Here is a 72,089-nt window from a genome sequence, read left to right on the forward strand (position 1 = left end):
CGGTGACCAATAGTAGCTAATTTACAGTATCTTATAACGCGACCAACTTTTAGTCATTTTTATCTTAGTCATTTATTGGTTGTCTAAATTTTATTATCTAGTAGTATATTTAGTCATAAATTTGGTCATTAATTTAGTCATTAATTGCCACAATTAATGACCAAATATACAACAAAATATATTACTAAATGATCACCCGAGAAAACCAACTAATGACTAAAGAAATATAACCAAAATGTTGGTTTTGTTATAGGATATTGTAAATTAGCTACTAATAATCATATATATGCAAATTTTAGTCATCATTTGAAACTAATTAATGGCCAAAGAAATATGACTAAATTTTGGTCGCGTTATAAGACACTGTAAATTAGCTACTAATAGTCATATATATGCAAAATTTAGTCGTCATTTGTAATCACAAATTTATCATTTGCAGTAGTCATTTATCTTTTTTTGTAGTTTCATATTCATTATATATATGAATAATTTAGTTGTTTATAGTCGTTTCATTTACTTTCATTAACAACCATTACAAGAAACTAATTTAGTCATATATTCATTTTATTTGTGATCATCATTAACATGGAAAATTTTAAGAACCCCCCTAAATTTATATGTATAATAAATTGGTGAATCCCCATGATACATAGGAAAAATGGAAGGAAATTTTATCAATAATATAATATGTATATATAATTTTTTTGGCGAATCTCTCACCAAAGTATATTATCTTGTAAAATCATGGCGAATCTTTCACTGAATTATAAAATCTTGTAAGATCTTAGCAAATCTTTCACTGAATTATAAAATCTTGTAAGATCTTGGCAAATTTTTCACTAAATAATAAAACATTGTGAAGTCTTGGCGAATTTTTTGTTAAAGTATGAAACCATATATGATAATAGGGAAACATATTCATTAAACTATAATATACTAACTTACATGTTTGGAAAAAATAAACATAATTTTCTCTTCCTACAAACAATGTTGCAAGCTTCAGTGGGTGTGTTTGTCAAGGTTCTTACTATACACTCTTGCATATCCCTCTATTAGTTTTGATAATATTCCACCACAAAGTTCTTGTATGTGTTGATCTTGACCACCACTTTTGTCAAGGTAGGAGAGATCAATCTTTTCTCTACCACTTCTTTCAAGCTATGAGAGTTTAATGTTTGCTCAAATCATGGCATAAAAACACCTATTGAGTTTAAATATTTTGTTTACTAACAAGACATAAAGACTTTCTATTACTGAGAACTTTAGATCACAAAACTCCAACATTGCATATAGCATGTGCATATGTAAAGACAATATTTTGACAAAATATGAATGCTTTTCTAGAAAAGGGTAGGATATCTCAAAATTCAAACAACTACAAAGAAAGGCATAGAGTCACAAAGATCCATTCTCAATGATATAGTGTAACTGTGCAATTTTGCATGTTGAAATGCATCTAGTACACAACTTGTGGCTCAAAATTAGTGTAATCCAAAGAAATCAAATCCATGGGTGGCATCAAATAAGCTATTGTTAATTTTGACACAAAAACAACTATAAGAGTAATTCTTTGGAGATTCTTCACAAAGGTAGGAGCTTGGCTTTCTCCAATTGCTATTATCTTCTGGTTGATGTCTACCATCATGTCAAGTTTCTTTTTGAATTCTAGATTCTCAACATCCAAGACAGCTGGAAAAATCCTTGTTGTAGTTCAGTTTGTCTGCATCAGTCAGAAAAATACATTGCTAAAATCCATCACACACAAAAAATCACTACAACTCAATTTTAGACACAAAATGGCTTCTAAGTATTGCAATCTATATGAAACTTCTAACCCACCTTAGTTATAACATGCATATCGAACTCTTTTATGTTCAGTCCAATGCCTTCATAAAATATTGTCCTCTGGCAATCATTCAGGTACATCGTCACATATACCTACAAAAGGAAAGCAAGTGTACCTAAAAGAAATCATTCACACGGAATAAGAAACAATAAAGCATCCAATAAATATTGAATGAAAATAGCAGACATCATATTGCCTAGATCTAGGGATGTTATATTTGATGAGGATGTTGCATTTTGGAAGTCCAAGGGTTCACACTTAGACCCTGATGATGAAATTCAAACTGCTCCAAAGAATGTGGAACCAAGGCCCCAGAAACTTGTATCTATGAATGAAGCTCCACATGAAAAAGGCATTGATCATGAAATTGTTGAATCTACAGAAGCTCCTGTTTGTCGAGACAAGAAAGAGACCTGCTTGGTTAAAGAAAACATTGAAGGAAGCTAAAGGTCATGTTGATGCTCGTGAAACTTTCAGGGAAAGCAAGAAGCCTTAAAAGCACTCTAGTTATACAACCTTGATGCGCAAGATCATTGAGTCTGATCCATCCCCCTATGAGGAAGCTATTGAAGAGAAAGTATGGAAAGAGTTGATGACTGAAGAATATCAATCTATATTGAAGAATGATGTTTGGAAGATCGTGCCTATGTTGGCATTATGATACAGGTGTTGTCCTTCATGGCAACTCACATATATGATGAATGATAGAAACTCACAGTGCAACAGGTTAACAGGGATTACAAATCAGACTCTATAGATTGAAGAAAGAGAATGGTTTAAGAAGTATATGCTGGTTCACTTTGTCCAAGCAGTGTACACATGCAGGTTAACAGAATAAAAGGAGAGTATACATATGCACACACTTTCATAGAAGGAAAAGCTTGTATGGGATGGAAAATCAAGGTTTTGGTCCAAGGCATTAGTCCGAGGTTTTTGGTCTGAGTTATTGGTTCAAGGTTTTGGTTTGAGGTATTGGTTCAAGGTTTTGATCCGAGGTTTTTGGTTTGAGGTATTGGTCTGAGGTATTGAAAAAGGATCTAAGTATATAAGGAGGAGAAGATCAAAGGGCTAAGTGTAAGAAATGGATATCTTATGAAGAGTTAGAACAAAAGAAAATATGCATGTTATGGGTTTCTGGTGCTTTCCTTGATCTAAACTAAGCATGAACCTAGTGGTTAATGATGGATGAGATCTAATGATGGATCAGGATCATAAGACCTGAAATTGAGTTATCACTATGTGGTATGATCCTGGATAATCTAGATCTGATTGCTAACGCATGTTTTATTCTGTAAATGTTATGATCTGGGTATGACTGAAGTCTGGAATAGCTGTGAAGTTTTAAGTTAGTATTTGCAGATCTATATGCTAGTTCGCCTTGGTGAAGGCGTGTATACATGCTGGTTCGGTACTTCGAAGTAGCGTATACATTATGAAATATGATGTTTGAAGTTGCAGTTGGTTCTAGTTGTTGATGCAGAGTTTTGGGTTTTGCTTTGTGTTCTGGTGATAGTGTTCTGAATGTTCAGATTGATTAATTGTGATTTTCTTCAATGTTGCTTATGGGTTTTCAGTGATTGGTTGTATTGCAGTGGAGATTGATTTTTAGCTTCAATGTTGCTGATGGGTCCAGTATGAAAATTTGATGAAATGTGGCCCTTAGATTTTGTTGTTGTTTACCAAGAGTATCCAGTCTAAAAATTAATGAAACGTTGTCCCTAGAGGAAGAGAGAAGGTCGTAGCCTTCTGTAGGCCGGTGCCTACGTATTGGTAAACATATCAGCCATTATAAGAGCCAGGGGGTTGGATCTCCCTTCCAATAGTAGTTGGAGAACGAGTGAAGGTCGAAACCTTCTGTAGGCCGGCGCCTATGTACTAGTAAACATATCAGCTAGTACAAGAGCTAGGGGGTGTAGCTCCCTTCTAGTAGAAGCTATAGAACGAGAGAAGGTTGTAGCCTTCTGCAGGTGGGTGCATGCGTACTAGTATGAGTTTGCACCAGTACAAGATTTTAAACAGTTTTTTCTTATATTAAAAGAAGACAGACACGACAACAGCAGGTGGTTTTTTGTCCCGCATTGGGTTTCCACCTTAAATCTTGGTGTTCATGTGTGTTGCTTATGTGTGATGGTTTATTCTATTATTACTGCACATGGTTACTATTTAAATGGTTAACAAAGTATTGATGCACTGATTAAAGATCAACATATGATGAATTAAATGAAACATAAGTTCACTGGATATACGATGGTTGCCTTAAAGATAGTTGCGTGCATACGCGAGTTCCCTTCATTGAAGTAGCATATATAAATCTGAGTATGAAATGAAAAATTTATTGATTTCATAAATATTGATTCATTCCCACCCCCCCCCCCCCCCCCCCCCCTCTCAGTATTATTCCCAATAGCCTAGACCTGAAGGAAGTATGTTGTATCTTAAAAATGGATCTACAATATAAAACATGTTGCTGACGGAAGTGTCAAAAAATACAAGACTAGATTCGTGGCTCGTGGATTCTTTCATAAAGAGGGAGAAGATTATGAAGACACCTTTGCTCTCGTTACGAGGTATGCATCTAGTAGATCTGTTATTTCTCTTGCATCTATTTCATATTGGAAGTTGCATCAAATGGATGTCAAAACAACTTTTATGAATGGGTTCATTGATGAAGAAGTCTATATTAGACAACCTCAAAGGTTTGAGGTCCATAATAGAGAGACACATCTTTGTAAGTTGAAAAAGGCCTTGTATGGCCTGAAGCAAGCTCCTTGTGCATGGTAGACCCACATTGATGGTTGTCTATTGAGTCTTGGCTTCAAGAATAGCATTGTTGATCCAAATTTATATTTCGAGGTTGTTGAAGGTGAACCCTTGATATCACTATTGTATGTAGACAATTTGTTCTTGACAGGAGCCAAAGTATTGATTATTCAGTGCAAGAGGGAGTTGGTTTCTAGATTTGAGATGAAGGATCTTAGCCTCATGCATTACTATTTGGGATTGGAAATTTGGAAAAAAACATATAGGATCTTTGTGGATCAAGGAAAATACATTGTTTTGATTCTTCAGAGATTTTTCATGATGAACTGCAAGTCCATGGACACTCCTATGGTTACAAACTTGAAGAAGATCTAGGACAGTGACTCAGAGTTTTTTGATCCTACTGTGTATCGCAAATTGATTGGTTCGTTGAATTATCTTGTGAACATCAAACTTGATATTTGTTGTGCAGTGAATACATTGAGCCAATTCTTAGTGGACCCTCGTCATGTACACTAGGTTGCAACAAAACACATATTGAGGTACTTGTGTGGTACCATTGAGTATGGTCTGAAGTATGCTTCTAATGGTGAATGGAAACTATATGGTTTCACTGATGTTGATTGGGTTGGTAGCTCTAATGATAGAAAGAGCACCTTTGGATATTGTTTTAGCCTGGGCTCCGCTATGGTTTCATGGTCTAGCAGAAAATAGACCTCTATTGCTCTGAGTGTTATTGAAGATGAATACATTGTCACTAATGCTGCAATAAATTTCAACCCAAATGTGAGGAACAAAAGGAGTACCATACAAATTATGTAGACTTTTTTTGCCAATAAATAAAATAGAGAACTCAACATCCATCACACCATAACATTATTTGTTGATTCTTATAATGGGAAAGCACATAAATTCAAACAAAATGCATATCCCAACATGGTTCATTGCTATAAACTATAAATGGTACCAATTCTTGCAAGCCTATGTGAGATGATGAATGTAACAATAAAATCTTAGAATCCCAATTGATTGCAAATGTGTCATGTATACATGGAATATGTGCACGTGTAGAAGTATCTTAGTGAACACACTTTATGAAACTGTGTAATTGGCCCAATACTTGGGCCCTTGAGAAGTATGGAATATTGCTTTCCAGGCTATATAAAAGATCCATAGTCACACCATATAAAGAAGTACTGTAATAGCTTCCATACAAGTTATCAATATTTTTCAACCCAAAATTCTTGTGATGAACAAAAAGAGAGTCATATATAATTTCCAATAAATAAGAGATCATTACATAGTTTCCAATAAATAAGAGATCATTACATAATTTCCAATAAATAAAATGGCAAACTCAACATCCAACACATCATAACACAATTTGTTAATGCTAATGTTGAGAAAGCACATAAATTCAGACAAATTCAACTTCCAACATTATTCATCACTATAATCTACACATGGAACCAAATCTTACCAACTTGGTTATCGTCACTGAAGCCCAACCTAAAATTTAATAAAGGACACTTCTGAGGCTGTGAGCACATCATATCTCTAACTAATATTTTCAGTGCCAACACCAAGTAATGGAAGCTGGCTAGCAAACGACTCAACCTTCTTTTTGAGATCAAAAATGTTATTTCATAGCTGGAAATTGTCTGACTTAATAAATTCTATAAAATATTTTAAGTTTGTACTTTGCACAGATCCCTTAGCCTTAATGGCTATCTGCACCCCCTCGTGGATAAAATCTGCAACCTTAATAAAGTCATCCTCAGTAAGCCCACGGGTCGTTAATGTTGGAGTACCTATGCGAATACCACCAGAAACCATAGCACTTTTATCACCTGAAAATGTAAGGTCTGAAAGTAAGCTATATCATCCCATGGAGCAAGGAAAATCAATGACTCCCTTACATCTAAATATACAAAGCAAAAATTCATGTAACTTGGTAAAGAATTCTTGTTGAGTGTGATAGAAGCAGCATCCAAAACATTCTCTACTCTTGCACCATCAATGCCCTGTCCAAGACCATTAATATATACCATGTTGCATTCAACCAACTAAATCCAATAGAAATCAATATACAAGTAGGTTGTTTACTCCAACATATGAATAGAGGATCCTTACCAAGGGCCTCAAACCAACTAGAACTAGGTGATTGTCACTACCACCAGACACCAAATTGTAACCCAAATCCATTAGTCTCTTTGCAAGGGCTCGACAATTTGCTACAATATGCTCAAAATATTTTACCTCGACAATTTGCTAAAAGTATTTTACCTCTGATCATAAACAAAATCCATTCACAAAAGAATTCACATGCATGAATTTTATAGAAGCTTAGACATGTGAGAGTGCTACACCTGTACTTGATAAGCCTTGAACTCTGTAGTTACAACCTACTTTAAACAAACAACCAACCCTCCTACGGTATGGTTATGTGGTCCTTCCGAGAAAGCCACAAATTATTTCATGTATCTTTTAGAAATGCAATGATACAAAAAAACTATATATCTAATATTATGATATTAGTCAGTAGGAGAACAATATGGATGATGGAGGAAAGGAAGGAGAACTCAGATTGACCTGTAACATTGGATAAACTGCATTGTTGATGGATGTATCTAGGTCGACCCCTAATCCTTCTTCCTCCGTGAAGAATATCATGCTTCCCCAAGGACCTCATAAAGACTAAAAATCATAACCCTCCAATCCAAAAATATTTTAGAATGAAAAATATCAAAAAGATAAAAATGAAAAGAAAAAAGTAAAACAATTGACAAACAATTCAAGGAACATAATGAGTTTCACCAAAGCTTTGATCTAGTAGTGATAAGAAATATAAATAACATAAACGAATGAAACAAGAGATTGAATCAAAGAACATGGAAGAGAATCAAAAGGAAAATCTACACCTCTTAACTCTAGAATCATTACTCCTATGATGGGAATGGAATATTTATTTTAGTTCTTCACCGTTTCTTGAACATTAATGGGATTCTTTTTCTTCTACAAGGGGGGTTGGAATGGCACAAATAGATAGCATTAAGATAGATAAAAAACAAAATCCATATAACATAGTGAAATTGTTAATTGAAAGGGTGAAGTGCAGAGCAAATTAATAGCATCAACTCACCTTGTGCGTTGTAGTTGTTACTACATCATAAAAGTCAAATGGACTGGCCATTACAGAAGCAACGATGAGACCACTTATGCATTCCATGTCCATCATTAAGTATGCCCCAACTGTATCAGAAATATTTGAAAACCACAAAATTTTTAGTACTAAAATGCATAAAAAATCCAGCATTACATACTAAAAGAACATATTAATAAATTCTGCTAGAGTAAACATTATTGGAAAGAGAATTTTTTGAAAGGACTGCAATTATAATATATCTATAAATACCCATCTTCAATACACGCCTCATGTGAGGGTAATCAATGTGTCAGGGATATGCACTAGCAACAACAATGATAAGCTTGGGCCTAAAAAGGGTGGCAGTATTCTCAAGCATCTCATAGTCAATGAATCCTATAACCCAAGAAAACAAATACAACCATTAACAGTTTGAACACTTCCCAAAAAGACTAGTTCAATATTTTTCAATCATGGAATTGTATCCCTCCTAATTATTATTAGACTAGAAATGTGAGCTCACCTGTGGACTCATCTAGACGGTATGGCATTGATTTAAAGTAAATTGATGGAACAGATACTCACTTTTTTGTTGTCATGAATCCATGAGACAGATGCCTTCCATGTGGTGATTCAAAACCCTAAATGTTGCAAAGAATTTTTTCACATGTTACATGCCTAAATAGGAATGATAATCTTATCAAAGGACGTTCGTAGTTCAGAACTATACACACCATAATGTGATCATGTGGTTGGCGAAGAATTGTATAAACAAAAAAATTAGTTGGGGATCTAGATAATGGTTGAACATTAAGAACCCATGTACTGTTGGCAAGATGGAATGCTTCTAGGGCCCTTTGCTAGCAAAGCCTCTCACTTTGGTCAATGAATTCATTTCCAGCATAGTATCTGCATGGCATAAATCCCAACCCAACACAGTAGTCAATAAATATAGAAAAGTGTCCAAAAATTGTATCCTTCATTGTGATAACAGATACTCATGCAACAACTACATGTCTCAACACTATAACGTTAAACCTAGAAACCATTACACACATGTCAAACATTCAAACTAAAAAGTACAGGTCCAAAAGCTAAGAGAAACTGAGTTTAACAAGAAAAAAAAGACCAAGTGGCAAGAAGAAACTGCCAAGCAGCTCAAACACAATCACAATCATGACGGTGCCATTCTTCACATTCCAAGTTATAACTTCAGGTGCTTACCTCTTACCAGGGATTCCTTCTGAATACTTGTTCATTAGACATGATCCACCAACTTCCATCACCGCCCAGGATGTAAAATTCTCAAAAGCAATAAGTTCCAAGCCTCGAAATTTCCGCTGCTTTTCTTGCTCAATTATCACATTCATTTTAGGATCGATCTCACTCAGAGGAGGATCTACAAAGATCTATTTTCCCTCTGCATGGAGTAATTTACAAACTAGATAAATAAATCACAATAAATTTAGTACCCTCAGTAACTGAGGCACGGTTTGACAGGACCATTAATTGTATTATTGAGGTCTACAATTTCTATTTGCTGGCATCCCAGGGGAATCCGGATCAAGAAGACATAAATAAGGAGAATAAGCTCCCCAACTCCAGTCACTTAGCGCTCCAGTTTCGCTTTTCAGATTCTGATGGACAAAACGCAGTCATGGCCACCTCTGCTGGTATATATTGACTCCAATAATCACAATTTAAAATTAGAATTGACTTGATGGCTTTTATTTTCTATTCAGGATTCATCCGTATTAAATAGATAAATCAAAATGTATAAATTATTATGGGATTTTATTTTCATAGCTGTTATATATCCATGTCCTTTGAATTTACATAAAAACATTTTATTATTTAAAAAAGAAGAAGTTGTTTGTCCCAAATTTTATACAACCGGTACAAAATTGTAAAATATGTGAGAGGAGTAGAATTCTTCTCAGGTGCAGGGTTCGAATCCCTTAGATTAACATTTCTCGAGTTCAAATCTATTAGATTAAGGTTTCCACACAATATTTTGCTATGGACATTTTCTACGCAACATTTTCTAGGAAACAGAAAGTGCAAAGCATAGGATGCAAGAAATCTGAATGAGTAAAATAGCTCTAATAGCAAAAGAAACTGCTTTTCTACAGCTGTGGATCTATTGAAAAAGCATGAAGTGGTAGCGATAATAGGACCACAAACATCGCAAGAAGCCGGGTTCGTGATAGATCTGTGTACTGCTTCAAAGGTGCCAATGATTTCATTATCTGTAACAGATCCCCTGCTCTCTGCCCACCGGTCCCCATATTTCACCCGCTTGCCTCATAGCGACGCTATTCAGGCCGACGCTATTGCAGCGCTGGTCGAGTACTACGGCTGGAGAAAAGTCGTGGCCGTCTACGCCGACAACGATTACGGCACTGGCATGCTGCCCTTCTTGACCGATTCTCTCAGGAACGTGGGATGCGAAATCGCTTACCGATCGGGCATTCCAGCGAATGCAAATAGAAGTGCTACGAGAGCGAAGCTTTCCGAGCTGAAGGACATGCAGACGGGAGTTTTCGTTGTTCACATGACTTCGAACCTGGGCGCTGTTTTCTTCTTAGAAGCTCAGAACATGGGAATGATGAGCAGTGCATATGCATGGATTATTACAGAGGGGTTGAGCGCTGTTCTCGACGTCATGAACAAATCAAGCATAGCATCCATGGAAGGCGTTCTGGGAACCAAAAGTTATATTCTAAACTCTACACAGTTGCATAATTTTGATGGTAGGTGGAAGCAACGGTTCATAGCCGAGAATCCCACTAAAGGAAAGCTGGCAAAGCTCAACATATACAGTTACTATGCCTACGATGCCGTTTGGATGATCGCTCAGGCTATCAAACGTTTTGGTAATGCCGAATTTACTTTCTGTTGAAGTATTAATTCCAACTGCAGCGACTGTATTTACTCCACGAAAACCGTCAGTCTTCCATCGCACCGCTTTTCACAAGTTGGTGGTATTTTCTCAAACAGCTCCGATCACATTCACTGCTTGATGCGTGTCCACAGCAACTTTTCCAAAACCGCTTTTCAGCGGAGCGTAAACTTCAGCAGAAATGGGCCGCGCGATATGGTTGACAACCGTCGGATTAAATCAACAGTTGATACAACCCTGCAAGTTCAACCATACCATCAGATTAAATCAACGGTTGATACAACCCTGCAACAATGAACTTGCGTGAAGTTTTATTTTGACCGCTAGTTTCTCCGTAAAAGTAATTAATGTAAATTTAATGTGATAGGTAAAAGTCGGTAAAGTTTTTGAAGTTTGTTTTTTTTATTACTCACGGGAGTATGGCATAGGATATAGTATTTTTGTTATGTTGTTTTTTGTTGTTAATGAAATGCAAGGGAAGCACATATAGCTGCGCGTAGGTGAAACACACAGAGCAGTGTGAATGTAAGGGTTGTTCGTCACACAGTAGTGTGAATGTAAGGGTTGTTCGTTGAGAAAATGAAAGGTAATGCGCAACAGCGCTAATGTGTTTTTTTTTGGGTTGAATATGCAATGTAATGAAATGAGAGCAGCAGCAGTTCGCGAATGAAAGTTTTTTTTTATGCAGCAGTGTGAAAATTTGTAACCAGAGACAGAGTAATTTTCAGGGAGACAGTGAAGTTTTTTTTTTTTTACTGCATCTAAAGCAGTGTTTGTGAAATCCCTATGTGAGAGGAAGAATATTGTATCAGTAGTTTTATTAATGAATAGAAATCCTTTATGTGTGTGGTAAAACTCTGTTCTCCAGCAAACAAATTTTTTTGCTTCCCTATGCAAAAACAGAGCATTTTATCTGTTCAGATTTTTGTTTGAAATTACCAGAAATTTCCAACATGGTATCAGAGCTTGTCCAGGCTCTTTGAAGGTGTCAAAGAAGCTGAAGGAAGGATTTTTTTTGCTGCAGCATCTTCTCCAGCGAAGTGAAGACTTAGTAAAAAATCCAAGGTATTTCACAAGCTAGTTTTTTTTGTGTTGCGGTTGAAGACAGTCAGTGATTTTTAAATACACAGTCAAGTATTTTGAAGCATAGTTTAGAGTGCAAGAATGGCTGGCTCCAGCACCAGCATCAGCACCAGCACTAGCTTCAGCACCAGCACTAGCATGGGTATCTGTAATACCCAACTCCCACAATTTAATGGGAAAAACTATGACTATTGGGCAATAACCATGAGAGCCCTGTTTGCTTCTCAAGATTTATGGGAATTTGTTGAGGATGGTTTTGAAGAACCAGCAGATGAAAATGAGTTTAATAATTTAACTCAGGCAGAGAAAGAACGGTTGAAGAGCTATAAGAAGAAGGATTCTAAAGCCCTCCTCTTCTTATATCAAGCAGTGCATGAGAGTGTGTTTCCAAGGATAGCAGTAGCCAAGACATCCAAAGAAGCATGGAAAACTCTAAAGATAGCCTATCAAGGCATGGAGAAAGTGAAGACAACAAAAATATAGTTGCTGACGAGAGATTTTGAGAATCTATGCATGAAGGAGTCAGATAATATTGACTCATTCTTCACACAGGTGATTGGTCTGGTCACACAGATAAGGTCTCATGGAGAGATTCTTGAAGAAAGGAGGATTGTGGAGAAACTATTGAGGATCCTACCCTCAAGGTTCGATGTGATTGTCACCACCATAGAAGAGACAAAGGATCTCACAAACTTTTCAGTTGATGAACTACATGTATCACTGATAACACATGAGCAGAGATTGAGTAGAAATGAAAACTCATCTCTAGAACATGCCTTCAAGACCCAGATGTCCTTTGGAAGAGGAAGAGGTCAAGGTAGAGGAAACAAGAAAGGAAGAGGCAGAAGCCAAAACAGAGGTGGAAGAAACAGTCCAGCAAATGCTCAAGGAAGAGGCAGCAATCCAAATCAGAACCAAGGCCAAGGCAATAGCCAATAAAGTGGACAACATCATGCTCAAGGACAAAGGTACGAAAAATCCAATGTCCAATGTTACTATTGTAAAAAATATGGGCATTATACAAATGAATGTAGGAAGAAGCAGCATGATATGAATAATAGATCTAGTGCAAATTTCACTAGAGAAAATATCAGCCAAGATAATTTATTGTTAGCTTGTAATATGGTTGAAACAAAGAGTGATGATATATGGTTTCTAGACTCTGGTTGCAGTAACCATATGACAGGGAACATAGCCCTGTTTTCTAAGTTAGATCAGAGTGTGAAGTCAAAAGTCACACTTGGGACTAATAGTAAAGTTTCTGTTATGGGAAAAGGAGAAGTAAATATCTTAACAAAGAAAGGTGAAAAGAAAACCATAGCAGATGTTTATTATGTTCCTGGAATGAAATGTAACCTCTTAAGTATTGGACAGCTTGTTCAAAAGGGTTACAATGTTTTCTTTGTGAATGATATATGCACCATCATGGATAGAGCACCCAGCAAACATTGTATTGCTGAAGTGAAGATGACAAGGAACAGGATGTTCCCTCTCAGGATAAAAGCAGTTTTAAAAGATGGAGTAGAAATAGCAGCAGTTACACAAGAGGCTTTCCAAAGCGAACCAAAGGATGAAAATTGGTTGTGGCACTTGAGATTTGGACATCTCAACTTTGGAGGTCTTAACTTGTTGAATAGAAAAGGAATGGTAAGAGGATTACCATTGATAGAGAAACCAGACAACCTTTGTGAAGGTTGTATCTTGGGGAAACAACATAGAGAAAGTTTTCCATCAGGGAAAAGCATAAGGGCAAAAGAACCCTTAGAGATTGTCCACTTAGATTTATGTGGACCGATGCAAACTCCATCACTTGCAGGCAGCCACTATATACTAACATTCATTGATGATTTTACTAGAAAAACTTGGGTTTATTTCCTTAAGAACAAAAGTGAAGTGTTTGAAAGATTCTGCAATTTCAAGGCACTTGTAGAAAACCAAAGTGGGCTGCATATCAAAGTTTTAAGAACTAATAGAGGAGGTGGGTATATCTCTAAAGAATTTCTACGTTTTTGTAGAGAAAATGGAGTTCATAAGCAGTTTACCACTAGGTAAACTCCGCAGCAAAATGGAGTTGCCGAAAGGAAGAATAGGCCAATCATGGATATGGCGAGGAGCATGTTAAAGGAAAAACATTTGCCAAATGATTATTGGGCTGAAGCTGTACACTGTGCAGCGTACATTTTGAATAGATGCCCTATAAAAGCAGTCATGAACAGAGTGCCGGAAGAATCATGGAGTGGGAGAAAGCAAGGAGTCACCCACATGAAAGTTTTTGGATGTGTGGCTTATGCACACGTTCCAAATCAGCTAAGGAAGAAGTTGGACAACAAAGGGGAGAAATGTATATTCATTGGATACAGTGAGGAATCCAAAGCTTACAGGTTGTATAACCCATCCACCAAGAAACTTATTGTGAGTAGATATGTTCAGTTCATTGAGGAGGAAGCTTGGGATGGAAGCATAGAGAAAATAGTGAATGTTAAAATCTCTTTGTCACATGATGAAGACAATGAGGAGATGGCTGAAATACATCCCCAAACAACAGCGCCAACACAAGCGCAACAAGGGACACCCTTGAGGAGAAATGAACGTGCTTCTCCAAGCACATCACAAGGAGGAAATTCAAGTGCTTCTTCAAGTACTTGCACACCAAATGAAAGAGGTATGAAGTTCAAAAATTTAAGTGATATTTATGAACAAGAGGCAGAAAATGAAGGTATGAATTCTTTGTTTGCTTTATATTGTCATGTTGATGACCCTATTCATTTCGAAGAAGCAATTAAAGATAGGAAATGGATAGAAGCTATGGATGAGGAGATCAATGCCATAGAAAAAAACAAGACATGGGATTTAGTTGAACTATCAAAAAGAAAGGAAGTCATTGGAGTTAAGTGGGTCTACAAGACCAAGAGTAATGATGAAGGCAAAATAGAAAGACAGAAGGCAAGACTTGTTGTCAAAGGATACAAGCAGCAGTATGGGAGTGACTATGAGGAAACTTTTGCACCGGTTGCTAGAATGGAAACTGTGAAAGCAGTGTTGTCCATAACAGCACAAAACAAGTGGAAAGTTTACCAAATGGATGTGAAGTCAGCATTCCTAAATGGAGTGTTAATGGAAGAGGTTTACATTGAACAACCTCTATGCTATAAAAAGAAAGGCCAAGAGCACAAAGTGTGGAGATTGAAGAAAGCTCTTTATGGGCTGAAGCAAGCACCAAGAGCGTGGTACAGTAGGATAGATTCCTATCTACTGGAAAATGGATTTGAAAAGTGTGAGGGAGAACCCACCTCTACATCAAAGAAAAGGATGGTAAAATTCTAATTGTTGTGTTATATGTTGATGATATTATCTTCACAGGTAATGATGAATATCTCATTGAAAATTTCAAAGCAGTCATGAAAGAGGAATTTGAAATGACTGACATGGGTTGGCTGAGATACTTCTTAGGAATAAAAGTAGAACAAAGTGAAAATGAGATTTTTATCTCACAAGCAAAATATGTTAATGAAGTGTTGGAAAGATTTAACATGCAGGACAACAAGGCAGTGATCACTCTCACAGTGATGGGATTAAAACTCAGCAAGGAGGACAGCAGCAAGGATTTTGATCCTAGGTTGTACAAGAGCATAGTTGGCAGCCTCATGTATTTGACTGCAACTAGGCCAGATATAATGCATGCTGTTAGTTTAATCTTCAGATTCATGGAGAGGCCAAAAGAAGCACATTGGTAAGCAGAAAAAAGGATTTTGAGGTATGTTAAAGGTACAAAAAGATTTGACATTTTATATCCTACTTCAGAATGTTCATATTTAATTGGATACACTGATAGTGATTGGGCTGGAAGTGTAGATGATCGGAAAAGCACATCCGGTTATGTTTTTCACATGGGTTCAGGAGATATTTCATGGGCTTCTAAAAAACACCCTATTGTAGCGTTGTCTACAGCAGAGGCAGAATGTGTGGCAGCTACAGCAGCAGCATGTCAAGCAGTTTGGATGAGAAGAATGTTAAGGAGCTTATGCCAAGAACAAACAAAAGGAACTGTGATTTTTGTGACAATAGCTCAGCTATTGCATTATCCAAGAATTCGGTGTTTCATAAGAAAACGAAACACATTGACACAAAGTTTCATTACATCAGAGAATTGGTAAACAATGGAGAAATTGTTCTACAACACTGCAGAACTCAGGAACAGGTTGCAGACATTCTGACCAAGCCATTGGGATAGCAAAGTTTTGAGTTTTTGAGGAAATGTCTGGGTATGACTGATAACCCGGCAGTTGAAATTAAAGGGGAGTGTTGAAGTATTAATTCCAACTGCAGTGACTATATTTACTCCAGGAAAACCGTCAGTCTTCCATCGCACCAGTTTTCACAAGTTGGTGGTATTTTCTCAAACGGCTTCGATCACATTCACTCCCTGACGCGTGTCCACAGAAACGTTTCCAAAACCGCTTTTCATCGGAGCGTAAACTTCAGCAGAAATGGGTCGCACGATATGGTTGACAACCGTCGAATTAAATCAACAGTTGATACAAGCCTGCAACAATGAACTTGCGTGAAGTGAAAGTTTTGTTTTGACTGCCAGTTTCTCAGTAAAAGTAATTAATGTAAATTTAATGTGATAGGTAAAAGTTGGTAAAGTTTTTTAAGTTTATTTTTTTTATTACTCACGGGAGTATGGCATAGGATATAGTATTTTTGTTATGTTGTTTTTTGTTGTTAATGAAATGCAAGGGAAGCACATATAGCTGCGCGCAGGTGAAACACACACAGCAGTGTGAATGTAAGGGTTGTTCGTTGAGAAAACGAAAGGCAATGCGAAGCAGCGCTAATGTAATTTTTTCTGTGTTGAATATGCAATGTAATGAAATGAGAGCAGTAGCAGCTCGCGAATGAAAGTTTTTTTTAACACAGCAATGTGAAAATTTGTAACTAGAGACAGAGTAATTTTCAGGGAGACAGTGAATTTTTTTTAGTGCATCTGAAGCAGTGTTTGTGAAATCCCTCTGTGAAAGGTAGAATATTGTATCAGCAGTTTTATTAATGAATAGAAATCCTGTATGTGTGTGGTAAAACTCTGTTCTCCATCAAACAATTTTTTTTTGCTTCCCTGTGCAAAAACAGAGCATTTTCTCTGCTCAGATTTTTGTTTGAAATTACCAGAAATTTCCAACAGTTTCTCGCAATCCCCAATTAACCCAAATGAGTCGTTCAATTCACAGCTGTCGAATCTTCCAATTTTCAAACAAGGGGAACGATTGCTACACCTACTCAAAAACACCAATTTCAGAGGTTTAAGTGGGCAATTGGAAATAAGTGAAGGGGAGGTTACAGGTGCCACATATGAAATACTCAACGTCTTGGGCAAAGGCAAGGGCTACCGCCGAGTTGGGTACTGGAGATCAAATGGAATTTCTAATTCCTCAGGGGCCAGTGAGCTTGAAAATGTTACTTGGCCAGGAGGATCCACAGACCCACCCCGCGGGTGGGCAACGCCTACCAAGCCGTTGAGAATTGCGGTCCCAATTAAAGATGGATTCCAGGAGTTTTTCCGTGTCGAGAAAAATGCAACCGACGGGCTAGTAGTCTCTCAGGATAAGCCCGGTTTTGTAATTGAAACATTTACAGTCATTCTCAAAAACCTTTCATATAATGTTACGCCCTATTTCATTCCTTACAATCAAAACGGGTTAGAATTGTTGGAAATTTCTGGTAATTTCAAACACAAATTAACTAAATACAGAGTCAATGCTCTGTTTTTCTCCTCAGGATCTTTTGCACAGGGAAGCTAACATGTTTTCTAAGAACAAAGATTTTTCACACCCATAAATCTTTTATACTCATTAATAAAATGCCTGATACATATTTCTTCCTCTTTCTTAGAGGGATTCACCAAGAAATTTCACCAAAAACAAATTACTCTGCCTCTTTTACAAATAATTTTACACTGCTGTGTAAAATCTTCATTCACTGCTATGTGAAAATTTTTTACATTCATTGCTGTAAAAATAAAAATTCCTTACATAGGTTTACTGCTGTAAAATAAAAAAAACTTTTCACATTCACTTTTGAGTGAAATTTTTCATTACATTCCTGGGTTTTCACATTACATATTAAAAAAAAATTACATTTGCATTCCCATTCGTTTCAACAAACTGCAAGCACCTGTAAAAGGGAATCCCAAAATTTTTATTTGCTGCCGCAAGTCTTTCTCCTTTTCCACACTGCTGTGCTCCCCTGGTTTTTCATTCTTCGCTGCTGCGAACACTTTCTCCTTTCATCCCGTGTTACAATGCAATACAATACAAAGTCAACACCTAAAACAAAACTATATCGCATATATTTTTATGTGTTAATACATGCCGTATGAAAACATAAAGTTTTTACCTAAAACTATGACACATTCATTTAATGCATTAAAGTTAAAACCATTCGGTAAAACCAAAAAGGTTCAGGCAGCTTGAAAGAGATCCTGGTCCGTTGACTTAATCGGACGAATTTCGCAAGCTTAAGCCACACAACTCAAACGATGTTTAATGGCCGGGGGATTGGTGGTTTTCGAATCGTACACAGGACGCGTGTCACTTGGTCGGGGTGTTCGGAGGCCCTCTAACAAAAACAACTTTTGCCAATAGGTGGTGCAATATAAACTTGCGGTTTTGCTGGAATTGATTGACGCACAGGTGAAATTAATGTTTCAACACTCCCCTTTAATTTCAGTCGCTGGGTTATCAGTCATACCCAAACATTTCCTCAAAAATTCAAAGCTTTTCTGGTCCAATAGCTTGGTCAGTATGTCTGCAACCTGTTCCTGAGTCCTCCAATGTTGTAAGACAATTTCTCCATTGTTCACCAATTCCTTGATGTAATGAAACCTTGTGTCAATGTGTTTCGTTCTCTTATGAAACACTGAATTCTTTGATAATGCAATAGCTGAGCTATTGTCACAAAAAATCACTGTTGCTTTTGCCTGCTCTTGGCCTAAGCTCCTCAACATTCTTCTCATCCAAATTGCTTGACATGCTACTGCTGTAGCTGCCACATATTCTGCCTCTGCTGTAGACAACGCCACGATAGGTTGTTTCTTAGAAGCCCATGAAATGGCTCCTAAACCCATGTGAAAAACATAACCGAAAGTACTTTTCCGATCATCTACATTTCCAACCCAATCACTATCAGTGTATCCAATTAAATCTGAACATTCTGAGACAGTGTATAAAATACCAAACCTTTTTGTACCTTTAACATACCTCAGAATTCTTTTTGCTGCCTGCCAGTGTGCTTCTCTTGGCCTCTCCATGAATATGGAAATTAAAATAACAACAAACATTATATCTGACCTAGTTGCAGTTAAATACATAAGGCTGCCAACTATGCTTTTATACAAGCTAGGATCAAAATCCTTGTTGTTGTCCTCTTTGCTGAGTTTTAATCCCATTACTGTGGAAGTGATTGCTGCCTTTCACTCTTGCATATTAAATCTGCCTAACACTTCATTTACATATTTTGCCTGTGAGATAAAAATTCCATTTTCACTTTGATCTACTTCTATTCCTAAGAAGTATCTCAGCAAACCCATGTCAGTCATTTCAAATTCTTCTTTCATGATTGCTTTAAAATTTTCAATGAGATAAACATCATTGCCTGTGAAAATAACATCATCAACATACAACACAACAATTAGCAATTTACCCTTCTTTTCTTTGATGTAGACGGTGGGTTCTCCCTCACATTTGTCGAATCCATTTTCCAGTAGATAGGAATCTATCCTACTGTACCACGCTCTTGGCGCTTGCTTCAGCCCATAAAGAGATTTCTTCAATCTGCACACTTTGTGCTCTTGGCCTTTCTTTTCATAGCCTGGAGGTTGCTCAATATAAACCTCTTCCATTAACACTCCATTCAGGAATGCTGACTTCACGTCCATTTGGTAAACTTTCCACTTGTTTTGAGCTGCTATGGACAACACTGCTCTCACAGTTTCCATTCTTGCAACCGGTGCAAAAGTCTCCTCATAGTCTCTCCCATACTGCTGCTTGTATCCTTTGACAAGCAATCTTGCCTTGTGCCTTTCTATCTTTCCTTCAGCATTACTCTTGGTCTTGTAGACCCATTTAACTCCAATGACTTCTTTACCTTTTGGTAGTTCAACCAAATCCCATGTCTTGTTTCTTTCTATGGCATTAATCTCCTCATCCATAGCTTCTATCCATTTCCTATCCTTAATTGCTTCTTCGAAATGAATAGGGTCATCAACATGACAATACAAAGCAAATAGAGAATTCATTCCTTCATCATAAATATCACTTAAATTTCTGAATTTCTTACCTCTTTCATTTGGTGTGCAAGTGCTTGAAGACTCACTTGAAGTTCCTCCTTGTGGTGTGCTTGGAGAAGCACTTTCATTTCTCATCAAGGGTGTCTCTTGCTATCCTTGTGTTGGCGCTGCTGTTTGTGGATGTATTTCAGCCATCTCCTCATCATCTTCATCGTGAGACAAACAGTTTTTAACATTCACTGTTTTCTCTATGCTTCCATCCCAAGCTTCCTCCTCAATGAACTGAACATCTCTACTCACAAAAAAATTCTTGGTAGATGGGATATACAATCTGTAAGCTTTGGATTCCTCACTGTATCCAATAAAAATACATTTCTCCCCTTTGTTGTCCAACTTCCTTCTTAGCTGATCTGGAATGTGTGCATAGGCCACACATCCAAAAAATTTCATGTGGGTGACTCCTTGATTTCTCCCACTCCATGCTTCTTCCGGCACTCTATTCATCACTGCTTTTGTAGGACACCTATTCAAAATGTATACTGCACAATGTACAGCTTCAACCCAATAATCATTTGGCAAATGCTTTGCTTTCAACATGCTCCTTGCCATATCCATGATGGTCCTGTTCTTCCTTTCAGCAACTCCATTTTGTTGCGGGGTGTACCTAGCTGTAAATTGCTTACGAATTCCATTTTCTCTACAAATCCGTAGGAATTCCTTGGAGATATACTCACCTCCTCTATCTGTTCTCAAAACTTTGATATGCAGCCCGCTTTGGTTTTCCACAAGTGCTTTGAAATTCTGAAATTTTTCAAACATTTCACTTTTGTTCTTCAAGAAATAAACCCATGTTTTTCTGGTGAAATCATCAATGAATGTTAGAAAATATTAGCTGCCTGCTAATGATGGAGTTTGCATTGGTCCACATAAGGCTGAGTGGCAATCTCTAACGGTGCTTTTGCCCTTATGCTTTTACCTGAAGGAAAGCTTTCTCTGTGTTGTTTCCCCAAGATACAACCTTCACAAAGGCTGTCCGATTTCTCTATCAATGGTAATCCTCTTACTATTCCTTTTCTATTCAACAAATTAAGACCTCCAAAGTTGAGATGTCCAAATCTCAAGTGCCACAACCAATTTTCATCCTTTGGTATGCTTTGGAAGGGCTCTTGGGTAATTGCTGCAATTAATTCTTTGTTTTTCAAATCTGTCTTTATTCTGAGAGGGAACATCCTGTTCTTTGTCATCTTCACTTCAGCAATACATCGTTTGCTGGGTGCTCTATCCATGATGGTGCATACATCATTCTCAAAGAAAACATTGTAACCCTTTTGAACAAGCTGTCCAATACTTAAGAGGTTACATCTCATTCCAGGAACATAATAGACATCTGCTATGGTTTTCTTTTCACCTTTCTTTGTAAATATTTTTACTTCTCCTTTTCCCATAACAGAAATTTTACTATCAGTCCCAAGTGTGACTTGTGATTTCACATTTTGATCTAAAGCAGAAAACAGGGCTATGTTTCCTGTCATATGGTTACTACAACCGGAATCTAGAAACCATATATCATCACTGTTTGTTTCAGCCATATTACAAGCTAAAAGCACATTATCTTGGCTGATATTTTCTCTAGTGATATTTGCATTAGATCTATTACTCATATCATGTTGTTTCTTCCTACATTCATTTGCATAATGCCCATATTTTTTACAATAATAACATTGGACATTGGATTTTTCATACCTTTGTCCTTGAGCATGATGTTGTCCTCTTTGTTGGCTGCTACCTTGGCCTTGGTTCTGATTTGAATTGCTGCCCCTTCCTTGAGCATTTGCTGGATTGTTCCTTCCACCTCTGTTTTGGCTTCTGCCTCTTCCTCTCTTGTTTCCTCTGCCTTGACCTCTTCCTCTTCCAAAGGACATCTGGGTCTTGAAGGCTTGCTCTAGAGATGAGTTTTCATTTCTACTCAACCTCTGCTCATGTGTTATCAGTGATGCATGAAGTTCATCAACTGAAAAGTTTGAGAGATCCTTTGTCTCTTCTATGGTGGTGACAATCACATGGAACCTTGAGGGTAGGACTCTCAATATTTTCTCCACAATCCTCCTTTCTTCAAGAGTCTCTCCATGAGTCCTTATCTGTGTGACCAGACCAATTACATGTGTGAAGAATGAGTCAATATTGTCTGACTCCTTCATGCACAGGTTCTCAAAATCTTTCCTCAGCAACTGTAGTTTTGTTGTCTTCACTTTCTCCATGCCTTGATAGGCTGTCTTGAGAGTTTTCCATGCTTCTTTGGATGTTTTGGCTGCTGCTATCATTGGAAACACACTCTCATGCACTGACTGATATAAAAATACAAGGGATTTTGAATCCTTCTTCCTATTACTCTTCAACAAATCTTTCCCTGCCTGAGTTAACCTATTAAACTCATTTTCATCTGCTAGTTCTTCAAAGCCATCTTCAACTAGTTCCCATAAATCTTGTGAGGAAAACAGGGCTCTCATGGTTATTGCCCAATAGTCATAGTTTTTCCCATTAAACTGTGGGAGCTGGGTATTAAAAATACCTATGCTAGTGCTGGAGCCAGCCATTCCTTGCACTCTCAGCTATGCTTCAAATATTTGACTGTGTATTTAAAATACTGATTGTTTCTTCAGCAGTAACAAAAAAAACTTTGAGGAATACCTGGATTCTTTTGCCTGAGACTTCACTTTGCTGGAGAGGATTTACTGATGCAACAAAAGGAACCTTCCTTCAACTTCTTGAACACCTTCAAAGAGCCTGGATCTGCTCTGATACCATGTTGGAAATTTCTGGTAATTTCAAACACAAATTAACTGAATACAGAGTCAATGCTCTGTTTTTCTCCTCAGGATCTTTTGCACAGGGAAGCTAACATGTTTTCTGAGAACAGATATTTTTCACACCCATAAATCTTTTATATTCATTAATAAAATGCCTGATACATATTTCTTCCTCTTTCTCAGAGGGATTCACCAAGAACTTTCACCAAAAACAAATTACTCTGCCTCTTTTACAAATAATTTTACACTGCTGTGTAAAATCTTCATTCACTGCTATGTGAAATTTTTTTACATTCACTGCTGTAAAAATAAAAATTCCTTACATAGGTTTACTGCTGTAAAATAAAAAAAACTTTTCACATTCACTTTTGAGTGAAATTTTTCATTACATTCCTGGGTTTTCACATTACATGTTAAAAAAAAATTACATTTGCATTCCCATTCGTTTCAACAAACTGCAAGCACCTGTAAAAGGGAATCCCAAAATTTTATTTGCTGTGGCAAGTCTTTCTCCTTTTCCACACTGTTGTGCTCCCTTGGTTTTTCATTCTTCGCTGCTGCGAACACTTTCTCCTTTCATCCCGTGTTACAATGCAATACAATACAAAGTCAACACCTAAAACAAAACTCGCAACACCTAAAACAAAACACTTTCTCCTTTCATCCCGTGTTACAATGCAATACAATACAAAGTCAACACCTAAAACAAAACTCGCAACACCTAAAACAAAACTCGCATATATTTCTATGTGTTAATACATGCTGTATGAAAACATAAAGTTTTTTATCTAAAACTATGACACATTCATTTAATGCATTAAAGTTAAAACCATTCGGTAAAACCAAAAAGGTTCAGGCAGGTTGAAAGAGATCCTGGTCTGTTGACTTAATCAGACGAATTTCGCAAGCTTAAGCCACACAACTCAAACGATGTTTAATGGCCGGGGATTGGTGGTTTTCAAATCGTACACAGGACGCGTGTCAGTTGGTCGGGGTGTTCGGAGGCCCTCTGACAAAAACAACTTTTGCCAATAGGTGGTGCGATATAAACTGGCGGTTTTGCTGGAATTGATTGACGCGCAGGTGAAATTAATGTTTCAACAAGAATTGCGGGGTTACTATGATGACCTAATCCAGCAAGTCTCCTTATCAAAGGTCAGCTGTTAAAAACTTTCTTCCTCTCTTTCTCCATTATCTAGTTCCAGGTATATAAGTGCCTCTTTTTTTCAACCAATTTAATTTGGAGTTTTTTCTTTAATGTCGTGATTAGGAGTTCGATGCAGCTGTGGGGGATTTTACCATCCTTGCAAACCGCAGCGTATATGTGGATTTCACTCAGCTCTATTTTGAGTCAGGGCTGGTGATGGTAGTGCCAATAAAGGCCGCTAATCCGAGCAATGCTTGGACATTTCTCCGTCCTTTTACAGGAGCCATGTGGGGTACAACCAGAGCATTCTTCGTGTTTACAGGATTAGTTGTTTCGTTGCTTGAACATAAGGTCAACGATACTTTCAGAGGAAAGCCCACAGAACAAGTTACAACCTTTCTATGGTAATCATCTCTTTCCAATTTATTTCCATGGTTAATGCATTTTCGTTTATGATTTTTCAAATTAAATGTTAAAAAACTATGTTGATATCTTTGGTGTTAACTAATGTTTGCAGGTTCTCATTTTCCACGCTCTTTTTCTCTGAGAGTAAGTGTGTTCTTTACCTTCAATTTTTATTATATCATTAATGCTTTGATGAATTTCTTGCCCCAAAGTAAGTAGATCCCACATTAAAAATGTACTGTATATTAGACATTGAACTACTACATTGACATTTCATAGGATTAAAATTGTAATCGTTTTATTAATGATTCAAAGAAGTGCAAATGGTTCGTATTATACAGGAGAGAAAGTTGTTAGCAGTTTGGCTCGAGGAGTCATAATAATCTGGCTTTTCGTAGTTGTGATACTGCAATCTAGCTACACAGCAAACCTCACAGCAATATTAACAGCCCAACAAATGCAACCCACCATTCAAGAGGCGGACACTCTGAAATCCAGTGGACTGCCCGTGGGTTACCAGGCGGGATCTTTTGTAGGTGAATACCTGGTAGAGCACCTGGGGATAGATCGCAACAAGCTCCAGGCGTATTCATCACCACAAGAATATGCAAACGCACTGTCAAACGAATCAGTGGCTGCCATTTTTGACGAAATCCCTTATATTTGCATTTTCCTGTCTCAACAAAGGGGCTTCACAATAGTTGGAGAGACATATAGAACCGGGGGCTTAGGGTTCGTATGTTTCCACGACATTCATTTTATTTATTGCTACTAGGGTTAAGACTTGTAAAATTGCACTCGTTTTTGCCATTTGGTGTTCGAAATATTCAGCGAGTTTGTTTGTTTTTTTTACAGGCATTTCCGAAGAGATCTCCGCTCGTATCGGACATGTCAACGTCGGTGTTGGAGGTTGCAGAGGGCCCAGAAAGTCAGGAAATTCGGAAGAAATATTTCAATAACATTACAGACTGCAGCAGCGGAGGGCCGCAAGAAAATTCGAATAGGCTAAGCATGAAGAGTTTCTGGGGCCTCTTCCTCATTACGGGCTCCGCTTCAGCGATGGGTCTGCTCATATATTTGGGCCGTCTCCTTTACAAATATGTTCACCATCGCCTTCCACAGGAGCAACAGCACTTCCCGTCCACCAGACATTTAATCTCAAGCCGCTTGAAAAGCTTCTTCAATTACATGGATGAGAAGAAGGAATCCGACAACTCTGTGGAAACCAGTAATAACGAAAATCTTCCGAAGTCCCCCAATTTTGGTACCGGTATTTCTACTCCGCCGGCATGGGAAAGTCCAGTAAGCGTAAACACCGGCGGTCACATTGAACAAGAAGGTGGCTATGAATACACCGGTGGTCACATAGAAGGAGGCGGAAGATAGCGGTGGTCACATTGAAGGAGGCGGCGCCGCAACCACCGATGAAGGTCCCATAGAAGAAGACGACGACTATGAAGACACCACCTCCTCCGCCTTGTCGTCGCGCTCTTCTTCATTCCTTTGGCTAACAGGGGCAACATCTTAATGGTCAGGATCTTAACGCTTAATAATCAAGGTTCTTATCATATTTGTGCTTAAAAACCTTTAGCTTAATCACGTCAGAAATTTGTAAAATTTCTGGATACCAGTCTGGTAGAATATTCGTTGGCTGTTCAATAATCACAGCTGTAACTTCTAAATTTGGTTTATATTATATTTTTTTATCAGTAATTCATAATTGTCAAACTAGGGTTGGGATCATTATGTAGCTGTTATGTCTTAATGCACTTTTTTATTTATGAGGAAAAATATCCTAATTATAATATCGGGTTGGCAGTCATTATAAAGCATATTTTCACACACTACAATGTTTTTTATATTTTGGATTATTAATTTATTTCTTTAGATTTAAAAATGATAAATTTATAACCAATCTAATTTATATATTAAACCATTTCAATTTATAATATTAATTGATATAAGAGTTCGTAGTATAATTTATGATATTAATTGTTATAAGAGTGGTAGAATATTTGTTGGGTATTCAGTAATCACAATTATAACTTGTAAAAGTGGTTTGTATATTACTTCTCTGTTAGATATTGGCCTCTCATCTTTGGAAACTTACTAAGACCAAATTTCATATGGGTTTTCGGATTTCTATGTAATGTTGTTTCATAAATTCTCTTTTAAAATATGTTATATTTATATAAAGTGAATATTGCTTTGGAATTGGAATTATAGTATATAATCGAAATAGTTATAATGAAAATTAAGAAAAAGAATTAATGAATTTTATTCATAAAAAATATAATTATATGTGATAAATTTTATATGGCTGAAATAATATATGAGTGAATTTAGAGATGTGAATATGCATTAAAGAACACTAACATCTAATTTGAGTTAATTGATCAATGAGTCATCACTTAATTGCCATGCATTTAAATTCATAAAACTCATACATATACTTGTGAGGTGTCCTCTTGGTAATAATACAATAATAAGGGTGTCATGCATGACTTCACTCCATTAGTTTAATTGAAGTGCAACTTAATGTATATAATATTTCCAATACTCCCCCAAAACACTACAAAATAGAACACAATGATTGGTTCTGAGCAAGAAGCCATGTGAGGTATTCATTTTTTTGTAAGCTTAGCACGACTACATTTTCAACATGTCCAATACATCACCCCGATCTAGACAAGAAATTGAACCAGTGACTTCATATCAAAGAGTGCTTTAATAAAACATTTAAATATTTGTCCTTTAAATACACTTTCTTAATCATGTCTGAAATTTTAGATACGAGACTTGTAGAATATTCGTTGGTTGTTCTATAATCACAGTTGTAACTTCTAAATTTGATTTATATTATGTTTTTTTATTAGTAAGTAGGAAAACTTTCATAATTGTCAAACTAGGGTGGGGATAATTATGTAGCTGTTATGTCTTAATGCATTTTTTTATTTACGAGGAAAATTATCCTAATTGGAATAATGGGTTGGCAGTCATCATAAAGCAGATTTTCACACTCTACCATGTTTTTTTATATTTTAGGTTATTAATCTACTATTTTATATTTAAAATGATAAATTTATAACCAATCTAATTTATATATTAAACCAATTTAATTTATAATATAAATTGATATAAGAGTTAGTATTATAATTTATGACATTAATTGTTATAAGAGTTGGGTATTCAGTAATCACAATTATAACTTGTAAAAGTGGTTGGTATATTATTTGTCTTTAGATATTGGCCTCTCATCTTTGGAAACCTAAGCGAGACCAGATTTCATATGGGTTTTCGGATTTCCATGTAATGTTGTTTCATAAAGTCTCTTTCAAAATATATTATATTTATATAAAGTGAATATTACTTTGGAATTATGGTATATAATCGAATTAACTATAATGAATTAAGAAAAAGAATTAATGAATTTTATTTATAGAAAATATAATTATATAAGAATTAATGAATTTTATTTGTAGAAAATATAATTATATATGATAAATTTTATATGGTTGAAATAATATATCAGTGAAATTAGAGAAATGTGAATATGTATTAAAGAACACTAACATCTAATTTGAGTTAATTGATCAAGGATTCATCACTTAATTGTCATGCATTTACATTCATAAAACTCATATACATACTTGTGAAGTGTCCTCTTGGTAACAATATAATAACAAGATTGTCATGCATGACTTCACTTCATTAGTTTAATTGACGTGCAACTTATTGTATATAATATCTCTAATAATCCCCCAAAACACTACGAAATAGAACACAATGATTGGTTCTGAGCAAGAAGCAATGTAAGGCATTCATTTTTTTGTAAGCTTGGCACAACTACATTTTCAACATGTCCAATACATCACCCTGATCGGGACGAGGAATTGAACGAGTGACTTCACATCAAGGAGTGCCTTAATAGAGCACCCAATCACCGTGTATCCAAGACCACATGGACATGTAAGGTATTCATTTTACAATGCATATAAGTAAAATATAATAGTGGAAACAAGAGGAAAGAGGGAAAACCATATGTAAAAGACCGCCCACATCCAACTTCAAACTAAAATGTTGGGAAAGAAATACATATGTCAAGCAATTGTGTCCTTCACCCAAATACAATTTTGCAAATGATGAAACTTCTACTTAGTGAAAGTCTTCATGAAGATGTCGACAATTTGTTCAAAAGTGGGATATTATTGTAAATTGATGACTCAATCATGTCATTATGGGAACTTGGAGGTCTAAAATTGAATTTTTAAAGGAAAAGAAATAAAACTTTTTTAATAGTATTGTTTAGTTCTCTCCTTATAAGATTATTCAAATTTTAGGATTTTGATCACTCATTTGATGCAGTATTAGATTCAACATCCAACAAGTACCCACCATGCATACTTTTGAGTAGATCCTCACCAGAAAAAAATGAAAATAGATGAAAACTGTGTTTTTTTTTCGACAAAACATGTTTTTTTTTTTTTAATGTATTTTCAATTTTTCTCAATGTGAATCTACTTAAAAGCATGTGTGGTGGGTACTAGTTGGTATAAAATCTAATTCTACATTCAATGAGTGCCTACACTTGAATTTTGAGTAAACTTATAAGGACATAAGTTGAAAATTCAATTAAAAAGTAGTTTTATTTTTTTCCCTCCAAAAGAAATTACTCTTGGGGATGACATCATCATATTCAATCCTATTGGTTCTTTTAAAGTTATTTATGATAGTACATTTTTCATTTTGATTCTTTTTTTACCTCAAAATTTCCCTAATGATCAATCCTCAGATATAGTGTAAGTGGATCTCGATGTATGTTGTTTGTTTATGTTGCACTAGTGTTGACGGTGCTGGAAATAAATCAACCAAAGGGGTCTCCCTCGCATGAAGTCCCAATTAGACCTCACACCATTTGGAGTGGGAGCTCCAACCGGAAATATGGTCGGTTGCCATCACTCGTAGGAATCTTCCTTGGATGCAATTATTAACATAAGAGATTGATCTGAAATTGGAGAAGAACTTCTCCTTCCTACAAAGTGATCATCCTCTAACGCTTTGCAAGTAAAAATGGGTCTTATGAAAACACAAGTTTTAAAGATCTCTTCAAGGTTAATGAGTTAGTTTACATGTGAACTCCTAAATAAGAACATATCATCATTTAACTCATAAAGGCATTCAAGAAGAGAAAAAATACAAAATTTGTTGACGGACTTCCACCCTCCTAGGCTACATCTCTGGGCCTGCTAACACAACTAGACCGCTCTATATATTCAGTAAAGAAGAGTACATAAAGTTTGCTAACAATATGAGTGGCTAGTTTCCCCTTCAAGGAAATGTTCTCTTGCAAAGAACTCTTACTTTAAAAAGCATGAAAACCTACAGTGAGTCATGAAACAATCAATAAGAAAAGTGGTCTCCTACAAAGATCTTGTACTCCATCTGAAAATTAGCATACAAGTACTACAATTCCACATTGAAGTACAAAAAGAGAGCTTTCATCAATAAGACATAGTGATAAAAGACAAACATGAGTTGTACCATACAAGTCATAGTTGTTGCAGTAAGCGTCTGAAGGCTAGAAAACCCCTACAAGGGCCTCTCCATGCTCAAAATCCTTCAATAATTGCTCCAAAACAATGATTGATCATAACACCCATGGACTCAAACCTACAAGAAGACTTTTCATATATGCTTCAATTAGTAAACAAATATCTCCATTAGATCCAGAATGTCCAAAAACCCCTATCTAGACAATTCTTGAGCTCCAAAAGGCCAAACACTTTTCAAGTTATGACTCTCCTAATATTTTGTTGTTATTTTTCCTCCAAATTGAATGAATAGGTTAACATAGCAACAAATCTGCCCTAATTTCAGCTCGGAAGGTGAAAATTTCAAACGCAAAAGGTGAAAATTGTGGAATCTATTACATTCCAAATAACCCTTAACACAATACCAGGGCCACATGGGTGCCATAGGTCCAAGGGCTGGGCCAATGACCCGCTCCCGCCAGCTTAATCCCCTTTACCATTGGGCTCATGGTCACGTCAGCTTTAATGTGGCGGAGCCCTCTCCTCCTTAGCACTTGGTCTTGTTGGCTCCCATGTGCCCAAGACTTGGGCTTAACTCCCATCGGTGCTCTATTTACCATCGCTTATCGTCATGTGCGTGACTACCTATGACCCGGGGCTTAATACCAAACCCCTCTCTATTGTGCATTGTGGTTCTGCTAGGTAGCAAGTGATCGAGGATCGGGGCTGGTCCTCGAGCCCTCTCCCTTTTGTATTGAGGTCTTATGGATTATATATGACAGGGGGTCGAGGATGACCACCCGACCGCTCCTCCAAATATGCGCCCAGTGAAAACTTAAATTGAATTGGTGCCCTTAAGGGGTAAGAAACACCGTACAGAGGAGATGGTAAGGCGTGGAATTTTCACGAACAAGGTCACAGGTTCAAGCCTGCTCAAGGCTATCCGAGCCCTTAAAAAACGCTTTGCCAACCACGATGTGCCACATGGCGACCTCTGGTTAGGCCACGCTACATCCTCTCATTGGACCACCACAACCAATTGCAACCAATCAGAATGCACCATCTTGTAGTACGAGGCTGCCACTTGGCAGGCCAAGATTGGTCTGTATGTTTCCAGTAGGCTTGCTGACATCATCGGCACGACTTCCCAGTTAGTAGCCCAGTCAACAACCTACAAAAGTTTTAGTTGTTAAGCCAAATGATCATAACATCATAACTTTGTCATACGACATCAGATTGAGGCAAAACAAGTGTTGTTGAAATCAGAATGATGAACACTATGAATTAACGCAATTTCGAAAGATTCTGGGCACTTTCATTTTTTAGCTAAATTTTAATCACCGGATCATACCTCCTCGCTAGGAACTTTTGGACTCCAAAAGTTAGCTTCTCCTAGTAAATAAAATGAGGTAAAAGCTCAAAACTTTCACAAAAACTCAATTCTTAATGTTTTGTTTTTAATTGGTGCATTCAAGCTCTAATCAAGGTACTCCACCTATCCTCTGTGTGAAGAACTTATCGTCCTATCAAGAATTCAACCACAATTCTTATCACCATGCAGGAACAAAACATTGATGAGTGGAATCTAAAAATTATCTAAAAACCCATCTTTCACGGCTCAAACAACTTCATCTTGAAGTTCTATTTTTGAAAACAAACATGACTTTGCATCTTGGAAATCAGAAGTAATTCAATTCCTCCCATGCATTGATTTAAAATTTTCTTTACTTGTCCTCAAACTGAGCTTGTACGCAAAAGTACTCTCGCTGAAAAAATTCAATGACACATTTGGCTTTGTCAACAAAAACATATTCATTTCTTTGTACAATCTTTAACGAAGATTCAATTTACAACAAGTTTCATCTTAAACACTTGTATCTTGAAAATAATTTTAATTATTTTCGTCCAAATCTTTGTAAAACTGTTGTTGGTTTTGCTCCCATGGTTTAGATTTTAAAAATAATTAAAATTATTTTCAATTTCAGAGTTATGTGCATAATTTATATAAAGTTTTTCCAAATCAAAATTTTTTAAATATTCCTTTCTGCCATCATATAGGAAGATAAATAAACATAAGTGAGCTTTCCTCCTAGCTCAACTCCTTCTGTCAATTTTTTGCGTGAATTTCATTTTTATCTCTGTATAATTATCCCATAAGGAAGAAATATCTCTTTCTAGCATTGGAAACTCCATCCTCCTCTTTACCTCATTATTGGGGGGTTATAAATCAATGAGATTGTTGGAGAGGTAAATCCCCTCTACGGATAGAGGCGATCCCTACTAGCCCAGCAAGGGTCTAGCAACAATCACACAATGCTGCTATGCATGTTCCTAATTACAATTAAACAAGAGGTAAAGAGCACCTACTTGGATTCCAGCGCTGTCGTTTGACGAAGAGATGCTGCCTTCGCTCCTTCGCTTTGGCTGGTCACAATCCTCCGCGATCCCCGCGAATAGATACCTGCACGCACGAAGAGGAAACAAACGCAAGTGTGAAATCTAATAAAAGCAACCATACATCAGTCAGAAAAGATGTAATTCACATTTAGCCATCGCATGTACAAATGAGAATGGAACAATAATAGCAGTCATCTATTATTAATCAAGACAGAGAAGAGTACAACCAAATGTTCTGACGTCGGTATCCTTCTCAGGAGGGGCCAGTCAGCAAGCGTCTCAAGCATTCACCTTTGGAAATGATTCTCCCAAGATAAGGAACTCTCTCTCACACAAGCAACACAAAACAACCTTCCCTAAGCTATCAATCACTTCCACACCTAGCACACCAAATACCTATAGTAGCAGCAATCTGAGCACTATAAGCTCTATACAATCCAAGCTATTCAAAAACTAGCTGCTCATGGTAATGGTGGAAGTTTATATAGGAGAAGGAGCCTCCTAAAAGGGTGGAAGGATGAGCTTATCCTTGAGGGAAGTGGTTGCAAAGAGTCGAACAGACATGCCATAGAAGGGAGTCGATACTCACAAAGCTAACAACCAAACCTGGAGTGATCTGGAAGGCTGGCTGTTGGAACAAATTCGCCCAAACAGGATCAGCGCGGATTATAAGGAGACTGACGCGCTGACATCGCGCCTCAATAACTGGGAAAGTCATGTCAGCGCGACCCAATACAAAGGAGAGGTGCGCTGGCTCATAAAATGCGACCAGCGCGGAGAAGTGATGTGCTTCCGCGCTGGCAGCGCACTGAAAACATTAAGAGCCGCCGGTCAGCGCGGATATTTTAGAAACAGACGCGCTGATGAGGAAAACTTTGGAAAAGTGGGTTTTGGGCCAGTTCAGAAGGCATGAACTTGACTATTGTGAATTCTTGACACAGTAGGGTGACTGACAGGGAGACAGTGACAAATTACTGTGTAACAGATGCCCCCTAAAGCATGAAGACCGAGAGAGTGGGAGGGGTGAAATGCTTTACAACACTTTGCCGAACTGGAACACCGCCAGGAAGGACCGAATATCTCTGATAATCAAGTACATGCAGTCTAGGCATGGGCGCAGCCATCCAAAAGACATGCGAAAAGGTCTGTGGAATGGACGCAGCCACCCAGCTAAAGAGACCAGAATAACGATAAGGTATGGTCGCAGCCATCCATGAAGACTCAGGTATGGGCGCAGCCATCCATCAATGAGTCATGTAATGATCATCCACAAAATCGCAACCTGGACCATAACAGACAGGGATCCAGGGTCTTGCGCTCCATCTCGTCCGAACAAAGTACAAGTCCAAGCATGTGAATACATGAGTTGAAGTCGAACATGCATGAACATCGTCTGATTACCAGTCAATGATGAAAACTGTTAACAGACGCGAGAGGTACCACCAATAATGACAATGGCCCTCAAGGTACTATAGGTACAATCCGTGGCGTGTGAATCAATGAGCTGGTGTCGAACACCCACGGAATCATTCGATCGGAGGCCAATGATGAAAACCTCGCGTCGAACACGAAGAACCTGCCATTGAGGCATGCAGGCTCCAAGGCACTCGAAGGGTGTCTCTAAGTCACCTTCCCAGATAATGAGCTGAAGTCGACAGGAAGTGACCTTGATCGAAGGTGGGCCATAATGTTTCCCACATCATCGACGCGAGACAGAGGAAGGATGATTTGTGTGAGATAGCAGATGAGGTTGTATTATTGCAGAGGTCAACTTCTCTTGAACATATCGGCGGCACTGTAGCGGGTTTGGCAGTATTTGACATCAAATGAGAAAAGGGTATAGTGATGATGGCAATGAGCAGATGAGAGGTCGAATAGGATAACCCAAACCCACGGAGGCCAGCGAAAAAAAAGATGAGATGGTCCCACCCAGACACGAAGTAGAAGAGTGCCATGTTCAAGAGCGACATACTGCCGACACGACTATGATTACAGTTCCATTTCCCCACCATTTCTGGCAGGTACCCCAGTTATTTTTGGATGACAAGCTTGACGGGGATAGCATATGCTTGAAAAGTGTCATTTCGACAACGCCCGATGTCATCAAGTGTTTAACGAGCCTGACAAAGGAAAAACTCGGCGTCTTTTCTTGTTTAGAGAGTCTGAAAAGACAGCGGAAAAGGAAACTCCAGGGGGGTACTTTTTCGTAAAGTTGTGTCTCTCGAGCCCGAAAAAGTATAAAACAATGCTCGAAAGAACCGCCCGATCATTACGACCGAGGAGTACTTTTCGTAAGTAGTGACTTCGACCCGAAAAAGTAGAAAAGGAGTCAGAAGTACGTCGTTTTGGAGCCAATAACGAGTTCAAAACGACAAAAACCCGGCAATCTTTTTGAGTTTAAACGGTCGAAAAAAGAGCTTTAAAGGCGACCGCCTCTCATTTTTTAACAAGTCGAGAGGGGGACTCAGCAATCTTTTCATCTTTAAACGGTCAGAAAAGAGCTGAAAGCAGACCTCCATTTTTATTCTCTTTAACGAGTCAAAAAGGGAAAAATACTCGGCAATCTTTTCACATTTTACGAGTCAGAAAAGAGCTTAAAGGAGACTCGTCCTAGAGGAACGAGTGGTATAAAGGGTAGCAACTGGTTCCGGTAATGGTGGAACTGTTCAAAACATGTAATGGTTAAGAGGTTGGCTAATAAAACCACTCATTGTTGCGGTTCCTCAGGAAAGGATAAACAACTAAGTGAGAGCATATGATCGGCCTAAGAGATGGTAGCAATGGAATGAAACTACCAAGGCTCATCTAGCAGAATTCAGCAGATAAAAATGGCAATCACGAGATGTAAATCGGGTATGGGTTCATTTTTACACAAGCTTGAACCGTGGAGAACTTTGCTTGGATTTGGTCGCATGCCCCCAGCATAATAATGCAAATCGAGGTACATGCCCCCCAAGCTTCATTGCATTCGACAAAGTGGATGGAATGAAGGTTCACTTTCGAGATCTTGGAAAGACTCAACTGGGATTTTACGAGATCTTAATCAAAGACTCGATCTGAAAAGGGAGTTGTTTCATTTTTTTTTTAATGAGGTTGACACAGTAAAAGAACTATCCTCATAACCCTTGTTTCATGTTTTAACGAGCTTGACAGAAGATCAGGAACTATGCTCGAACACCTAGTTGCATTTTTTAAGGAGCTTGACACAGGAAAGCAAACTATGCTCCGACCAGACCCAGTTTCATTTTTTAAGGAGCTTGAAACCGGAAAAGAACTATGCTCCAACCAGACCTAATTTCATTTTTTAGGGAGCTTGACATAGGAAAGTGAACTATGCTCCGCCCGAACTTCATCATAATGAACAGGAAGTCAGGGCTTCCAAGAGTGGCGCTCCCGGTGGGAGGTCAATATCTCGGAAGTCAGGACCCAATGCCCCCAGGACACTATGCACGACGGCGACATTACTGGATATAGGCACGGGGGAGGTGGCCACGTAGTTGATCTGGGGTGAGACAGATGCAACAGGTGGATGAAAACCAGGAGGGAAGGACAATTGTGCTGAAGGGGCTTGGGGACGAATGAACGATAATTGATCGATCGTCACTATTCTTCCATCGTGTGGAAATCAAACCACATGGAAAAGTGAAGAAACAAGGGCCCCCATTGCATACACATAATCACGACCAAGGAGAAGACTGAAGTCTAGAGAACCTTGGGTAACCGAGACGTCTATATAGACTGTCTTGCCTCCCAAAGTAATAGGAAACTTTGGGAGGAACCCTAATGGCTGACTCGTTCCTCCATCAAACGCGGTGAGATGCGGCACGACAGGTACGAGCGATGGGGAACCCAAAGCTCGCCAAGTAGTAGCGGGCATGAGACTAACCGATGCTCCTTCGTCTAACACAGTGCCGGGCAGTGCCTTATTGCAAGCATAGGCGGTGACCCAAAAAGGCACATGGGACGGAAGGGGAGGGGCAGTCAAACGACTCCAATCAAAGGAGATGACCAAACTACTTGGTGGGGGAACCATATGGTTGCCCCCCTGCTCGGAAAGAACCAAATCTAAATTCTCCGGATAGGTTTCAGGAGAACCTTTATCAAGCTCAGGAGAATCTGAGGAGACGAGAAGAACATGAGAATTTTTCTCTTCCGAAACAGAGTGCTTGAGAGGAGGTGAACTCAAATCAACACCCTTTCCGACCAATGACGGGTCTGGAATAGACTGGGAACAGCCAGGTTCGGGAAGAGGGGCCTGGACAAAAGGGGAATCTAAAGCGATCTCTTTGTCAACAGGGGCGCGATCTACAGCTGTAGAAAGACGTTGATAACCAGCGGGAAATGGATTCGGAGGAGCAGCAAGACTTTCCAACACAGCAGAGGCTTTATCCATGAATGAACAAAGGTGAAGGGGATGTTTGCCTTCACAAAGTCGACAGGGGATTCGAAGCTTCCCTTTCTCCTTACCATTCCCAACTGATGAGGTAGCATCGCCATGATCATCAGTGGACGATGAAGGGCGGGCCGGATCGTGGGACCAAACTTCTAATACCCTGGGAATGCCAGGACAATCACGAAGTAGATGGTCCTCCTTGCATAATCGACAAGGAAACTTGACCTTCCGCGGAGGAGCAGAAGGTGGCCCGACTTCAGGTGTACTGGAGTGGATAGCTGGACTTGAGAGGGGCACTGTGTGTGTAGGCTCTCCCTTAGGGGACTTCTTCTTCTTGGTCTTCCTCTTCTTCTTCTTAGCCACCTGGTTACTTACATCGAGAATTTCACCAGGCGAAGTACAAGAGGACGATGTAGAAGTAGGCGTCGAAGGGGAGAGATCCACCTTAGGATCAACATGATGTTGTTCGGGTGGAGGGACTGATGGACTAACAGCCGAGACGGTAGGGACCAAAGAGGTTGAAAACAACCACACAGGCAACCCGACAGTTAACCCTGGGAGGGACAACGTCGCCATATACGGAGCACCAACATTCCCAAGAGGAGGGAATTGTCCTGGATTTCCACCAAAGGGGGAACCTGGGTTAGTGAATCCCGGAAAAGTTGCCATAGCAAACGAAAATGAAACCTACTCAAGCTAACGCACACAAGATCTAACCAGGTGATGTTATCGTGGCCGAATAAACTTTTAAGACACAGGAACCAAACTTGATCTTTTCATGTTTCAAGAGTCGAGAAAAGGACGAAAACATGACTCCAGTCTCCTTCGAATGTTTAATGAGCACGAAGTGACAAGACGCTCACAGGCACCTTTTCATTTAGGGAGTCCGAAAAGGATCAAAAGTGACTGCTCTGGAGACTCTAGGTATAAGGTTTACCAAGCGACCCGTAAAACTGCTTATACACCTCAGCAATCGTATGAGAGCCAAGGACTTTCCGTACTGCAGTCAATCTTCCCGAATGTTGTGTTCGGTGCATTACGGTTCACAAGGCGGCAGACTCGGCTTCCTATGGATAAAGGATAAAAGCCTAGTGGGGTTTCCCTATATACGCGATGGTACGTGGGAGCACAGTCCGTGTTAGACCACTATCGAGTCACAGAAGGAGGAATCACCCAACCATAATGTGAAACAACAGTGACTATGTTTAAAGACGCCGGAACACGTCTCTAACCTAGACCTCTAGATGTTTGCGTTTAGTTCCAATGCATTTTTAGGTTAATTCAGTTCATTTTATAGTTCATCTTGAGATTAAGTTTCGATTTCAGGTCCTATCGTATGTTCTCTCACAATTACCTAGATGCAAACTACATGCCAAAGAGAATCATTTTGTTCGATGAATTCTAGCTATGGAAGGGTAAAGAGATTTCAATCAAACAAAACGAACACAATCAAACAAACAGCCTAATGCAACTAAAAGCGAGGAAAGGAAACTTTTTCTTTTGAAAATGCAAATCAATGAAATGTTCTTTTCCTTTTCAATTCTCAAAAGCAAAGCTACTAGTTTGATTTTCTTTCAATGGCACAAAGCATCTAAATGAATTTGGAGGAACCGAAACACCAAGCAAATCACTTAATGAAAACACACAAAGCTCCCAAAACATCCAACAAAGGCTTCCAAATCAAAAGGAAAACTAAGTTCCGCACGAGCTATGTGATCTAAGCTCGGCAAGACAAGCAAGGATTGCAAGCAAGTAGGAAGCAAAAAACACTCGGAAACACAACCCAAGACACTTCAACAATCACTGAACAAGTGCAACAACAAATCTGAAGTTGGCTGGTTCAACAAGAAAACAAGATCCCTACGAAAGGCTTGACACACACACAGCCACTAGATGCCCTAGGGCTAGAGTGCGAAATCAATGGAGAAAAGCAAACACCCGAAGGGTGAGAGTTACAACCAGTCAATTAGAGACTCAACACAACCCAGCAACTGTAAAAGTAATGGTGGAAACACAAACCAAGCAGCGACAACAAAGAGGAAGGTATTTGCAAAATCAAAAAATGAGCAAAACGAAACCCTATGGAACAAGACTTCGCAAGCAAGCGGCTCAGAGTTCAGATGGTGATCGTGGAGAGAAGAGGGGAAAGCTAAAGGAACAGGTTCAGTAGGCTGATCTGGACAAAATCAAGTTTTACAGGATCAGCGCGGGTGGCCTTCAGCAACTTGGCGCTGACAGGAGGGGTCCCGTAGCAACTTTGCGACGTCAGCGCGGAAATACACGGAGAAAGCGCGCTGTCTCAGAAAAACGAGGTCAGCGCGACTATTAATCACATAGGCGCGATGACAGGGAGTATAAAGAAGCAGGTGTGCGACGTCAGCGCGGAAGCACACAGATAAAGCGCGCTGTCTCTAAAAACGAGGTCAGCGCGACTATGGATCGTACAGGCACGATGACAAAGACAACACAAAAGAAGTGACGCGACGTCAGCGCGTCTGTTTTGAATTAAAGCGCGCTGAGGGAAAAAACCAGTAAAGCCAAAGCAAAAACTTCCCAAACCAAAGGTACAGACCTTTTAACAGTTAAAACACTTCTCATATGCACCCAAAAATTTTACAAGCGGAGAAACAATCCCAGAATCTCGACAAGAGAGAACAATCAAATTCAAACACAAAGATGGACTCAAGAGACAAAAAGGCTGATCCCCAGCGGAGTCGCAAAATTGTTGGAGAGGTAAATCCCCTCTACGGATAGAGGCGATCCCTACTAGCCCAGCAAGGGTCTAGCAACAATCACACAATGCTGCTATGCATGTTCCTAATTACAATTAAACAAGAGGTAAAGAGCACCTACTTGGATTCCAGCGCTGTCGTTTGGCGAAGAGATGCTGCCTTCGCTTTGGCTGATCACAATCCTCCGCGATCCCCGCGAATAGATACCTGCACGCACGAAGAGGAAACAAACGCAAGCGTGAAATCTAATAAAAGCAACCATACATCAGTCAGAAAAGATGTAATTCACATTTAACCATCGCATGTACAAATGAGAATGGAACAATAATAGCAGTCATCTATTATTAATCAAGACAGAGAAGAGTACAACCAAATGTTCTGACGTCGGTATCCTTCTCAGGAGGGGCCAGTCAGCAAGCGTCTCAAGCATTCACCTTTGGAAATGATTCTCCCAAGATAAGGAACTCTCTCTCACACAAGCAACACAAAACAACCTTCCCTAATCTATCAATCACTTCCACACCTAGCACACCAAATACCTATAGTAGCAGCAATCTGAGCACTATAAGCTCTATACAATCCAAGCTATTCAAAAACTAGCTTCTCATGGTAATGGTGGAAGTTTATATAGGAGAAGGAGCCTCCTAAAAGGGTGGAAGGATGAGCTTATCCTTGAGGGAAGTGGTTGCAAAGAGTCGAACAGACATGCCATAGAAGGGAGTCGATACTCACAAAGCTAACAACCAAACCTGGAGTGATCTGGAAGGCTGGCTGTTGGAACAAATTCGCCCAAACAGGATCAGCGCGGATTATAAGGAGACTGACGCGCTGACATCGCGCCTCAATAACTGGGAAAGTCATGTCAGCGCGACCCAATACAAAGGAGAGGTGCGCTGGCTCATAAAATGCGACCAGCGCGGAGAAGTGATGTGCTTCCGCGCTGGCAGCGCACTGAAAACATTAAGAGCCGCCGGTCAGCGCGGATATTTTAGAAACAGACGCGCTGATGAGGAAAACTTTGGAAAAGTGGGTTTTGGGCCAGTTCAGAAGGCATGAACTTGACTATTGTGAATTCTTGACACAGTAGGGTGACTGACAGGGAGACAGTGACAAATTACTGTGTAACAAAGATAGTGATAGTTGTAAAAAGCAGTAAATTTAAAACAAATTTTCAAAAATGGGCATGTTGAAAGTTGAATAGTCAACCCCCAAACCATTGATTTAGTATTTCACACATATCGAGGTATTTAAATTACAGTGGTTTAATGTGTGAAGTGTAGGTGGGACATAAACTTAATAATTATAAAGAGGAAAATTGTAGAAGAGAGAATTTGGATAAATTGTTATCCAAATATTTTACAGAAGTAAAAAGGGAAAGTAAAAGATATTTTACCAATCATAGTAAAACTAGACATGGTTTTCAAAACCATGGGGAAGCAAAACAGTAGACGGGTTTCACAGGAAAAGGAGGATTATTTATAAAGTTTCAATTATTCGTAAGTAAACCAAAAGTGGGAAAAACTAAATATGAAAAAAATGAATGATTTTGGGTAAATGTTTGTAAATTTAATTCGTGAAATTCATAAACAAATAGTGCTACAATGGAGATGTATTATAGGACATTGTTTTCAAAACCATGGATGGGTTTACAGAGCAATAGATTTGAATTTGATTAGGAAATTCATGAGGAAAGGAACAACAAAACAATACATGGATTTATATAGAAGACGTGCTTTTTCAAAACTAGAGGAAGGAATTATTTTTATGGAAATATGAAAATATGATTTTATTGGTTTTGGGAAATATTTTTATTAAAATATTTTATTCTCAAAAAATTAAAATTAATATTTTTAAAACCAAACAGTGACAAAAACCAAATGATTTCCAAATCATTTTCAAATTTCTCAACAATGGTTAAACACCTAAAGGATAATTAACATAAATTGCATCATCAAAAGGTTTTATCAAAGGATAGGTGATTAATCAAATTCTATAAAAAGGATCAGTCAACCAGGTTATGGTAGAGTTGAACAAGATTTGTGGACAATTGACAGGTTCTTGAGGAACAACTCCAATAGAGTCAAATTTGAAGGAGTAAAATCAGCAGTTGGAGGTTGCTAGAAGATTCTGAGGATCATCTTCAAATTTTCAAGAAGATAACCCAGTAGTCAAGGGATCACGTCAGATTTTCAAAGGCAACGTTTTGGTCATCTAAATCAGCAATCAAAGGATTATTTCCAGAATTGGGGGCATAGTATTTTCCAACAGTTCCAAATTTCTTGCAGTTTTTCAGAATTTTTTTTTTTAGTTTATTGTTCAGATTTGTATTCCAAAAATCTAGACATAGTTAGCTTGATGTGATGTTCTATATACTCTTTGATTTGTAATGGATAGTGGTTGGATTTTCATGTGAGAACCATGTCGTTTTTGTAAAGACTTTTATTACTGGAATTTAATTAAAGTATTCTAGCTCTAGTTCATTTCAGAGTTAGTTTTTCTTTTGTATGTCTTTATAGTGCTTTCATACTTTATTTCTGCACATGTTTAGGCTACATAGGAGCTAGGGCAAGGATAGGCTAGAGTATTGACCTCCCTGACAGCCTACCATGAAGTTATTATCATCAGAGAGATTAGCTCATTGAACTGTCTGTTTAAAATAAGCTCCACTGCATCTTTAATTTTCGCCTTTTGTGATGTCATGAATGTATATGTTTGGTTGCAAAAGTATTCTACACGAATCTACTATATCTGGTTGATTAAGTGTTCAATATGATTGCTTAATTTTCATATATTATCTTTTATTCCTTCATAAAAAACTCTTTAAGTCATGTCATTATGTCAAATCTGGATGTTGACACTTTGATTAAGTTTCAACAAGAGAGGGATTTATTTTTGAGCAAATATTGGATATTCATCAGCAACCACCTACGACAAATAATAAATCTGGCCATTGTGCTTCAAAGGTTGTTCTCCAGTGATAGTGGATAGAATTAAAAAAGGCCTTGTAACACTTGAGGGAGCCCCCTCTGTTTCAAGGGCCAGCTTGAACCTAAAGACTAGTCGAGTTGGCTTCTCAGTGCAGTTTCGCAACCAAGAGCTTCCTTCGAGAAACAAGTACAACATTTGGCATCGTTTCCGGGGAATGAAATAACGAAGAGATCTTTCCTCAGAGAATGATAAAGAATATATCTATTCCTTGCTGGTAAACAAGGAGTAGGCATTTGATATTGGTTGCAATTCATTCACTTGGTGACTCCACTTTGTTATATGGCAATTCCACTGGGTTATCGATTCCATTGGTTTGAAATGTTAGTTGCATTGAGAAGCATGCTTTTCTTCCTCATGACAATGATGAAGTTCTAGATTTCTACGGAGGATGAAATATTCAAACTTCACCTGTAAGCACCCATTTCCTATGGAATTCGAGTTTCACAATGCAAATATTTTTCAAGTTTTCAGCTGCATACAAGGTGGTTTGCTAGTTAATCCAATCCTCACATGGTTACACTGGAAATTCGACTACACCTAACAGTACATATTTTTATCTTAGTTAGTGATGCAGGAGCATCCAGCTAGGGCACCATGACCGGGTGTTGGTCTCCGCCATGGTGGAAAGTTTTATTAGCGAATTGGTTTCTTTATGTTTAGTTTGTCAAAGTAGGATGTAGGACTTTGTTTTTCTTTTTAATCTCAGTATTAGTTAGGGATATTTTGGTCGGTTAGAGTCTCTATTTTGTTTGTCTTTAATAAACAATAGGTTAATAATTTTTCTTTCATTTTAGAGGAAAAAGACAAATATGTCTAATGTAAAATCTTGCAGTATAGGCAGAACCGAATACATGAATAGTTATGTAACTAATAAGAATTGCAACTGAAAAAGTAACTACACAGTTCAGGTAACTGTGGATAGAAGACATAAATGTAAAATCGAAAATCATTCGAGGGGTTCAGAATTTTGTATACAATAATAAAAGACAGAGAACAAGTTTATTTTCCATCCATCTGTAACAATTTTGTACTGTGTATCTATACTTCTTAACCATTAAATAATTCAGAATGACAAACATGGTGCACGCATACAGTTTCATACATTTCCTCTCTTAAAGAACAAAGTACTGACATATTGATTGCATACAAGTTTTCCAAAGACGAGAATGGACAAACAGTGAATAAGCCCGTGGCCAGAAGAATCCAAAGCAGCACAACCAATTGAACCAAAAAACAAGAACCTAAGTGCCAAGTGGACAAACCCCAAACAGAGGTAACCCGTGACAGTCTTTCCCAACGCAATTTCTTTTCATTTCCAACGGAGCAAGAAAAAAAATATATGTTTTTTATTACATTGCCGGATAAAGTAGAAGAAATAATGTCCATGAAACTGAGTAAACCCTAGTCGAGGGTTTGATATAGTAAACCCTCATATCCAACTATATGGTTACAACGAAAACGAATTGCAAACAAGAACTGTAACAGAGGTGAACCCAGGTCACCTAGCGACATTAGGAAAAAAAGACAAATGAATGAATGCTGTGGTGCGGCCAACAAAAAAATTACAAACCCTAGTTGCAACCATACGAAGAATACAGTGACAGAGCCTACCAGATAGGAACCGAAGAGTTCGAAACCGTCCACGTCCAAGGTCGAACCCTGACCTGCGAGACCAGAGCAGGCAAAACCTGTTAGTCTAACTGTACATAAAAGAAAACGAAGAGAAATTCAGTTCGAGCAAAGGGAGAAAAAAACCCTTACCTGGGGACATATTTGCACAAAGAAAACGCAGACTATTGAGCCACAAAACATGGAGACCACCTGAGACAAAGGGGAAAGACATTGTTAGCACTGGAACTGGACAAAAATAGAAGTGAAAAATGGAAGGTTAAATTACCTGAGGAATAAGAGCAAAGCGAGGTCACCGTGCCTGTAACTTGGAGCATGCGGAGACACTAACAAAAAAATTTAGCAGTAGAACCGTAGCAAAGCAAATAAATAGCAAGACAGTAACAATTGAGAACCAGATAAGACCAACCAGTGGTTGTTTCCATGCTCGAACAAATAAATTAACAATTTGTGCCCAGAAGCGGAATAAACCAACCTCCAGAACGCGTGACAGAGCCGCGCTAGCAAAGAGCATAGTCACCACCAGCACAGGCAGAGCCTGTAGCTCATTATTCATTCGCAGATAGCACAAAAATACCATTACCAGAACAAACCCTCATGGAGTTCACCATGCAGAACAGAAAGTCAAAATGACGAAATGCCAAAGAAATGCCAAGGGTTTTGCCAAATTGAACAAGCGGGAAACGAGGACCGAGGTAGGTACAGATTAGCTGTCACATTAACACTTGTCATAAATGATTTCAACCACCGTGGAAAATATCTTATGATTAAATGTGTGATTAGTGCCTAATTGCAACCCAAATACAAATTAACAATCAGCGCTGGACAGACTTTGGATTAAGTCGTATATTGGAGTGTGGGCTGGTCCCATCATAGTGGTATCAGAGCAAAATTTAAAGTCAGTTTGAGAAATGGAGGTAGGAAGGAGAGGTCGAGGAAGAGGTGTTCGAAGGATAACAGAGGAAGGACTGAGAGAGGAGATCAGGATTCTTACTGCCCGTTTGGAGGCAGTTGAAGCAGGGAGAAGAAGGGATCCAGAGATAGGTGATGATAGTGAAGAGGAAGCTGTAGCGACAACAGATGGATCGGAGGAAGAAGGACCGGAAGTGAGGTTGTTGAGATCGGTCTTATTGGCAAGCAGCAAACCCAAACCAGAACTCCAAAACTATGACGACAGTTTGTCCACAGAGGTTCTGTTGGACTGGATCAGCGAGCTGGATAAGTATTTCGAGTGTGAGGAGGTCAGTGAAGATCGTAGAGTCAAGTTCGCTGCGACAAAGTTGAAGGGACACGCAACCTTGTGGTGGGATAGTGTCCAAACAGAGAGAATGAGGTTAAACAAGTTGCCGATCAAGAAATGGTCCAAGATGGTGGCCAAATTGAAAGGCAGATTTCTGCCTAAGGATTACCAGATTGCACTACACAGGCAAGTGCATAATCTAAAACAGAAAGGGATGACAGTAAGGGAGTACACTGAAGAGTTTTACCGAGTGAACTTAAGGGTCAGTTATACAGAAGACACCTCGAAGAAGACAACCAGGTATGTAAATGGTTTAAGGTTAGAAATCTTAGATGAAATTAGTATTATTTCTCCGAAAAACATTGAAGAAGCATATTAGAGTGCTATGAAAGCTGAAGAGAAAATTACTAGAAAACAAAATGCCAGGAGAGGATGAGGAACCAGTAGAGGAAGAGGCCAGTCTTATGGCAGAGGGCAAACTGCTAGCAGTAATGAAGAAGGTAGCAGTTCTAAAGCTTCCAGAACAGTAGAAAAAGGTGACAGCACAAGAGGTGGTAGACCATATCAACGAGGCAGAGGAGCCAGTTTTCAATGTTACAGGTGTCACAAGTTGGGACATAGATCGTTTGAATGCCCTGAGGCAGACCAAGCCAGACAGAGGGGTGCGTATGTTGCACAACCAGAAGAAGTAGAGGCACCTCCCCAAGAAGCAGAGAATGCTCCAGAAACAGGGGAAGCCCTAGTTTTGAACAAGGTGTTGTTGAAACTAGCCAAAGAAACAGCTGAACAAACTCAGCGGAAAGCTTTGTTTCGGATGGTTTGTAAGTCACACGGTAAGTGTTATAAGCTGATCATTGACAGTTGAAGTATAGATAACTTGGTGGCCACAAATATGGTGGAAAAGTTGGGGTTGAAGCGGTTGAAACATCCCACCCCTTACAAAGTTTCATGGCTGCAAAAAGGCCATCAATTGCTGGTAGATGAGCAATGCAAAGTGGAATTTCATATCGGCAGATATAAGGATAAGGTCATTTGTGACATAATGCCGATGGATGTATGTCACATACTGCTAGGCAGGCCATGGCAGTATGACAAGAAGGTGGTACATGATGGGAAGACAAACTGTTATAAGTTTGTCAAAGATGGGATCAAGCATATGCTTGTGCCCATCAAAGATGAAGAGACAGTGGGAACAAGTGAGACAAGAGTATTGTTAGTAAGCGGAAAACAGTTTCTGAAACAAGTTGAGGACAACGAGGTAAGCTATGCTATTGTAAGAAGAGCAAAGACGGTACTGCTACATACAGAGGTGTCAGATTTACCCATAGAAATTTAGCAGATATTGCAGGAGTTTAGCAATATAGTGGGGGATTTGCTAGATAAACTGCCCCCCAAAAGAAGCATAAGTCACCATATTGACTTCATACCTAGAGGAAGCTTGCTGAATAAGGCAACATATCGGATGAGCCCCAAAGACAATGAGGAGATTAGAAAGCAAGTGTAGGAACTGCTACACAAAGGGTTGATAAGGGAGAGTTTGAGCCCTTGCGCAGTTCCAACGGTTCTCGCTCCCAAGAAAGGAGGAGAATGGCAGATGTGCACAGACTCGAGGGCTATCAACAAAATCACCATCCAGTACAGGTTTCCACTGCCACAGATGGACGACATGATGGATTGCCTAAGTGGTGCAGCATATTTTTCTAAGATCGATTTAAAGAGTGGGTATGATCATATTCAAATTCGAGAGGGAGATGAGTGGACGACAGCCTTCAAGACTAACGAGGGACTGTATGAGTGGCTGGTTATGCCATTCGGACTGAGCAATGCACCTAGTACTTTTATGCGGTTAATGAATGAGATGCTGAAAGAATACATCGGAAAGTTTGTAATAGTGTACCTGGATGACATATTAATTTTCAGCAAGACAAGGGAGGATCACCTTCGACATGTTCGGAAAGTGCTGGAAAAACTGCAGCAGAATAAGCTACTGATAAATTTGAAAAAGTGTACTTTTCTGCAAAAAGAGTTTATTTATTTGGGCTTCGTAATAACATAAAATGAGCTAAAGATGGATCCGGAGAAGATTGCAGCGATAGTCAATTGGCCATCCCCGAAAAGCTTATTTGAGGTACGTAGTTTTCATGGGCTGGCGAGTTTTTACCAGAAATTCATAAGAAATTTTAGTGAAATCTACGCACCTATGCTGGACACTATCAAAAAGGCCAGTCAACCTTTTCGATGGACTGATGCAGCAGAGAGGAGTTTTCAGCTACTAAAGAAAAAGATCACAGAGAGACCAATCTTGAGACTGCCAGATTTTAAAAAGCTTTTTCAGGTTCGCTGTGATGCTAGCGGTACGGCTATTGGAGTTGTACTTAGCCAGGAGGATAAACCTGTTGCATTTTTCAGCGAGAAGTTGAATGAAAGCAGGTAGAAATATTCATCCTACAACAAGGAATTCTATGCTGTCATCCAAGCACTGAAGCATTGGAGACACTATTTACTAGGAAGTGAATTTGTGTTGTTTTCGGATAATTCTGCACTGCAGTATGTGATGCAACAACACAAGCTGAATCACAAACATGCCAAGTGGGTGGAATATTTGCAGAGTTTCACCTTTGTGTTGAAACACATCAGCGGGCAGGCCAACAAGGTGGCAGATGCATTGAGTAGGAGGGCCTTACTTTTGCAGGAGAGTACTGTACAAGTGCTAGGTTTTGAGCACTTGAAAGATTTATATCAGATTGACACAGATTTTAAGGAGGCCTACAAGGCATGTCAGAATCCCTTGGTGAGAGATAATAGTCCATGGTTGGACTACAACTTGCAAGAGAAACTGTTGTTTAGAGGAGGACAGCTATGCATTCCTGACTGCTCGATGAGAGAGAATATTATTCGGGAAAAGCACAGTGGAGGTCTAGCCGGACATTTCGGCATAGACAAGACACTCGAGCAGCTTAGCCATTTCTATTTTTGGCCAAAAATGCGAAGGGATGTACAACGATTCGTGACCAGATGTAAAGTGTGCCAGCTAGCGAAGGGTCACAGTCAAAACACGGGACTGTATACACCATTTCCTATTCCAAGCAGACTGTGGGACTCAGTCAGCTTGGACTTCGTCTTGGGTCTACCAAGGACACAGTGAGGTTATGACTCGGTAATGGTAGTAGTGGATAGGTTCTCGAAGATGGCACATTTCATCCCTTGCAGAAAAACCACTGATGCCACTCACGTGGCCCACTTGTTCTTTACAGAGATTGCCAGACTACATGGTTTTCCTAAGTCTATTCTTTCTGATAGGGATGTGAAGTTCAAGGGGCACTTTTGGTGCACCCTGTGGAAGAAAATGGACACATAGTTGATTTACAGTTCTGTTTATCATTCACAGACCGATGAACAAATAGATGTGGTAAACAGAAGTCTAGGGAACCTACTACGAAGCTTGATTGGTGAGAATTCGCGGATGCGGGATCGAGTACTTGCCCAGGCAGAGTTCGCTTATAATGACTCGCCCAATCGCAGCACGGGTTGTAGTCCCTTTCAGATCTTGTACAGCATGCGTCCTCGCAGAGTGCATGAGTTGCGAGATCTCGGACAGCAAGAAAGGCGAAGTGCAAATGGGGAAGATTTCGCTAACGTAATGAGAGATTTGCATGAGCAAGTGAAAATTAAATTGCAGGACAGCAGCCAAAAATATAAACAACAAGTAGATTTGAAGCAAAGGGAAGTGCAGTTTAATGTGGGAGATGAAGTCCTCGTGCATTTGCACAAGGAACGCTTCCCTGGAGGTGCATACAACAAGCTGAAGTAAAAGAAGATAGGTCCCTGCAAAGTCCTCCAGAAATTTTTAGCGAATGCCTATGAGATACAACTGTCACCAAGGATAGGCATTTCACCCATATTTAATGTGGTAGACCTGTTTCCTTACACTGTTGACCCAGAAAATGAAGACAGAACCACACGGCCTACACGGAATACCCAGGATGGAAGTGAAACTTGGATGAGACAAATGCCTTATGTTCAGCCTCATGAGATCGAGAGAATCCTCGACACTCAGGTGGCCAAACAAACTCGGCGGAAGGAATATCTGCAATACCTGGTCAAGTGGAAGAACCGTCCTATTGAGGATAGTTCATGGCTTGATGCTAGGCAAATTGAGTAGGTGGGTTCTTCAGTTGAGAAGCTCATGGACCGGAGTCATGATTTCTTTTTACCCTGGGAGCCTGATGCAGGAGCATCCAACTAGGGCACCATGACCGAGTGTTGGTCTCTGCCAAGGTGGAAAGTTTTATTAACGAATTGGTTTCTTTATGTTCAGTTTGTCAAAGTAGGATGTAGGACTTTGTTTTTCTTTTTAATCTCAATATTAGTTAGGGATAGTTTGGTCGGTTAGGGTCTCTATTTTGTTTGTCTTTAATAAACAATAGGTTAATAATTGTTCTTTCATTTTAGAGGAAAAAGACAAATATGTCTAATGTAAAATCTTGCAATATAGGCAGAACCAAATACATGAATAGTTATGTAACTAATAAGAATTGCAACTAAAAGAGTAACTACATAGTTCAAGTAACTGTGGACAAAAGACATAAATGTAAAATTGAAAATTATGCGAGGGGTTCAACATTTTTCATACAATAATAAAAGATAGAGAACAAGTTTATTTTCCATCCATTTGTAACAATTTTGTACTGTGTATCTATACTTCTTAACCATTAAATAATTCATAATGACAAACATGGTGCATGCATACAATTTCATACATTTCCTCTCTTAAAGAATAGAGTACTGACAGATCAATTACATACAAGTTTTCCAAAGATGAGAATGGACAAACAGTGAATAAGCCCGTGGCCGGAAGAATCCAAAGCAGCACAACCAATTGAACCAGAAAACAAGAACCTGAGCGCCAAGTGGACAAACCCCAAACAGAGGTAACCCATGACAGTCTTTCTCAATGCAATTTCTTTTCATTTCCAATGGAGCAAGAAAAAAAATATATGTTTGTTATTACATAATAGTTCAGTATTACATTGCCGGATAAAGTAGAAGAAATAATGTCCATGAAACTGAGTAAACCCTAGTCGAGGGTTTGATACAGTAAACCCTCGTATCCAATTATATGGTTACATCAAAAACGAATTGCAAACAAGAACTACAACAGAGGTGAACCCAGGTCGCCTAGCGACATCAGGAAAAAAAGACAAACGAACGAATGCAGTGGCGCGGCCAACAAAAAAATTACAGACCCTAGTTGCAATCATATGAAGAATACAGTGACAGAGCCTACCGGATAGGAACTGAAGAGTTTGAAACCATCCATGTCCAAGGTCGAACCCTAACCTATGAGACCAGAGCAGGCAAAACCTGTTAGTCTAACGCGCATAAAAGAAAACGAAGAGAAATACAGTTCGAGCAAAGGGAGAACAAAACCCTTACCTGGGGACGCATTTACACAAAGAAAATGCAGGCTATTGAGCCACAGAACATGGAGACCACCTGAGACAAAGGGGCAAGACATTGTTAGCACTAGAACCAGACAAAAATAGAAGTGAAGCATGGAAGGTTAAATTACCTGAGGAATAAGAGCAGAACGAGGTCACCGTGCCTGTAACCTGGAGCATGCAGAGACATTAACAAAAAAAATTTAGCAGCAAAACCGTAGCAAAGCAAATAAACAGCAGGACAGTAACAATTGAGAACCAGACAAGACCAACCAGTGGTCGTTTCCATGCTCGAACAAATAAATTAACAAATTGTGCCCAGAAGCCGAATAAACCAACCTCCAGAACGCGTGACAGAGCCGCGCTAGCAAAGAGCATAGTCACCACCAGCACAGGCAGAGCCTGTAGCTCATTATTCATTCGCAGACAGAACAAAAATACCATTACCAAAACAAACCCTCATGGAGTTCACCATGTAGAATAGAAAGTCAAAATGACGAAATGCCAAAGAAATGCCAAGGGTTTTGCCAAATTGAACAAGCAGGAAACGAGGACCGAGGTAGGTACAGATCAATTGTCACATTAATGCTTGTCATAAATTATTTCACCCACCGTGGAAAATATCTTATGAATAAATGTGTGATTAGTGCCTAATTGCAACCCAAATACAAATTAACAATCAGTGCTGGACAGACTTTGGATTAAATCGTATATTGGAGTGTGGGCTAGTCTCATCAGTAAGACAGAGGTGTGTGGGATTAAATCAATCGATCATTGAGTTTCAGTGTGCAGTTGATAATTCAGTTTTGGTGTTTAGTTTATGAATTGATTGTATTTTCAACAATTTATGGATTGATTCACTTTAGATCAACAATTATTTCAACAATTTAGATCAACAATTATTTTCAACTATTTATGGATTGATTCAGTTTAGATCAACTACCAACGATCTTAATGCGTAGTGCATTGTAGCTTCAGTCATGTTCATTAGATGTATCCTTAATATTTCCATATTTGCAAAAGTTGGGAGTTGATTGTCACTTTCCTTAATGAGTGTTCAAAATTATTCATAAGTGTGACAAAGGTTTTATTGTCTTTTATCCTCGTCAAGATTCCAATGTCATGAACATAGCTTTGCAGCAGACTTTATTACTTACTATTGAATGCAGTTATAGACATGAATCACACATTTCCAGTCAAAAGTATTCTACTATATATATATATATATATATATATATATATATATATATATATATATATATATATATCTGTGTGTGTGTAGATTGTTAGACTCATACTTGAGCTAAGTCCCACTGGTGGCATATCTCAATTTCTTTTCCACTTACCAATTCCCAAAGGCACCAATGCTGCAAACTTTTGCTCCGATACCACTTGTAACATACCCTGATAGCCTCATATGAAAATGCAGGGAGTTAGAAAAAGTTTACACAAATTACCCATTGGTAATTATCTAAACCACTATTCCACATTCTTCATTAACCATTAAATAGAATGTTCATCAATACATAAAGTAACTTTAGTAGAGGAATGTAAGTTTTGTAACCATTAACCACCACTCTTGTAGTATATTAACATAAACTGTATGATGTAATATTGCATCCATTTCATGATTCCCTTAACCACATTAATTAATCACATACTTGACATTATCAACATCACATTATGCAAGGAATCACATCATCAAACTGACATAATAAGCAATGACATCATTGAACACCAATATACCATGGAAACCCTATAGGGTGAAAACCAACAAACGTTTAATTTTATTATTAAATGCTCGTGAGGGTGTTCACCCCTCACTTAATGGCTTATAAGGGAGGCCATCCCTTGACCATTGTCCTAAAATATTACAATGAAATATCAATTAAAATACAACATACCTAGCTAAAATCTATTACAATGATCATGAAACCATTTACCCACAAATGACCACTCTTTATATGTTTGTGGCATGATTGTCCCATCAATGGACCATCCTACAACTCATACTCATCAGCATGGACCATTAGTTCTTATCTGTCACAATTTTAAACATAATTTGTCTTATTCACAAATCACCATCCTTTCATGTTATTGATGTCGTCAACAATCTTTAGTAACATGATTAGATAAAGTATTAATCAATCAATAATCATTCTTTGAAAGCAATCTTTTAACATCTATTCATGTGCATACATGAGATGTAAATATAATATCACAACATGTTTGTTCTTACAACATTATGCATGTATAAAGAAATATTTATCAAGCATGTCAAAATAATTACCTCATTTCTATGATGATTCTCGCACCAACACACATTCATATCCAAAGGAAACCAGTGTAACTATCCATTTCACTTAAAGGATACTAGAAACTTATCTTTGTTTTTCATGCATGTAAGTAGATAAAAACTTATTCAAAGAGAGCTAGCCCCTTAGCTTCTTCTTTGTGCATGTAACTAAGTAATCTTTCCAATACAATAGATGTTCCCTTCTAAGGGGAAGCTAACATCATAGACCTTATTATCATGCATGCAAATGTAAGTCCCTTTTCGAAAAAACATCTTTTCCAAGATAGATATATTTACAAAATCTATTATATGCACAAAGACATGCATTGTTCTAAACCAGAAGTAATGTTTTAGTCATTATTTCTTGCATGCGGATATATGTATTTTACAAAGAAAATCTAGTACATTTATTCCAACTACTTGTTTTACTTTCCATAGTACTTACTCTTTTCTGCACACAAATCCATATTTCTCTTTAAAATATCTAACATAATAGTTCTACAAATCCAGGTTTCTCTTTAAATATCTAACACAATAGTTATATCTTTATACATGTAATCAACTATGGTAATCAAATATTGTTTCTATGCTTCTGCATATGTGCATATGTGTTCTTTTCACATAGTTATTTTCAAGACCCAACATAGTTATCTCTTCATACATGTAATCAACTATGGTAATCAACTATTGTTTCTATGCTTCTGCATATGTGCATATGTGTTCTTTTCACGTAATTATTTTCAAGAACCCAACATAGTTTCTCTTAAAAGCATGTTAATGTGTATCACTTTTTCCCGTTTTGTGGCAAAGAAGTTTTATAAAAATAAATGGAGTTGGAATGTTTACTCTTAAATTTACAAAATCATCAAGAATTAGGTGGTGGTAAAAGAAGACAAAACATGTCAATTTAAATTCAATTTCATGTCATATTTTTTCTAAAATTTAATATATATTTTTTATCTAATTTATTCATTTTCTTTAAAAGATATTCATTAATATTTTACATAAACTTTTAATTAGTGACAAAACTACGACCCCCCATTTCTCTATTGATTTATGTTTTTTAATTCCAATTTCTTTAAGAGATGTGTTGTAAACATTCTAAAGATTGCTAAACAAATTTAAAAATAAAAAGTAAGCATATTTTTTAATTATTATTAAAATACTAGTAAAAATGATAATCTTTTTGTATATATAAAACCGCGACCCAAGAAACTACCCTTTCAAGTTTATAAAATCAATTTTTTTTAATAGAAATTTGAAATAACATATAACAAAATGTTTAAAAAAAAAATTGAAAATTTTTAAAATATATTTTAAATTTTTTATAATAAAATTTTTAATTATAATTATAATAACATATTTTATATTATTCAAATATAATATATAAAATTATTTGTTTAGAAATTCTAAATCTATTTTTATATATATTTTAAAAGAGTTTTAGCACTTCATTTAACTTTACATATTTAAACCTGCATATTTAAAAAAGTTATTTATTTTTTGTGAGTGATTAACCATAGTTTTTACCAATATTTACTATCAGTTGAATTATTTACAAATTTAGTATTTACTTTTTATAACATTATTTATATTTTCTGAACCCATTAAATAGGTTCACTATAGCTTTTACCAAAATTTATTGTCACTTAGCTTTGTTACAAATTTAGCATTTATTTTTTATAATTTACAAGCATGAAACTCAACTAATTTAATTGATATTTTTATTTTCATTTTTTTTTTTCTTTTTTCATTTGAGTACTTTTTTGCTTTCGCTATATAATGAGACACATTAACATTCTTTTATGTACAAAGTTATTATGCATTTGTTCCCAAGAAAGTATCATAACAAAGTTATCATGCATTTGTTTTCAAGAAAGTACCATAATCAACCTTTCTTTTGGGCATAAGAACTAAGATAATAATAATGGTAACCTTTATGCATTAAACCATGCAATTAAATCAAATTATCCAATATGCAACACACAAATCATTTACTTTTTTACTCACCAAAACATGTAACTTTTGCAAATCTTGCACATGAATTAACACCATTAAATTATATTCTTTCCAAAGAAGATTCATAGGACTTATATTATCTCCGTGCATTTCATCTATGCATAGGTTATTATATTTTCTCATAACTAAGTATTCTTTTTCAAAAGAACTCTCTTACCCATGAGAATATTTCACAAATTACCCTCTTTAATCTATATTCACTTCCAGAAAAATGACCTATCTTTTTTTACATAAAAACATATTCAATGTTATATAAAGACAAGAAAAGTTACTCATCGCAAATATATTTATAATAACAATATTTTCTATATATATAGTAATAACAATCTTTATCTACATGCAGTAATATATTTTCTTTACCAAGAAAAATATATTACTAACCAATATTTTCTTTACCAAGAAATTTATGATAATCATGCACATATATATGTATATATAATCACTAACACAAAACAATTTTTCATTTCTTTACCAAGAAATATATGATAATCATGCACATATATATGTGTATATATAATCACTAACACAAAAAAACAATATTTCAAATTGTGTATAAACTTGTTTTTACTTTTAAGAAAATCACATTCATTTCTACTATTTTATGCACAAGATGCCAATGTGAATTTTTTTTAAGGGGCACGATCGCTTATCTAGGTAGTCGACTCTCACAGGAAAAAAACGAATGATTGTGAGCCCTTTTCATATGCAAGCATGGGATCGATGTCTAAAAATACGACCATACTCTTGCATGAAGCTCAACCCTCTGGTTTGAACATTGGTTGTGAGCTCTTTTCATACATAACCATGGGATCTATGTCTAAAACTATGGTCGTACTATTGCATGAAGTTCCATCCTCTGGTTTGAACATTGGCTCCTTTTGTTACCATGTCCAGCAGAGGAACAACTTTCTTTTGTCCTTTGTTACCATGTCCACCATAAACAAAGCTTCATAAAACAAGACAGGAATTCCATAGTCCTCAACGACTGAACATATTATCCAAAACGTCTCAAAACTATTATTCCTCTCCCTTTGAGGACGAGCCCGATTCATTGTGCGATAAAAAATATAAAAGGGAAATTTCCAAGAAGTAGTTTAATTGAGTTGGCATATGATAACAACTGTTGTCAAAGCTAAAAAACTGATATGCCTGTTCTCCTTATCTCAAGATCATTCTTTCATGTAAAAACAAATGGTTATTCTCTAGTAGTTTCACCATACCAAACCCTAACTACCTCATGGTATCACAAATTGAAGTTTAATGGCATAATCTATGTAAAATCTATAATCATGCAACCCCTAGTTTTAAAATAATAAATTATAATCCAATGGAGTTAACTCAATCTCACACCCATGGAGCATGACCTGCATAACAAGCTAATAAAACACAATAATCTACAAACAATTCAGTCTTGTTATAAAAAGAAAAGTAACTAAAATTAACACAAGTTGTTAATATCTTGAAAAAACTATAGAAACACTGAATTGTTTTTGTTTAGCTTGTTTCCACTATTCATATATTCCAACAATATGAATTTGTAATTTCTCAACTTTGTTATTTTGATTAAAGATTTCGAAACTTGAGCTACTAACTTTAGAGTTTATTTTTTTAAATAGAAAATTTTATGCTGTGAAATTTGACACATTTTAGTGCAAAAAAATATCAAATTTATTTAAAATATGCACAATTCTTCTAGGGTGCGAGGTTCGAATCCCTTACATTAATTTTCCGCACAATATTTTGCTATAGATGAAGAAATCTGAATGAATAAAATAGTTCTAACAGCAAACAAACTGATGCTTTTCCACAACTGTGGATCTATGGAAAAAACAATCATTCTAATCATTCTATTTTTCAATCTTTATTTTAAAAAAACACATATATGTATAATCTCAATATTTCCAACACGAAAAACTCCAATTGAACACTATACTTTTCATTGTAGTTCAATATCTACGTACATAATTCTTAATCATAATCTGGCTTTTCGTGGTTCTGATGGATTAATTAAGTTTGTAATTTGTAAATTTGATAGATAGGAGACTTTTTTTTGTGAGGATTGGTGCATTTTAACTTTTTCAAAAATAGGATATTATAGAATGTTAATAATTTTATTTTATTTTTTTAGTTAGTTTAGTTGTTGTGTAAGTTATATTGTAATGTGAGGAGATGTTGTAGAATCTGTAAAGAGTGTAAATATTTAAATGTCATCTCAATAAAAATGTAATATAGAGAAAATGTGGTAGTGCTTATAAATGAGTGTAAATATTTATTTAATAAAAAAATATTTTCTCAATAAAAATGTAATATAGAGAAAATGTGGTAGTGCTTATAAATGAGTGTAAACATTTATTTAATAAAAAAGTATTTGCAAAATTATAGATAGATCACACATTAAAAGTTATTTAATAAAACTAGTCTTAGATCTATCTCAACTTTGAATCTTATTAAGGCAATGAAATCTCTTCAGACATTCAATAATATATTCTATTAATATTGAATGAGGAAATTACACATATATTTATACAATCAATAGTTTTAAGATAGGAATGCTATCTTAGATGTACAGTAGTGTGGTTGAGAGATTCTCTCAACCACACACTAAACTAGGAGAAAGTATATTCTAGCTTATTCCTATTATGTAGGAACAAACTCCTCAAATAGAAAATTACAACCATAGACAAGTAGGAATTAATTATTTCCAACTCCCCCTAGTCAAATCCACCACCATTAGGCGAATTGCATGTACAAAACCTCCAAAAACACACTCTGTTGCCCTCGGACAAATCCACAACTTCTCCGATCCCGCGGATCCCTTGAAGGTGAATTGGCGCGATCCTGAACGAAAAACCCACGCCCATTGGCGCGATTAATGGCCTAACAGACACGCCAGTTGGCCTTCCTGGCGCTGCTGTCAGTGCGAAAAACCCGCCAATCCCCTTTTACTCGGAAAAAATCATCTGAGTCCGAGCCAGGCATTTTGCAGTCCACCTGCTCAATTGAGCACAAAGTTCTCGTGTACACACAGCCACAAAGGCAAGCAGAGAAAGATTCGCTCAACTTGTCAAACAACACATTGACATCCACGATTCCAGCCACAAAGGCACCTCAAGCCACATAGGCGATTCAGCCACAAAGGCAAGCTGGCCACAAAGGCACTTCAGTCACAAAGACTATATAGATGGTTTATGGCTCACCACCAACCATCACTTTACAGTGACAAAAGATGGTTTCTAGCTCACCACCAACCATAAACCTTACAAAGTGGTTTTAAGATCACCACGAACTTTCAGATGCCTTTAAAAAATCTTACATTTGATTCCACATTTTGGAGTTTCTGGGTACATACAATGACTATTACAATAACATGCTAGGGAGTCTATTCCACAAGCCACACTAACTCAAATAAACATCTACTTTGTTGTCCACGATAAATGTTGTTGCTGCTCCTTTACCTCATTTTTTCATAGTTCACATCTTGGGCATCCTTGTTTGTTCAAATAACTTCTTGGAACTCCATGCTTAACCTGTCATTCGTTAGAGTTGCAAATTCTAACAAAATAACTTTGCCTACATTGAGTTAGCTAGGCTCAATAAGGCTCAATAATATTTAAACATGATTCCAAGAAAATACAACATAAACTCTTCAAATATAATTTCTCTATCTCTACCCAAAAATGTTTTTTTCCCAAACATAACAGCAACTATTTAGAGTCTGGAAATGTCATGAATCATAACCAGCGATCTGCAATTGGTCGCCTGCTTGGCACACACCACCGGCCCAATCTCCTCCAATCCTGCAGTGTTCTGGATTGATCCTGCAATCTCTCGTTGTGCGGTCCTTTCTTTTGCCTTGGCAATCTTGTCCACAATCTCTGCCACAACCAAGCGGGTCAAAAGAAGGCCAGAAATTAAAGATGAAAGTGTGAGCATAATGAATACAGCAGTCCATCCATCTGTAGAGATAAAGCCAGTCAGAAGTGGCCCCAAGGCAGCCCCAACAGACCCAGTACCATCTATAATAGCCGTAACGGTTGCCAAAGCTCTCGAATTGCCCCTAAGCGAGTTGTGTGTACCGAGATCAGCTGAAACGGCCGTGGTAATTAGTGCATAAGGTCCATTAACAAACAGTCCGGCCATCATCATCAACATAATATTGGCAAACATTGAGACACCTCCATAAACCCGATATAAAATGAGAGCTGGTATTGCACAGTACATGAAACTAGCTGCCGTGATAGCCCTGGCATCAAGTCTATCAGAAATATGGCCTGCGAGAATTCCACCCACTACTCCTCCCAAATCGAATAAAGTTGAAAGGTTTCCAGATGTCTTAACAGACAAATACTCGCCTCTGATAGCTAATGTCATTGCAACTATATTTGAACTCGAGATTTACCATTTGCAGATTTTATGGCTAGAAAATGATGTTCACCCATTGCTGCAGGATTTCAAAGAGGGTCGATCCATTGAAGAGTCTGCGGCTCGATCAATCCTCTGGAAGTTGACAATTGTTTACTGTTCTTCTGCTGCTGTTCTCTGAAAAAAGTCTCCTCTCCTTATTTTTGTTCTCTGAGTAAAAGCCCATGTTACTGTCATTGTTCTTCTTCGGTAGGTAACCAGATCCGCAATACCACATATCACCACAGATTACCGGATCCACAATACCATAGATCACTAGATCGCCAGATCCACCGATTCTAGGGTCAATTTGCAGCGATGAACGCTGCCAATGTGGACTAAACAATTTGGCAGGCTCCACTGCATGATCCTCACACCACCTGCTCGATCTAGACAGTACCACACAGTCCCGGCCTCCTCCACGGGTTTCATGCGAGAAACTTCGATTTCGTGGAAATTTCAATGAAATTCGCAGAGATCTCCTCTAGCGCTGCGATCTAAAGACGGATTCAATTCTGCGGTGATCAAGGTTCTCACACCGTTGCCTTATGTTTCTCCCTCCGGGCCTTCTCCAAAACACAACCTCCAACAAATTGCCATTCAAAGTTGTTCGATCGACGATGAAGGCTGAGGAGCAGCTTCAACACTTCTCAGTATCCGCTCCTCAATCGATCGATACAGTGGCAGGGCTTCGATATCCTGGAAATTCCACAGATACCATGACCACTGATGCCACCGATCCCGCAACAGATCACCGCAACAAATAAGGCGCTCGTAAAAGCCGCAGCTCTTAGCTACCTCGGTCTGATCCTGCAGTGATCAAACCAAAACGCAGCCCCGAACGCTGGGTTCTCCTCCTTCTCCCGGCAGACGCACCAGCAGCTGAATTCTTGCACCTCCTAACTGTGACCTCCTCCAGGCGTACGAATCAAGATCAGCACCACTCTGGCAGATCGCTCATTACCCACACAACTTTCGATGGACAAACAAATAATGAAATTATACACTCAATTATTTTCCCTCAGCCCAGGAGGGGCCAGGCCCTCACAGGGTCTGATACCAAGATAAAATTACAAACACTCAATAATATATTCTATTAATATGGAATGAGGAAATTACACATATATTTATACAATCAATAATCTTAAGATAAGAATGCTATCTTAGACGTACAGTAGTGTGGTTGAGAGATTCTCTCAACCACACACTAAACTAGGAGAAACTATATTCTAGCTTATTCCTATTATGTAGGAACAAACTCCTCAAATAGAAAATTACAACCATAGACAAGTAGGAATTAATTATTTCCAACTGATAGGTGCATTTTAACTTTTTCAAAAATAGGATATTATAAAATGTTAATAATTTTATTTTATTTTTTTTGTTCGTTAGTTTATTTTATTTTTTTTGTTCGTTAGTTTATTTTATTTTTTTTGTTAGTTAGTTTAGTTGTTGTGTAAATTATATTGTAATGTGAGGAGATGTTGTAGAATCTGTAAAGAGTGTAAACATTTAAATGTCATCTCAATAAAAATGTAATATAGAGAAAATGTGGTAGTGCTTATAAATGAGTGTAAATATTTATTTAATAAAAATTTATTTTCTCAATAAAAATGTAATATAGAGAAAATGTGGTAGTGCTTATAAATGAGTGTAAACATTTATTTAATAAAAAAGTATTTGCAAAATTATAGATAGATCACACATTAAAAGTTATTTAATAAAACTAGTCTTAGATCTATCTCAACTTTGAATCTTATTAAGGCAATCAAATCTCTCCACGTGTAAATCTCTTTTTGAGTGCAAAACTTGACTAAAGATTTACACCTAGAGAAATTTAATCTCTATCATTCTTTGATAGATGAGAATTAGATAGATCTAGACTGGTTTTTAACTAATCAATTTAATTAAAAAAAAAGTAAAATAGCATAAATATTTTGGAGATAAATTTAAACTTTTGATTTAGATATTATTATAACAAAATCTATTTATAACTTAAGAATTTTCTGAATAAAGTGAGCTGAATCATCATAATTTAAAATCTTATTATATATTTTTAAAATAAATATATGTTAATTTTTTTAAAATTAATAATAACAATAATTTAAAATTAAATTTGATTTATTTTCAAGATATTTTTAATTTTAACACTATAAATACTTTATTTTTTAATTTTATAACTCATAGGACATCAACGCTTCCCATTTATTTGCCCAACCCTAACGAAACCATGAAAATTCAAGTAAACACGTTTCTTTTTCGTTCAAAGTCCTTCCTTTGTATATCATTGTCATCACATTATTCCAGAATTCCAGAAACGAAGGTTTGACTGGGTTGTCGGTTTGGTCAGTCAAAAAGTATGGGCTTAGGAATCTGTCCCCGGCTGTAATTGATTTATAGGAAGGAAGAGAGGACTCAATGAATATGATTGATTTTTTCTCAAATCTACTGCCTGATTCAATTATTAGCATTGGGAGTAGGTTAAGTTTATGTAATTGGTTTGTTCTTGGTTTTTTTTCACTTTATTTAATTTAATTTTAAAGTATATGTTTGGTTTATTTTAATAAGATTATAAAACAGATGTTTTTGAGAAATATTTTGAACTTTTGTCGTCATAAATTATTAATATAACTAATTTGGAAATTGTTAAATATATTTTTGATATTATAATTATAATCATCAAATTTAATCTTATATTTAACTCAAACTACTCTAACAATGTCAATTCACCTTATTATCATATTTTATATATATATACAAATAAAACATCTAACTCTCATCTTCATGTATATTTATAAACAACGATGATGTCTTTTTTTAGCCCATAAAAATTATATGTTATGTGTTCTGAACATATAATATATCTTGTTATATGTACATCTAAATATATGTTTAAGGTATATTAATTTTTTTAGAATTAATAATAGCAATAATTTAAAATAAAATTATATTTAGTTAATTTTGAAGATTTTTTCAATTTTAACAATATGAGATATATAGGACATCAGTGACTCATATTCATTTTCCTAATCCTAATCTGTTAGTAATTCCTATCTCCTCGCACATTTGGCTCATTCATTGTTGTTTTTTCTTACTGGTGGCACAATGCTTCCCACGGCTCCTTCCGAGCACCTAGCCCTCAGCGCTAGCACAAATGCCATGATGCTCGGTAACCACTTGTTTACTCCTATTTTTTTTTTCTTCTAATTTTTGGGCAGAACATTTAACATTTTTAACCCCCGTCACTGCCCGTACAGGTTCTTCTTCAACCACCAACCACTGGCGGGGTTTTCTCCACTCCCTCCAAGAGAAGCTCACAAATCCAGGGTTGAATGTTGTTACAATATATATATATATATATATATATATATATATATATATATATACGCAGCGGGGTAAGTTGATCTCGGCTTCCAACCCTTAGAACCTTTTTTTAATTTATTCCATTCATGGTTTTATACTTGTTTCTTGTTTAAGAGTGAAGTTGTTGGCATCTTTTGCAAGAACACCTGAACCACCAAGGACGACGACATGGTTTCTTGGATGCGCGGTCTCCGCTTGTTGCTGGACTATGTACCTCTATCTACCAAATATGGCATTTATTCCTTGCATACTAAGCAAGAAAGAGATTTTCGTTTATGTTCATTGCCTGGTTAGCTACAACTTTGAAATTAATTTTCTGAGGGTTTCATTCCTACTTCCCTATATCAATAGTCTGGGTTTCCCTTTCTTGTTTTACTTTTACCCTGTTTAGAGGCATGGGTTTTCCAACCTAACTTTTGTGCCCTCACCTGTCCATCTTGGGTGAATCAAAAAATGGTATAGTCGTGTTCCTCATTTTTTATATATTTTTTCTTTTCATGGCTGAATAGAAAGTTACAGTCATTTAATGAGTTTTTTGGGTTTTTACCTTGGCAACTTTCCCCTTCACGCCTCTCTAAGGACACTCTTTTCATTTTCCCTTCTCAAATTATCATTTCACCCTCTACATTTAACTCTATGGTCCCATAACTAGGTTGGCTTCAATTCTCTGCTTCCCCAGCACAACTTGGTAGTGGAATTCAAGATAGAAGGGTAGGTGTCCTACTACTCATGCAAGTAGGGGTGACCTCTCTTCTATCTCCATTCCCCATGATAGGTTGAAAGCATATTTACCTTTTGTTAAATTCTAGAAATATATAGGTTGTCGCGTGGTTTTTTTTTTCGCGTCTCGTTCTACATTTTCTTATATTTTAGCTATTTGTTAAAGGTCTCTATTTCCTTATGCACACACCCTCATTTGATTATGCCTCTTTTTTTTTCCATGGCATCATAGGTGGCCTATTGGCTTGGCTTGCTTTCCCTTCTACTTCTCTATTGATAGCATTACTTCTACATTTTTCCTCTCGGGCGTATTCCCAACACTGGGTTCAGTACTATTAATGTACAACGGGTTTTGATTACAACTTCTCTTTAATTTTATGTTGTCTCTCCAGTTACAAATCATGTAATAATTTTTCCTAAAGATGTTGTTTGCACTGATTCGCTACTCGGTATAAGTAACAATTTCGTATAATGTTATGTAAGGTGTAAATATTTTGGTTAACGATTGTTGGGCTATTTTCTTCCCTTGTAAATTCCAGGACTATTGTGTAATGGTATAATCATTGTACTTAACGTTGTCAATTTAAAGAATGCTTATGCTTTGACATGACTGGTTGAGCTGTTTATAATATATGATGCTTGGATTCATATTAGTAGCTCACGGACACACAGATAGACCTTTGTATACTAATTTAATTCTTTTTTTCTCTATATGTAGTCAGTTTCCATTTTTGTTCTGATGATTTATGTTTTCACAAACCCTTCATGCACAGTTTAATGTTTATGTGCTTATTTTCACAAGTGGATGAGCTCTTACAAGGATACTATGATCATGAATTAATATTTTTGTGTTGCTACCAAATCGAAAGGAATATTTCTTTTGTTGATACTTCTAAGTCAGTCACTAAATGGTTTTATTTAAAAAATTCATGAATGCGAGATACGCTCCAATTTCCAATATTGTCTTTCTTAAGAAATTGGTAAAGTATAAGTAGTGATATCGATATTGTAATAGCAGGCTTAGAAATTTACTAATATATGTCTATTGCTTTTAATTCCAGAATTTCAAGATTTCACTTATTTCTAATATTCCCAAATTCTCTTGGTATTTCTAGACTGGTTTTTATATAAATTTATATGTAATGTATTAATGTATGTCTTAATAATCCAAATGACATCTAATGCATACGCTCATATTCTACTACATGCATTGATATATATTAAATTACATATCGCAGCTCTAGTTTTACTGACTTTCCATTACCCTTCAGGGTTGTGCCACTCATATAAATGCCACTGCCCAATTTAACAACGACGGGTTTAGCTATCAGTCCACACACAAACGATTTACATAAGAAAACAAGATCTATGCCTAAAATTATCCTGAGAAAAATGAGGTGTCTTTTACCCTCTAATGTAATGTTCTGTAATGACTTTTACTTTAGATAGTTAGAAAGTAGTTAAGTAGTTTGACAGTTTTGGTAGTTACCAACTGTCTCGTGATGTATAAAAAGAGGGAAAATTATAGAAGAAAGGTCTGAATTTTGAAGAACTTGAAGACTATACTATTTTGTACTTAATAGACTGATGATTAATGAAAGAATCAGGATTTTTCCATACAGCGTTGGGTATGATTTTGTAATTTCTCTGTTATGTGTCATTATGTCTCTTCCTCTCCTTAAATATGGTAATGAAGCTGCAGGTATTTGTTTGCTTATGTGAATAAAGTTAAAATTCCTTAAAAGAGTGCTCCCATATTTAAAACTCCTTTCTCTATGTTTCTTCTAAGTAACAGATGATAGTTTGTGTCAAACCCAACATATTGTCTTTAATTTCTCAAAATATTCTTCACACGGCATTTATATTCAACATCACATGGCATCTTGAGATTTTCATATCAGCTAAATATTAAGGGTTTAAGGTCAGGTCCTTCAGATCCTTCAAAAGAAGATACATTATACAAATAAGTGACATGCATAATAAAATTTAATGTCTTAAACACAATTTCTCCACAACCTAGAATTTGGTTTCTTAAGGGACAACATTAATTGGTGCCGTTGCCGGGGATCGAAGGCAAGAACGATTTTCCCTAGGTTTTTAATATTTTCCTCTAGTTGTGTAGTGAGGAGGAAATATTTGGTTGTATTGAATAAGAATAACAACTCTGACATCAAAAAGGCCTCATACGAGGTCAGATACCTCACAACAAAAAGCTCAAGCCCTTTCGGATCCTAAGAGATTAGTTTCCAAGAGGGTTGGAAGGCCAAAAACTCCATTTACACCAAATCCTACAATGTCTGCACCTGGTAGCAGTTCTACACATCTTTCATCCAAACATTAACCTTTTCTTTATCAAGAATTGCCTTTTACATCCACTTTATTTCAAGAAACGCACTGCCAAGAATAGTCTTTAGAGTCTATTTCTTTTTCAGAATTTTAAAATATATCTGCTATAGTTGTTCAACTTGAACCTATATCTACATTACCCCCTTTTCATACTCCATTTACCCCTCAGATAGGTTCTACATCTATTGGTACTCAAGGTTCAATAAGTTCAAGTGCAAACATGGCAGCACCTGCATTCTTGTTGAATAGGTATGCACCTATTCAGTTGCCTCAACAATTGAATCCAATGCCTCAAGAATACCTAAAAATTCTTCCTCATTTCTTAGGGGAAGATGAACAAACAGCAGAGAAGCATATAGCGGTGTTTTGTAATTTTGCTGAAAATCTCAATGTTGAACACTTGGATGTTGTTTTAAGACTTTTTGTGCAATCCTTAGATGGTGAGGCAAGGAAGTGGTTTAAAGGGCTTGCTAATAACTCTATTCCTACATGGGGAGAGATGGAGCGCTAGTTCACCCAGAGATGGGGAGAGAAGCGAGATCATGGGTATTCACTTACAGAGTTCAATTCTATTAAAATAAAATCTCATGAAAGCGTTGTTGAGTTTATCAGAAGGTTTAATAAACTTTACAATAGTCTTCCAGTGGAGATCAAGCCCCGTCCTACTGGTGCAAAAGTAACTTTTGCAGGGGCATTTGAATCATATTTTGGGTTTACATTAAGGGAGAGAAGATCCACAACCCTTGATCAGATTCAAACTGATGCTCTAGAAATAGAAGCAAATTTGGTGGCTAAAGGCAAAGAACTAGAGGCACAGCCTACCCAAGATAAGGGAAAGGCCAAAGAGGAATCCTCTCAAAGTCAAACATTAGAGGATATGAACAAGGTGATTAAAAATTTGTCTAGGAAATTGATTAAATTTGAATTGGAGAGTAAAAATTCTCAAAGGAAAGTATAGAAAAACAAAAACTTTAATCCCCAATATAGAAGACAACCTCTACAGATTTTGCAAAAGGAAAGAAAAGACCAAGGTCAGGTTCAAGCACCACTTTACTTACAGGTAGATCCTAGTGAAATATCAGAAGAGCATTCTAAAGATCATGATGACCATATTTCCACATTGTATGCAGGAGATGAAGATGAACTGGGCATTGAAGGAGAACAATATACTGAAACAGATGTCACTTATGATGAATACTGGAAGCAATTTACTGATTTTATGTAGGCAGAATTGCATAAGAAATATGACTTGAGATCAAGAAAAAGATCTAGAGTTCAAGAAAATGAAAGTGAGTAGTGAGTTCCTGCTCCCTTACAAAAGGAGACTCCACAGGAAGCACAGCCTGTAAAATAGTTAAATAAAGGAAAGCAACAGCGAAGTACAAATAGGAAAACTCAGATGGATCAAGGTGAGCCTTCCCAGGATAAAACTGATAAAATTCCTTTAGAAAAAATAGTTTCCATTTCAGAAGAGATTCAAATTATGAGGAAAAGTGAAGAAGAAACAGGAAAACAATACCAAACAGGTCCATGCATTTAGTCTCACTAAAGAATTGGAAAAAAATAAAATTTAGATACCTCTCACAGAGTTGGTTAAGACACTAGTTTATAAAAGGGAGATTACTGAGTTTATCAACTTGTCCTAGAATGTCAATATAAATGACACTGTGAATCTACAAGAAGATAAACTAGTAGTTGTTTTTGGCCCACATGTGGAAGAGGTAGATTCTTCAACACCTCCTTTCTACATTTCTTTATTGATTCATGACTTCATCTTGCATAATTGTATGCTTGATTCTGGAGCCTCAGACAACCTTATGCCACTATCAGTAATGAAACAGTTGAATTTACAAGTTACTAAGCCTTACAGAGACCCGTATTCTTTTGATTCAAATAAAGTCAAGTGTCTCGATGTCATTAAGGATATGGTGGTGTCACTAGCCCAGATTCAAACTAGAAGCTTAGTAATGGATGTAGTAGTACCAGATATCCCTTCTAGGTTCAGAATGTTGCTATCTAGGTCATGGGGGGCTAAGTTGGGGGGAGTTCTGAAGTTGGATTTTACTTATGCTATCATACCAGTTTTTGGTGGAGAAGAGAGAAGGTTGTACAGAGAAACAAGGTTTGTTAAAACAATTACAAAGAGCGGAGCAAGTAATTCACCTGTGTATAACCAAGAAAAATATGACTTTTCTTGTTTCATGTTGCATAACAATGTAGAATTGAATGAAGATAATCAGAGGTAGCTCACTTCTGCTTGTGTAAATACATAGCTGCAAAAAGAAGGAGTATGGAAGTGCTTCTTTGATGGGGCCTACTCTAAGGGAGGAATAGGTGCTGGTTTTCTATTAATTACACCTGGAGGTAACATGATCCCATTTTCTTTTAAATTAGAGTTTGAAGCAACTAACAATGTGGCAAAATACGAGTCCTTAATCATTGCTCTTCAAACAACAAAACAAATGGGGGTTCAGTCTATTTCTATTTTTGGAGATTCAAAATTGATTATAAAGCAAATTAAAAATCACTGTTAAACAAAACACCCTAGGCTTAGGGCATATAGAAATGAAGTTTGGGATTTACTTGAGAATTTCTTTGAGGCTTTCAACATACAATTCATTCCAAGATATGGGAACAAGTTCGCAGACTCCTTGGCTGTGGCAGCTAGTACCTTTAGGCCTCCTATAAACCTAAGACTGAGATATGAGGTCGAAATGAACCACAGGTCATCTGCTCCAGATAGCATAAAACATTGGCAGGTTTTTAACGATGATCAATAGATTAAGGAATTCTTGACAATGATTGAAGACTTTCAAGGCACCGAAATTGATCAAGATGGGGATGAAGTAATAGAAGGTGCAGAAGTAAGTTATTTTAAAAAATCTATAGTTAATCAAAAAGTTATTCAATTGAAAGATAATATTTTGCCAAGAGGACTTGTCTCTCTTGAAAGACTTTTTAATTCTAATGATGTAGCTGTTAGTTCAGAGAAAGTTTCACAGGATGAACAGATCCAAGATTACAACATTGGAACCCAGAAGGAGCCCAAGTTAGTCAAATTGTTTAAGGGAGTTCCATTTAATTATAAAGAAAGGTATATTGAGCTTTTTAAGAAGTACACTGATGTTTTTGCTTGGTCCTATGAGGATCTCAAGACATATGATGTGAGCATCATTCAGCACAAGATTCCCCTGAAATAAGGGATTATCATACTAGAGGTTGGAAGTTCTATTGTTGTTTTTATATGATACCTCGATAGAGAATTTATTAATGGTGGTGCAAAGGGTTGTAGTGAAATCATGGTAAGTGAGATAAATGTTATCATTATATGTTAGGTAACCAAGGTTCCTCTTTAAATCTTGTAAGAAGAGGTCATTTTCATTCTTGTTAAAACGAATGCGCTTTTGACTTTCACCATTCTTTTGCACCTGGTTGGTGTGTATGTCAAGCTTGAGGGTGAGAGCTAAGAGTCTATGGTCATAATCGTGCTTATGGTCATTTAGGATGTTAATATTTGCTATACAGTTGAGGATATGGGTGTCAGATACACATAATCAACAACACTACTTCCCAACCGATGAATGCAAGTCAACTAGCTAGAGGTAGGCCATTTACTAATCCCATTACAAATAATCAGGTCTTGCGAACTACAAAGTTTGATAAGCTCGGTACCAAATATGTTCTTAGTGGTGTTTTCGGAGTATTCGTTGAATATATTAGCTAGGTCACAATCTTCATCAAGCCATAGGGGCTAGGGTTAGAGTTATTTCTTAGGAGAATAGTCTGGCTACTAGCAGTTCTAGCATTGAAGTCCCCAAGAAAAAATGTATCACCTTCGCTTCGAATATTATGGATATCTTGTTCTAAATTGTTGAAGGAAAAATTCTTATCCGGATTATTTTTCTTATAGGAGGTAGAGTTGATAGGGGTGAAATAACAGATTGCAAGAAAGATCTTATTAGTGCTAGAATAAAAAAATTCAATCCACGTGCACTCATTGAGGGAGTCTATCTTATGAAGTCGAACATGAGGAGAAATATTATCTTTTATATAACACACTATACCACCAAAATCTCTACGAGAAGATTTCTTGTTCCAAGTTGACCAGAGAATGAATCCATCCATGCATGGGACCCTAGATTCATCATGCTCTTAGGTTTCAACTAAGAAAATAAGATCGGTATCACTGAGGATCCAGCTTAATGTAGGTCCTTTATGCCATGGGAAGCCACAACGCTTCTAAAAGAGGATCGAGAGTGTTCTTAATTCCTATTTATTACCGTTGTTTTGAATTCTCTCCCTAATAATAGCTTTTGTATTTCTAATGATTGCCCATTTCCCTTTTCTTGTCTCCTTTACCTTTTGGACTTATTTTCTTAGTTCAACTTGATCTTTTAGGATGAGATCTTCATTTATAAAGATTCTTGATCTTTTCAAGCTTGGGTATTTACTGAGTATATCTACTTTATGTTCATTACAATTTACCTTGATACATGTTAGTCAATGCTTATGTTTAAGTATTTTTCCCACCCTTTGTGCTTCTGTTAGATAGGTTGTTTGAATTTGTGACTTAGATTTTAGTTTTTCTTTTACTACTTCTAAAGTGTCCGCACCATTTTTCTCTAGTAATGCTCATGGTCCAGTTCAATTAGCTTGGTCATTTCTTGTTTTTCGTGCTACTTTGGGCTGAGTTATTATTCAAATTTTCTTTTAATACTTTAATCTCATCTCTCATGAAGTAATTTTATTCCACCATTAATTGTTTTTTGTGTTTAAATTCTTGCATCTTATCTTTCATTCCTTGGATTTCAACCTGAAATGCTATTATTTTATTTTCTAAAAAAATTGTGAGATTAAAATTCTTAATATTAATCTTTAGAAACGTTAATCTTAATCCATAGAAAAATATTGCGTGGAAATCTTAATCTAATAGATTATAACCCAAGACCTATTATTGTATTTTTTATGTTTGTTTTCCTAATATACTTTCATTCATATTTATTTTGTAATTAAAGGGGTTTTCATAATATTTTACATAATTAATATAATTGGGTGATATTTTTCTTATAGTTCAATATATATATATTTTCAATCTCTGGTGGTGGTTCGTAGATCTCTCCAGTGGGTTTTCTGTGGTTTCTATGGTGAACCTACCCTAATCTCTACTCTATACAGCTTTCCTTCATGCTATCACCTGCGATTGCTATCAGTCTACGTGTATTAAGACGTTCGTGCTATCACCTGCGGCATTCGGAATATAATCCGAGCTATCACTCTGCGGACTTCGTACTGATCTCCTGCCGTGGTCTTCCTAGTGCATTCTTTCTTTTCTTTTTATCGTTTTTTTTTTATTTCTTTTCAATTATGAGTAATGTTCCTCAAATTTCTAAACCGTATGTCTTATTATTATTATTAAATAAATTAATATATAAATTAAAGATATATAGAAAATATGTAACAATGTTTTTTATTTAATTTATATACACTATGATGAATGAAAAAACTAGAAAAGAAAACGATTATAATGATTTTATAAATAAATCTAAATTTTTAATGTAAGTTATGTAAACTATAATGAATATTCTAAACTAATGCATAAAAGTTAAATCCCTCTCATCATTATTAGTAATTAATTTAAATTTTAAATTTCAAAAGTGTTATAAAACATTAATCTACAAATAAAAACTTGAGTATGTTCTAAAAATATATATAATTTATTTTCTAGAATTATATCGAATTCCAGAAATTCTATAAAAAAAAAATTATAGAATTATATAAAACAGTAAAATTTTATTCTAATTTATTTGTTCTATTTTCAAAGTTATCTCGATTGCAACTTGTAGTTGCATCTAACCAGCTAAGGAAAGTCCATGGAATCTTATACGTTTTGTTTCATTCGAGAACGTCCAGGAAACACATATTTGATTGTCTGGTTCTGCGTGAGTCGAAATAAGAATGCATCTCTCAAGTCAACATCAACAATGAATTCTGGCTCAGCGTTTTGTTGGGTCAATAAGTACGGCATTGCAAGGAAGCTGATGATAAGGAAAACTGAAGTGCAATATAGAAAGTTAAGTTGTTCAACGTTGAATTGTTCAACTTCAATGATACCAATATATCCTTCAATAAACAATCACAACCGCTCAAATCTTGCCACACCATACCTGATAATCCTCGCAAGTCAGTCCAGACAAAATAGCGGGTTTCTTTCCGC

The 72,089-nt window shown here is 37.0% G+C and overlaps 1 protein-coding gene and 2 pseudogenes across 2 annotated transcripts; 1 reads left to right on the plus strand and 2 right to left on the minus strand.

The window, feature by feature from the left end:
- Positions 1-6,163: 6,163 nt before the first annotated feature.
- LOC149138059 (serine hydroxymethyltransferase 3, chloroplastic-like) lies at positions 6,164-9,121 on the minus strand (annotated as a pseudogene).
- A 287-nt stretch (positions 9,122-9,408) lies between these two features.
- Positions 9,409-25,765, plus strand: LOC149138060 (glutamate receptor 2.7-like). Its single transcript, XM_089450228.1, has 8 exons — positions 9,409-9,424; positions 9,884-10,627; positions 17,065-17,351; positions 23,911-23,982; positions 24,098-24,378; positions 24,492-24,523; positions 24,721-25,115; positions 25,235-25,765. The coding sequence occupies exons 1-8, from the start codon at positions 9,409-9,411 to the stop codon at positions 25,763-25,765; spliced, it is 2,358 nt and encodes a 785-aa protein (XP_089306354.1).
- Positions 25,766-58,753: 32,988 nt separating this feature from the next.
- Positions 58,754-59,622, minus strand: LOC149138061 (putative glycerol-3-phosphate transporter 1 pseudogene; annotated as a pseudogene). The gene is made up of 2 exons (XR_016265034.1): positions 59,445-59,622; positions 58,754-59,406 (listed from the first exon to the last, which is right to left on the minus strand). The product of XR_016265034.1 is annotated as a putative glycerol-3-phosphate transporter 1 pseudogene (transcript).
- Between the last annotated feature and the right edge of the window lie 12,467 nt (positions 59,623-72,089).

This window comes from Pinus tabuliformis, chromosome X (genome assembly GCF_031772625.1).
Source record: "Pinus tabuliformis cultivar Carrire ecotype Pingquan chromosome X, CPIR1, whole genome shotgun sequence".
NCBI lineage: Eukaryota > Viridiplantae > Streptophyta > Pinopsida > Pinales > Pinaceae > Pinus > Pinus tabuliformis.

Coding starts and splice junctions, on each gene's coding strand:
- LOC149138060 (XM_089450228.1), top strand. Junction 10,628..17,064: donor TCAGGCTATCAAACGTTTTG/GTAATGCCGAAT, acceptor AAATAAGTGAAG/GGGAGGTTACAGGTGCCACA. Junction 23,983..24,097: donor AGCAAGTCTCCTTATCAAAG/GTCAGCTGTTAA, acceptor TGTCGTGATTAG/GAGTTCGATGCAGCTGTGGG.